Here is a 67,860-nt window from a genome sequence, read left to right on the forward strand (position 1 = left end):
CAACCCATAGTAGGTGCTCAATTAAATACCTAACATTACATTATATATTGTTTTATTTATCATCCTCCTGCCCACCCCCGCCCCATCCCATACATATGCCCCATGAAGTGTTGCTTTGCCTCTCTTATTCAGTGCTGTATCCCTGGGGTTGAGAACAATGACTGGCATATAGAAATTGCTTCAGGAAAGAAAATTTTTGATTAACCAATGTCTATTTCCTCTTTTCTGGAAGCCTATGGCTATAAAGCATGGTTTTAGAGCCCAGAATTATATTTGTCCTTAGAGAATCACATAATTCTCTTGGGAATTTCCAAAGTTCAGTCCCAACTCTCCTTCTGGCTTTTAAAAAGTTCATATTTTCTGCTTCTAGATTATTTAATCAATTTCTGCAATCCCTTCTCCCTTAACTTGTTGTACATCAAGAAGAGCTTGGGCTTCCCTGGTGGCGCAGTGGTTGGGAGTCCGCCTGCCGATGCAGGGGACACGGGGACACGGGTTCGTGCCCCGGTCCGGGAAGATCCCACATGCCGCGGGGGGGCTGGGCCCGTAGGCCACGGCCGCTGAGCCTGCGCGTGCGGAGCCTGTGCTCCACAACGGGAGAGGCCACAACAGTGAGAGGCCCGCATACCGCAAAAACAACAAAAAAAAAGAATAGAGCTTGAGGATCAAGTCCCAGCATCCCCAGCTGCATTGCATGATGGTGGACAAGTCCCTCCCCCTCTGACCCCTGAGACCTTAGGGGTTTCCTCCAATAGTGGTTCCAACGAGACTTGTGGCCTCACAAATTTCCTGAGAATCTGCTCTGCTTTATCCAAGTCTCTCCTAAGAGCAGCAAAGAAACCTGATCCAGGATGAGCCTTCTAAACCCTCAGCAAGTTCTGAACTTAGGGAGGTGGACAAGCACTTGCAGCCTGAGGGATGAAGGTTGGAACAAGGGCACCTCTGGACATTCCCCAATGCTGCTTGGCCGCAGTTGTATCAGGACTTCCTTTTCCCTGCTGGAATGCTTTCCCATTGCCACCAAATCCTGTCCTCCAGATCAAGGTTTCTCAACAATGGTGCCATTGACATTGTGGACCAGATCATTCTTTGTTGTGAGGGCTGCCCTGTGTATGGGAGGATGTTTAGCAGCATCTCCGACCTCTACCTTCTAGATGCTAGGAGCACTGCCCACGCCACCTCACTGTGAGTTGTGACAACTAAAAATGTCTCCAGACAATGCCAATGGCCCTTGCTGAGAACCACTGCCCCAGATGATCTTTGTAAAGCCCCCCTTTCATCAGCCTCTCCCAGTTCAAACTGTCTCTTACTCAGTAGGCCTTTCCTGCCTCCCCCAACTTAAACTCATCCCCCTCTTCTCAGAACTCTGAGCAGCCCAAGCCAGAGCTGCCACCATCCCAGGTGAGAACAGTGTCTAACATCTATGGAGCACTTAGCCCATGCTGTTGCCCAGACTATCTGAAGGAATCCTCACAACAGACCCATGAGTAAATACATGTATGGTTCGCTCCATATTTCAGATACTGGAGCCCAGAGAGGTGAAGTCATTTGTCCAAGGTCACACAGCTGGTGAGTGGTGGATCTGGGATTCAAATTCGGACTCACAACGATCATAAACCACTCACTTTATGCCACTGGATATTCCTCATTTGTTTCTTATGTGTTCATCTGCCTCCAAATCCAACAGCAAACGCTTTGAGGGTAGGGACTAAACTACATTTGTGGATTTTCTGCTGTGCTCAGCACAGGGCAGGAGGGCCAAATACAACTTTAGTGATTGATCTCCTGCCAGTATGGAGTTTGACGCATTAGAAGGCACGAGTATGTGATAGAGACACAGATGTAGAGAACAAACGTATAGACACCAAGGGGGGAAAGGGGGGTGGGATGAACTGGGAGATTGGGATTGACATATATACACTACTATGTATAAAATAGATAACTAATGAGAACCTACTATATAACACAGGGAAATCTACTCAGTGCTCTGTGACCTAAATGGGAAGGAAATCCAAAAAAGAGGTGATATATGTATACGTATAGCTGATTCACTTTGTTGTACAGCAGAAACTAACACAACATTGAAAAGCAACGGTACTCCGATAAAAAAAAAAAAAAGGCATGAGTATGTGGATGAGACTGAGGATTGGGAAGAAGAAACTTTCAATTTTAGGCTTAAATAAATATATTCACGAAATGCATTGAACAGAGATGCACATCTCAATGAATTTTCACAAACTAAACACATTGTGGAACCATCTCAAGAATCAGAGCATCATCAGCTCAGACTCCTCCCTCATACTCCCTCCCATTCATCCGCTCCTGAAGTATCCACCATCTTGCCTTCTAATAACAAAGGTTCATTTTGCCTCTTTCTGTACTTTGAATGAGTGGGACCATGTATCCCTTTGTGTCTGGTTTGTTTTGCCCAGCATTGTTGAGAATCATCCATGGTGTTGTATGTAGCAATATTTCATTCTTTCTCTTTTCTCTAGAGTGTTCCATGTGTGACTATACCACAGTTTGTTTACTGTTAATGGACATTTGGAAGTTTCCAGTTTGGAGCTATTGTGAAGAGCGCTATGTGACATTAGTGTACGTGTCCTTTGGTGAACACAGTATGCATTTCTGTTGGGGCAAAGCTTACCTATGGAAGCGCTGGGCCATAGGTATGCATCATGCTTCAGCTGTAGTAGATACTGAAAGGTTCTCAAAGTTTTTTATATTTGGAGGTTTTTAAAGCATAATTGATGTGCCCTTCCCCCACCCCGGGTGTTTTTCTGAAGAGATGGGAGGAGAGGAGTAGTACGACGACCTCCCTGGAATCTTCCAGATGACTACGCCTGTACTAAGAACTTTCTTTATAGGAAAATTATGTCAGAGATGAAAGGGACCATATAGATCTCAAGTCCAAGGCTTTCATTATGCACAGGTAAAAACTGAGGCTCAGAGACAAGGGTTGACTGGTCCAAGGTGGTGTGGCTCTAGCCTGGTCTAGAAGCCAAGTTTCTGGATTCTAGATCCTCATTTTGCTACCTGAGTACTTGAAGAGACTGCTCATCTAGAAGGTGATGGGGTGGAACTAGATGCTGGATTGGACCCACCAGGATTATATGTGATGCGTGAGAGGTGGGGGTGGGGAGGTGGGACTGGGGACTTGTCTTGCCCCCTACATTTTCCTTGAGTCTGGGCTGAAGCCAAGGAAAACACAAGCCTGGCGGCTCCTCCCACCAGGGGAAGTCAAAGTGAGGGGCTTTACAATTAGAGCCTGTGAGCCTTCCACCTCACAGCCTCCTCCCCTCTCCCCTCTCCCCTCCGCAGTCCAGGGAGAGGATGGGGTGGGGGAGGGCTCTGCTGGCAGTAGGGGCAGGGGTTCCAAGGTCTGGAAACAAGATGGGCTTCCCCCTCAAAGGGCTCACAGTCTTCGGAAAAGCCAGACAGACTCTGGGCATAGAGCAAAATCCCACTTATTACGTACTGAAGTTCCATCCACTAGGAACCTGACCAGAGCCTTGAGCCAACTTCCAGCGGAAACGGCTAAGCCCACGAGACCAACAGCTGCAGCCTCAGTCCTTACCTGGCGCCCCAAACCCACCCCTATTCCTGCAGCCCTCAGACTTCCGCATCCAAGTCCCCGCCCCACGGTCCACATCCGCCCCGCCTGAAATTCACTTTCCATTTTCATTAAAGTAGTTTAAGCCAACCATCCGGAGGGAATAGAAGACGTCCCCCTACCTTGCCCCAACTTCTCTTATCTCATACCTCCTTCCCAGATCCAGAGGTCCCCACCAGGTAGATGAGACCTAAGGGAAGGATAAAAGAGAGGGGTTGTTTCTCTGTGCAAACTCTTTTGGCGTCCCCTCTTCCCTCCCCATCTGCCTTCCCTCCCTGGCTCCCGCGCCGGGCTGGGGCGCCAACTAAATCTGATCAAAATGCAATTGCCAAGTCGTTAAGGTATTTGAATTAAAAAAAAAAAAACTCCCGAGAAAGAAAGTATTTGATGGCTAATAATCTCATTTCAATATAATGGGACCTTCTTCTGCAGAGAGCAAGACAGGTTAAGAGATATAATTATGACTTTGCAAACTCTCTCCCAAGCGCGGGAGACGCACTGACAGGTCTGCGCGCGGCTGCGCCCGACTCCGCTCGCTCCGAGGGGAGACGCTTTGTCTGCAGGGCCCGTTAAAGAGACACGGTCCCTTTTCCCCCCTCGGCCTACATTACAATTTAACTGTCAGCCGCGTCTTCACCCCAGGATCGGCTCTGAGTCCCACGCGAGGATCGGGGGTGGGATGGAAGAGGAAAACCGGACTAAGGGGAGGGGGAAGGAGAACGAGGGCTGACCTGTCAAACGCTGGCCCCTGGAACTGCGAGCTGGGCTGTCAAACCCGCTCCCTTAGTGGTCTCTTTAAGGTCACATTTACACTGTAGGGTTCCGGTGCAGCAATGATTGGGCGGGGCGCTGGTCGTGGTGGTAATTCAGGAAGCTCAGATTTATCTACCGCCCGTCTCCAAAGTAGCCCTTTCTGAAGGACCCCAAAGGAACAGATTCCTTCCTGGCAGAATTGCTCGGTTTCAGCTGGCGGAAAGGAACCGAATTAGGAACTGGGGAGAGATGGCAGTGGTGCTGTTCATGCCTACCTTTCCCTTTTTCCTACACTCTAAACAAACTTTTTTCCTCCCCTTTACTATAACGGGAGAAAAATACTCATTTGAAGCCCAGATAGGAAATCCTTGAAGAAAGAGAGATTTTCTCGGTTTCACATCTCGACCCTTCAAGAAAGTGCGAGAAAGAAAATCTCTAATTCGGTGTATACGTGTGTGCCGGGTGTGTGGGGAGGAGGCAAACGACCGGCCCAGCACAGTTAGAGAGTATTGATTGCAGTTCGGGTCAAGAGACCGGGGGAGAGTCAATGCCAGAAGCGCGAGAGGTGTTTGAGCCGCGGCAGCCAACGAGCTCAGCGGCACAGCGGCGCCGAGCGACCCGGGGCCCCGACTTGGACGTGTGGGCGAGCGTCTGTGCGAGCAAGTGCGCACGTGGGTGAGCACTGCTTCCAGGAGAGCTCTCCGCTCGCAACCCAGCCAATAGTTGGAGCCGGAAATCGAACGCTGGGACGCAGTAAAGACAGACCGACAGACTAGCACGCCTGTCCAGAGAAAAGGAGCCAGGGCTAAAGGGGACCGGAAGCCCGTGGGGTCCCTGTGTTCGCTTGTCCGCGACTCTCTCAAAGCAGAAGGGAGATTTACCCTGGGTGTTTCCCGCCGATCTCGGCGCCGCCCAGTTTTGCGCTGAAAGAATTCGGAGGAAGCGGGTGCGCCACCACCTCTCCCCAACACTCCAGGCCCCTCGAAGAGTGGCCGGGGGGCGTGAGGCTCCGGCGAATCCCTAGGCCACTATGATGGCGGGGCCGGTAGGCCCAGAGGCGCCGCGACCCCTTCTCGAGTTGATGAGGCCGTGGGGCCGGGGTCCCAGGATTCCCTCCGATCCTCGCGCCCGGCCCCGAGGACTGTTCGCGACGCCTTGTCGCACATCAGCCACAGCGACTCCCTAGAGTCATTCGCGCGGCAGTAAAAATGAGGTTGGCACTGTCGTGTCCTGCGTGGACAGCACACCTGGCTGCGTATCCTTAAAGTGCGGTTTGTACGCAAGCGGGGTCACCCTCACTCGCCAGACAGCTCCCCCTGGCGGCCCGGGACGCAGATTTCCGTGGCCGCGGAGGACTTGGGGAGAACCAGGCCCCCGAGAAAGAGAGAAGCGATGCTCACCTGGTTGGTTCGGGCTGAGCACCCGCCCCAGCTTATGCTGCCCCTTCGGCTTTGTCGGGCCCGGGGGGGCCTTACCCTGCTGTGGCGACCCTAGCTTTTCCCGCCGCGCACCGTAGGATGGAGAGGGGACGTATCTGGAAGCAGCCCCCCAACCCTGCTCAACTCACTAGTGAATACTTTGCTAGGCGGGTTTCTGACACCCCTGCCCCCTTTTTTTTTTTTCTCTTGGTGTTCAGTGATCCTATACGACAGAGGCCTGGCGCGCGGCCGCCGCAGGGGAGCGTGGCTGACGGGAGCCATGTGGCTGCGAGGGCGGGGGACTCGGCTGGGATTCCCCGGGTGGCGGGTCGGCACTGGGGATCAAGCCGATGGCTCTGGGGGTGGGGGCTAGTTCGGGGCGCCGAGGACTGCGGGCCGGGGTCCTGGCCCGGTGGGGGGCGCCGGGGAAGGCGGGCGCGGGCGGGGCGCGCCGCCGGCGGGGTCAGGGGCGAAGGGGCAGGCGGAGGGCAGCGCGCGGGGAGCCGGCGCTGCGTCTCGGGTTACGCGGCCCGGCCCTCCCACCCGCAGCTCGGGCGCGGGGGCCCGGGCGGACTCGGGCCGTCCCCCGCTGTTTGCATTTCTCTGGCAGGCGGCGGAGCTTGGGTTGAAAGGAATCGCCTCCATTTGGAACGTTGTTTATTTTTCTTAACTAGCCAGCGCCGACAGACGACCCCGAAAGCACGGCGGCCAGACCCGGCCGAGCCCTCGCTGGGAAGGGGGTCAGGACCGCAGGCGGCCCGACGAGGGGGGCTCTGCGAGCCCCCGCTCGGGGAGTGCGCCCGGGTGCCCTCGCGGCCGGATTGGGGGAAGGGTCGCGGTAGAGCAGAGAACGACTTTCTTCCATGTAGGAAAACCTACTTTATCCTGTCGCAGTTACCTTAGCTTTGACCTTGCTCGAGGCGGGGCGGCGAAGTGGTTAAGCTTTCCGGCTTGGGCGTCCCGCCGCCTTGGATTTCAATTCCGCTGCCTCCTTTTTTTTTTTAACCTCCGTGACCTTGAGCAAGCCGTCTTTGTGCCTCAGTTTCCTCAGTTTTTAAATGGGTATAACGTAGTGCTTAGCTCTTCGCGTTGTTGTAAGGACTAAATGAGCTCCTTCACATAAGCCCTTAGCGCTGGGCCTGGAACTTGCCAGGAGCTCAGGAGACGTTAGCCCCTCTCGTCGGGGCTGCGGATGGTTGTTGGTTCTCTGGCCACGCGAGGGTGAGTGGGGTGGGGGCCGCCAGCAAATGTGCGGCCCACCGGGAAGAGGCTCGAGCTGGAGGCCCACGGCTCTCAAGCCCCGGGAGAGGTGCGGGCTAGGGAGAGTTCTGAGCGTTTTGACATGAAATGAATAAAATGCAAATGATATTCCAAGACAGATGCTAATGAGGATCTATGCTTTGAGCGTCCACAGCCCCGGCAGTGCCCAGAACAGTGGCGGAGCTGGTGTGAACTCAGAGATGGACAGGGTCCAGCAGCCCGGGGCTCGTGTGTGTGTGTGTGTGTGTGTGTGTGTGTGTGTGTGTGTGTGTGTGTGTGTGTGTGTGTGTGTGTGTGTCGGCGCGCGCCTGCTCCGGAATGTGCGTAGCCGGCTCCGGGTGTGCTCGCGCCGTCATGAAAATGAGGTCAGGGAAGGTCTTTCCACTCTGCAGCATAAATCAAGGAGGAAAGGAGAATGGATGTGAGAGACAGTCCCTGGAGACCGCCCCGAGAGAGGCTGAGCGAGGGAAGCGGGAGGGGGAAAAGTTCTGCGGAGAATGGGCAAGAAGCGGGCCCAGGCGCTCGCCCTCCCCGCGCTTCCCGCCCGGAGGGTCCCTTCGCCGAGCAGCGGCGCCCCAGACTCAGGCGAGATCGTGCCTTTAACCCCCGCATCCTCCTCCGCAGGCTCCCAACACCTTTCTCTCCTTTCCTCCAACCCCCTAATTTAAATGGTCCTCATCAAAGCGCCCTTTGTGTGGACGGTGAAGCGCCTTACGCCCAGCCTCCTCAGGAGCAGATCAGTGCTCCCGCGCACACGCCAATTGCACTCGCAATCGCACACTTGTTCCTCCCGCGCACAACCTCCGGGGCTCCCGGGGACGCCCTGCGGGGATCGGAATCCAACGTCCCGGAGCGGGCTGCTCTCCGCTGTCCTCGTGCCGCGCGACTCCAGCCCCGTGTCCTTTCTCCACGCAGCCCGCCTCCCGGGTCTCCCTGACACTCACTACCACCGTCCTCCAGCCCCTCTGGCTCTCCGCTTTCCACCAGCCCCTGGGGGAGCGCGATGCTCCAGGCCGGTGTTTCCCTGCGCGCTGTCCTGTGACCCCAACCGGGAATCTCCGGAGCCTCGGTCTGTCCTGGGCCGGAACCGAGGCACAAGTCCCGGGCAACCTGGCTCTCAGGGAAAGGGGGACCAGTGTGGGGCAGTTCGGTATGGGGGAGGGGGAGAGGGGGTTAGCTCTCCCTTCTTTCTTCAAGCTCCAGGCCTAGAGGGCTGAAAGTGGGGCAGGGCACAGTGCAGAAGGACCGCAGCCCGAAGCGCCCCTGTGGACCCCGGAGCGCTTTGCTCTCCGCTGGCACAATGGGTACCCGCCGCTCCAAGAACGCGAAGAGAGCAAGAAGGAGGATGGACTGGACGGCACACACAGTCGGAGCTTTGGGCCTGCATCAGATTTATTTCCCACTGCATTCTTTTTATGAAAATAACAACAATGATGTCTAAAGCCTGTACGGTAGGCACGAAATCGGCACACAGTAATATATATTGAATTAAATTTACATAGAGCTGTTAGCCATCATGATTCTTCCTGAGCTTCCACATTTTGTAGATTAATTCATTAAGTCATGCATTCATTCAACAAATATTTAGTGAGCTCCTACTAAGTGACAGAGAAACAGAATGCCAAGAGCCTGGCCCTCCCGGCACTTACATTCTCCTGGGACAGAAAGACAGTAAAAAACTCGGACACATAATACGACTGGGTATTAGGCTGGGTAGCCCTGTGTGCTGTGAAGCAAAGATTAAGGTGGGTTAGAGAGGGCCTCTCTGGGGAGAAGACAGAGACCTGAATGAAGTCAGGAAATGAGCCATGCAAACTTCTGGAGGGAGAGGGTCCAGGCAGAGGTACCTGCCAGTGCCGAGATGGAGAGTTGGAAAGTGCCTGGGGTGCAGCCTGACAGGGAGGGGAGAGGAAGGAAGTGAGATGGAAGGTCAGGCCTGGCTTTGTAGGTCTTGGAGGGGAGTTTGGGATTATATATACTTGGTGTGATTGGGAAGCCACTTGAGAAGTTTTTTAAAAAAGGACTGACACAACTTGTGTTTTATAAAATTATAAACAAAGACAGAATTTAACTACCTTGTCCATGGTTTCCAGGTCTGTGAGTTTCTTAACCCAGACCTCCAGCTTTGTCTCAGTCCAACATGTCAGAGATGCATGCCTAGGCGAGACTGCCCCAGAAGGAGCCCAGGAGACATCTTGAACGGTACTCCGTTCCTCCCACCCATACTTTTAGGAAGGTATCCAGAGTGCGGCAGTGGGTAGGGTCTCTAGATCTGCCAGCCCGGGAATCTGGGCTGTGGGCGAGGACTCCCGGGCCTCCGGCTTGAGGATTCCTGGCTCCCCACCCCACCTGTTGCCTCTGCTCTGCCTACCCTGGGCGTTTTCCGGGCTGTGGAGACTGCGAGGGCCACTCTGACGCGAGAAGGTAAGATCCGGTCTCTCCGCGACGCTCCAATTCCTCTGCTCCGGCTGCAGAAATCTTTCTCCCAGAGCGAGCGAGTCCGCCTTTGCGCACAGCCAGCACCGTGGTCCCACACCGCCTCCGGGTGGCCAACAGGGGTACTGCAGCCGGCGTCGGTATAGGGTGCAGAACAGTAACCAGAGACCGCAGGGGGCGCCGGAACAGGCTTACTGATGGCCTACCAGGTGCCAGGTGTTGTGCAAGGCGCTTCGCTTACTCTATTTAACCATCAGAGTAACCCCGGGAGAGAGATCTAGCATTTCCCTCACTCTACAGTTAAGGAAATTGAGGCCAAGAGAGGCAGTGTGCTTTGTCTGAGAACATATAGCTAGTAAATGGCGGAGTGATTTACTCACTTTTGCACTGTCTCTTGGTGCACATAGGGTGTGTGAGAAGAGGCAAATATTGGCCTCCATCCTAGGAAGCTCTCCCTCCCTTTGGCCTTGTAGAATCAGCTAGAAAATGTCTTTAGCAGGTGCACTGAGCTTCCAGATCCGTCCCTGGGAATGTCCCAAGGTCTTTTCACCTTCTCACTCCGAGCCCATTTCAGATGGGTCCATAGTCTGCAGGTTGAGATCAGTTCAGGCACAGCTGCACAACTCCGTCTTGCTTGCTGCATGACTGAGTGGTGGTCAGGGTCTCTGTCCCCTCTCTGAGATTCAGGCTGGTCGAGCACCCTTGTCCCTCACGGGGAAGAGCAAGGTGCACTGAGTGGGGAGTTCTTGAACCTTAGATAGCACGATGGAAGGGAAGGCAGAGGCTGACCACACTGAGCCCACTCAGTGCTCCTTTTCTATCTTGAGTCCCGAGGTCGGGAGATCTCTGATTGGCTTTGGGGGTCCCTCTTATCAGGCCCTGGGACTGCTCAGGCTGGTTTTGCACCTGCAACCTGTGGGGAGAGGACGCCTGGGCAGAGAGAGGCTGCCGCTCCAGCGCGGACGTGGGCGCCGTTCTCCATCCTCTGCTGCCCCCTGGTGGTCTAGGATATGGCTGCCGCCTCCAGCCTCCTGCCCACCCAGCGGAACAACCTTCTCGTCTTCTCACCTTCCTTGCCTGGACAAACAAAGGCTCCTTCCCAGAAGCCAAAGGTATGCTGGGAGAGAGATGTGAAATTTCTGGGAAGGTTAGTCTGCACAACATCCCCGAGCTGTGTCCACATAACACCAGGATTATTACCCCCAACAAATGTTTAAGAAGAGGCTACGGTGCACTACCCTCACAGGGCTCACAGTTTAACAGAGAAGACAGACCCCAAATGACTCCTACAATCTTTATTATTATTAATTTTTTTTTAGCTTTTAACTTTATTTATTAAAACAATTCTTTTTTTTGGGCGGGGGGCACGCTGTGTGGCATGCGGGATCTTAGATCCCTGACCAGGGATTGAACCTGTGCTCCCTGCAGTGGAAGCGGGGAGTCTTAACCACTGGACCGCTAGCTAAGTCCCAGCTTTTAACTTTTTTTTTTAACATCTTTATTGGGGTACAATTGCTTTACAATGTTGTGTTAGTTTCCGCTGTATAACAAAGTGAATCAGCTATATGTGCATATATATCCCCATATCCCCTCCCTCTTGCATCTCCCTCCCACCCTCCGTATCCTACCCCTCTAGGTGGTCACAAAGCACTGAGCTGATACCACACGGAAGATGAGCCTCCAGAGAGGACACTGAGACTTCCTGCCACCAGGAGACTAAGCCAGGACCAGACACACACAGCCTTCCACTGCTGTCCTGGGGCAGGGGGAGGGGTGGAGGGAGCAAGGCTGCTGGGAGCTCTGACGTCCTCACAATCCACTCACTTCAACAGTCATGAAAATATTGCCATCTTATTTTACCCAAGTGCATTTTATTGTAAAAATATTCCAACAATGCAGAACACGGAGTAAAATGTGAAAGTCCCCCTTCACACACACCCCCACCCCTACCCAGACTTAGCTCCTGTTAGCATCATGAGGCAATCCTTACACACTCTCCCCTGTTTTTACACACACACACACACACACACACACACATACACACACTGTATCTATGGATATAGATTTATCTTCATTTTAACTCATATTAATGAGGTACTATGACTATATGTGTCACTCAGCAGCTTGACTTTTTTTTGCACCTAAATGTTTTGGTGAGCTGATCTATGTACATCAGTACACACAGATCTGCCTCATTCTTTCCAACCTGTTGCACAGTGCCCTGTACTAGTGAGGAAACATCACTTACTTAGCTCCTTTCCTTGTCATGGTCAGTTGATTTATTTCTCAGTTTCATTATTATGTAAAATGTTGTGACACATAGCCTTTTATTTCCCTCGCTGTGCACATGTGACTGTGTTCTCTTATGTAGACCCCAGGAATGATTGAATTGTTTGCAGGAAGGGGATGCCTGTTTAATAGTTGATAAATCTGGACAAATTGATTTCCTAAAAGGATGCGCTAATTTATATGTCCGCCAACAGCTTTTGAGACTGCCCATTTTCTCACAACCTTATCACCACTGGAAATGACCAATCTTTCAAATTCTTATTAATTTAATGGGTGCAATATGATCCCCTCTCTCAATTGTTTTAATTTGCATTTTCCTATTTACTAATAAAATGGACCCTGTCTTCTGTATAACTTTTCCATGGGTGTTTTTTGGATTGCAATTTCTGTCCTTTTTTTTTAAAAAATTTCTGTCCTTTTCTGTTTCTTCTGTAGAGTTGTTGCCCTACTTATAAAGTAATTCAGACCAGTAAATTTGCAGATCTAATTGGCTTTATTCAGGGGTTCATGAATTGTCAGCATTCCATCTAGAAGGGCACTCCAAGGAGTTGCACAGAATGGAAGGTCGTTATAGGAAGAAGGGTGGGGGGCAAGGGAGCTGTTAGCAAAAGAAAATAAAGTATTATCTTAAGTCCTGGACATCTTTTTTGGGGGGAGGGGAGAAAGGGTTTTATCATGCAGACCGCCTCTTCTTCCTCTGAGGGATTAGCTCATTAGTGCTGATCAGAACATTCCAGACTGGCTGACTGTTCCTGAGGGAGGTTGAGACTGCAATTAGGTACTACGTCTAGGTTAGTTGTCATGGGCTTTAGCACAAGTGGTGCCGATTTGGGCCTGTGGTTTTTCTCTTTAACACCCTTTACTTACTGATTTTATGAGCTCCTTATACATTCTGTATATTTTTTGTTTTTGTTTTTTTAAAAATTTATTTATTTATTTAGGCTGCGCCAGGTCTTCGATGTGGCATGCGGGATCTTTTAGTTGCAGCATGCAGACTCTTAATTGCAGCAGGCATGTGGGATCTAGTTCCCCGACCAGGGATCGAACCCGGGCCTCCTGCATTGCGAGTGCAGAGTCTTACCCACTGGACCACCAGGGAAGTCCCCGGATATTTATTTTTTGTATAACATATATTATTTTTCTATCCTGTCACTTTTTAAAGACAGTGTTTATAGCATCTTTTGTCATACGTAAGAATTGGTTTTCTAAGTAAAAAATCTGTAAGGCTTTTCCTCCCTGGCTTCTGTGTGGGGAGCTGTTTGCATGGAGGGGCCAGTCCTCTGTGGAAAGGGTGAGGGGCATTCCTCCTGGAAGCCTGATGCAAGCGGAGACCCATTTCCTCAGGGAAGGACTTCACTAGGGACACCGTGGGTTTTGTGAAATTTTAGCAGCTGCAGGGAGCCCTATGTTTCCCACCAGTGCGCCTGAGCTCGCCTCTCGGAGCCCAGTTAGGGCGACAGTGAAGCCAGACCTGGGCTGAGTGTGGGGAGGACATAGTCTTGCTGTATACCTGGGCCCAGGGACTGGCAGGTCACAGTGATTTGCTGAGACTCCCTCCTTTACCCCGTGAACAAAGAACAAAGAACTTGGCTCACCATCCAGTTCTGCAAGGGTTAAGTCATAACCCACTGCAGTGGCCCATGACTGTACTCTGAGAGGAATTCGGGGTGAAGAGCAGCGTAAGGCACAATGAGCTGTGGACAAACGGGCCCCTAGAGAGTTAGACGCGTATCCCAGGAAGAACTCCAGCGACCCCAGATTCTTGCATCTTCCCGTTCACAGGAAAGCACTAAAATCATTAACTCAAAATATCCGTTCTTTGTGATAAGCAGTGATCTTTTACCAAGATGTAAGCTTGACTGCACATACACCCTGGCCCAAAAAATCACATACAAACTGGCTTCTCCTCTTCCTTCTTCGGAGCAGTCTCCTCAGGGCTGCTGAGCAGCTGTCTCTCGGGCTATAGTCCTCAGTAAGTGTCCCTGAATAAAACTTAAACTCACGACTCTTATGTTGTGTGTTTTTCTTTAAGTTCAACAGCCCTTCTTCTGGGGGTAGGCATGGCCCTGCCCAGAGAAACCCTTCCCATTCCCTCGGGCTTGGGTGTCTCTCCCCAGGAGCCTGGGATAGCTACATGGCCTCAGGTCCAGAGGGCCCTCAGACTGGGGGAGGGGAGTGGCGTCCCATGTGCCACACTGAAACACGCCTCCTGGCTGGCCCGCCGGCCGGCCGCAGGGCCTCGTCTCTCTGGCCCACCCCTTCCATCTCCTACCATCTCTCCCACCCTCCCCCTCAACCCCTCATCTGAGGTCAAGGGCACGTGCAGGCCAGGTGGAGGTGGTGGTAGCAGAAGGGGTCCTCCCAGCCAATCCGCCCCCTGCCTTGAGCCCTTGGGTGGGGTTGGAGGGTCTGAGGAATGATGTGGTCCCTGGGGAAGGGGCCTGATTCATCAGGGCTCCCCCAGCACCTTTGAGAAGAAAGAATTGAGAAGGATAAAGGCCTCCTTAAGAAAGTGGAAGGCCTGGGGTGATGGGCTCTAAGGGCCCAGGAGAGAAAGGAAACAGAGCCAGGAGAAGTCCCTGTCCCCCAGGTGCACAGAACATCTCTGGGCCCTTAGAGACCTCAGCTCTGCCCGCCCTACCACCCCATGGCAGCCACAGGAAACTGTTGTGCTCTTGGCTCTCCTTGCCTAGCTACCCCTCCCCCCATTCAGGTGGGGCAGGGGTGGGGTGGGCAGGCAGGGGAGGAGTTGAGAAGTCCCCGGAGGACACTGTGGTCATCTCAAGGCTGTCCACTCTCCCCCGCCCCCGGCACTTTCTACACGGTGTCTCTCATTTCCTGGGTTCTGGATTTATCCCCCCCACCCCCCAAAAGTTGGGCTAAAGACAGTTGACAAGGTCAGAGCGTCATTTGGATCCTGACCACTGTTCTAAGCCCCTTGGACCTCAGAGGCCTCACGCTCAGGTCTAACTGGTGGGTCAGTGATGTGTTTCCACCCTGGGAGGTTTTGTGGGTACTGGAGGGGAGAAAAGAAAAGAGCTGGGAGCAAAGGAGGGGGGGCGTGCTGAGCAGGGGTCCCCAGGGGGGCTGGGGCTGGCTCAGGAGGAAGGCTGGGGAGAGGCAGCCTGGGTGCTGGGGGTACCACTGAACCTCAGCTACCCCGCCAGAGGACATGAGGTTGGTGAAATGCTGCTTGAAAAAATAAGTAGACAAAAGAATCTAACCTACTTTCCTTTAACGAATCTGAGGATTTTTAGAATCAGGAAAACATTGGTGTTTATATGTAATTTACAAAGAAAAGAGCAAAAACCCAAAAAACCTAGTGAGGTAGGTGCAATTCGAGGTGTGGCCATTGCAGACAGCAGCCGACCAGTGCCGAGTTCAGGGCTTCACTGAAACGGGGCACGTTGCTAGGACTGTGGCTGTGATGGTGGCAGCATTTACTGTCATCATCTGTTGATACCAGGTGGGACTCCCCAGCTGTGCCAGTCATCGGGCCTGTCCAGGGGACACAGATGAGGCTGGAACCCCACGAGGTGCTGCCTGAGTAACCCCCTAAGAAGGGGATGCAGTTTTCTAATCAGCAGGCCCAGAGAGGTGCCTTTTTGTAACCTCCCCACAGGAAGGGGGGACCATTTGTCTTATTTCCAGAGAGGAGCACGATGTGCCTGCCGTTGGCACTGTCATCGGAGCTCAGGGCCCAGATATGCCACTCTGTTTCTTTATTTTTAACTCACTGTATTTTTTATGAGGAAGTATTTAAAAATAAATTGCAGATATCCTGACATTTCACCTTTAAATAATTCAGTAGGCATCTCTAAAAAAAGAGCTTCTTGCTACATAAGAAATTAATATTATCACAGCCAATGCAATTAAAAATCATTTCTTAATAGCCTGCGTTCACTAGTCCATATTCAGATTTCCCCAGTAAATTCAGCACTTTAACTTTGAGCAGGAACCCATCTGCCTGAGACCTCTGGCTTCTCCAGATTCCCCTGCCTGGGACCTGGAGCAGAACCTGGTCCCCAGAGGAGCCCAGAAAGAAGGCAGAGAACTGGAAGGAGGAAGTGAAAGACTGGGGTTTCTGAGGAAAAGACCCCAAACCTGGGAGCCCAAGGACACCAGCATATTGCCAGACTCTTAGAGGTGAGTATCAATGGAATGGGGGCTTTGGCACTTTCCTGGGTGCCAACAGGGAACTGTTAAAAGAAAAAGACATATTACAATGTTTAAGAGTTTATTTGAACAAAAACAAATTTGAATTGGGCAGCATCCAATCTAGCAGATAAAGAAGAGCTCTGAGCTTTTCATAAAATGAAAGATTTTTATACGGGAGTGGAAACAAAGAAGTTATACTGGCAAAAAAGCAGGTTGGTTATTGCAAAGTTGCTTTCCTTTAGGGGATGGCAGGGGTCTATCAGGCAGATAGCTTAACTAGGGGTGATCAGGTGATTCCTGATGGACTGGCTTAAGATTTCATTTCTGGGAGAGCTGAAACCGTAGATTAAGTTTTGGTTTGGTGACGTGGGGCTTGGCATAAGTGACTCCATTTTGGGTCTGTTGTCTTGTTTTAACAGAGCTCATGTGAAGTCATGGCTATTCTGACTCATCCTCATCCCCTCCATTTTCTAGAGAAAGAAACAGAGGTTCAGAGAGGGGCAGTGACCTACCCAAGCCCACACAGGGAGAAACTAACCCGGGTCTTGGTTCCAAGCCTTGTTTACCCTGGACCCCTCCACTCACTGGGCTTATGTGCAGATCCCTTCCCCGCTTCCAACAGCACCCAAGGGGCTCCCAGGCTTCCGGTTGGCCCACAAGAGAACTGAGGATCTGAAAGGGTGATGATGGAAAAACAGAGGGCAAAGTGGAGAAGGTGGCCCCCTAGAGATCAAAGGTGGGCATACAGGGCAGAGTTTTAGAGCTTGAAGGAAATGTAGGAAAAAATATATATTCACGTAATTTTATAATCTACAAGGCTTGTTCATTTGCACCGTTTATCTTAATCCTCACAACAGTGTGGAGGTAATATGCATCTCCCTACGGGTGAGGAAACAGGTCCAGATAAGGTCAGTGACCTGCTGAAAGTGGCAGGTGGCTTTATTGGCGTCCGAGACTCCTGAGTTCCATCAGGATTTTCCATTGCGGCTCCCCCTGCAGTCAGAACAGGAAGCCAGGAGGGGGTCACGGGCTGCTGCAGAATGGCACACAGACGCAGAGGCAACCCCGTCCCCATCCAATCGTATATCAGGTTGGTGGCCCCAGCCTCCTGGTGAGGAGGAAGGCTGCCCCTGGCTGCTGCTGACCAGAAAGGGGGTATCGGTGAGGATGCTTGTGCTCTGGGCCCAGGTTGGTGAGTTTCTCACCCTGATTCTTTCCTATGTCCCCTCTGCTATCCACAGAGAAGAGGAGCTGACTTCCTGTAGGTCTGCAAGTTCACCGTCTGCCCACACATTACCTGTCCCTCCAGCTGAGATCAGCTCTTTTGTCTCTGCTGTGTCACAGGCCAGTCCTCTCTAAGCTATACCTCACTCTCTCTAAAGCTCCGCGTTTGTTCTGATGCTTCATGAATAGATGATCCTACTTAGTAATCCAAGTAGCTTGGCAATGTGGCTATTTTCAGTTCTGTTTTTAAGCAATGAGGAGATTGGAGGTAGAGACCGTAAGAACGTAGACCAGGTTCACTTAGCCAGTAGGTGAGGAGGAAAGGGGTCCCTGTCACGTGGTGGCAAAAAGTTTGGCAGCACCGCCACCTGCAGTAATGTGGAAAGTGGAAAATGTACCTGATGAACTGGGTGGTATAGCTGAGATCTCCAGGCAAAGTGATGAGGGTGCTGCCCCGTTTTTCTTTGTGGCTTATTATGAAATGTGAGAGGAGAGAGAGAAACTGCAGGCAGGGCTATTAAATGTGAAGGGAGCTGGGACTTGATGGCTTCGAAAATTCTCAGCCTCTCCAGACAGTAAATGTTGCTAAAATCAAATCCAGAGCACTCTCGGGAAAATATGGTCTAAAGATGAAACCAAGGGTATGATTGTAAAATCTTTTGTGAAGACCTCAGAAAGATCAAAGGTAGTGCCTCAGACTGAAGGCCCTTAATGAGTTTAAGGGCATGTGCCTCACAGATTCTTTCAATCAAACATGAGGTCTTCTAAGAAGCTTAAAGACAGTATGGAGGTTTCTAAAAAACTAAAAATAAAACTGCCCTATGACCCAGCAATTCCACTCCTGGGTATATATCTGAAAAAAACAAAAACACTAGTTCGGAAAGATACATGCGCCCCAATGTTCATAGCAGCAGTATTTAGAATTGCCAAGATATGGAAGCAACCTAAGTGTCCACCAACAAACGGACAGATATATACATATATATATACACATACATACAATGGGATACTACTCAGCCATAAAAAAGAATGAATTTTACCATTTGCAACATGGATGGACTTGGAGGGCATTAGGCTAAGTGAAATAAGTCAGACAGAGAAAGACAAATACTGTATAACATCACTTATATGTGGAATCTGCAAAACACAACAAACTAGTGAATATGACAAAAAAGCAAAGTCACAGATATAGAGAACAAACTAGTGTTTACCAGAGGGAAGAGGGAAGGGAGGAGGGGCAACATAGGGGTAGGGGAGTAAGAGGTACAAATTATTCTGTACAAAATAAGCTACAAGGATATTGCCCAACATAGGGAATATAGCCAATATTTTACAATAACTATAAATGGAGTATAACCTTTAAATATTGTGAATCACTATATTGTACACCTGTAACTTATATAATATTGTTCATCAACTATACTTCAATTAAAAAAAGAAAGAAAAGCACTATTCCTCAGCAGCAGAAGCCCAAGGTACAGAAGAGGTCTTATCTTGAAGAGATTTGTGGGGGTGGCTTTTGTCTAATTGAGTGAATCCCAGTAAGATACACAGGCGACCCACACTTTTTTTTTTTTTTTTAGGAGAATAACCTTCACAGAACACTGCCAGCTTGGACTGAAAGGCACGAGGGAGCATAACATTTAAAAAGGCCTTTGTGAAGATATACAGATTGCCAACAAACACATGAAAGAATGCTCAACATCACTAATCATTAGAGAAATGCAAATCAAAATCACAATGAGGTATCACCTCACACCAGTCAGAATGGCCATCATCAAAAAATCTACAAACAATAAATGCTGGAGAGGGTGTGGAGAAAAGGGAACCCTCTTGCACTGTTGGTGCGAATGTAAATTGATACAGCCACTATGGAGAACAGTAGGGAGGTTCCTTAAAAAACTACAAATAGAACTACCATATGATCCAGCAATCCCACTACTGGGCATATACCCTGAGAAAACCATAATTCAAAAAGAGTCATGTACCAAAATGTTCACTGCAGCTCTATTTACAATAACCAGGACATGGAAGCAACTAAGTGTCCATCAGCAGATGAGTGGATAAAGAAGATGTGGCACATATATACAATGGAATATTACTCAGCCATAAAAAGAAACGGAATTGAGTTATTTGTAGTGAGGTGGAAGGACCTAGAGTCTGTCATACAGAGTGAAGTAAGTCAGAAAGAGAAAAACAAATACCATATGCTAACACATATATACGGAATCTAAAAAAAAATCATAGTTATGGGGCTTCCCTGGTGGCGCAGTGGTTGAGAGTCCGCCTGCCGATGCAGGGGACACGGGTTCGTGCCCCGGTCCGGGAAGATCCCACGTGCCACGGAGCAGCTGGGCCCGTGAGCCATGGCCGCTGAGCCTGCGCGTCCGGAGCCTGTGCTCCGCAATGGGAGAGGCCCCAACAGTGAGAGGCCCGAGTACCGCAAAAAAAAAAAAAAAAAAAAAAAAGATTCTCACATCCAGTGTCAGCGAGGGTGTGGGGAAGAACCTATTATCTATGTTTATAGTGGCATATAAGTTGTTCAGCATTTTTGAAGGTGAATAGGAAGGATCTATGAAGTTTAATGTGCATATTCTTTGGCTTGCCCATTCTACTTCTGGGTCTTCATCCCTGAGAAATACACACACACACACACACACACACACACACACACACACACACACACACACACACACACACACACACACACACACACACACACACACACACACACACACACGGACCTGGACAAAGATGTTCATCACACATTGCTTTTAGTAATTGTGAGCCCCTGTCGAGGGTTTATCTAAACTCCCTGGTGGTCTTGCTGCCTGGACACCCATGTTGTTTGGCCAGGAGGCCTGTAGGGGCCTTAAACTGACGCCACCCCTCCTAGAAAGCAGTCCACAGAGTCACAAACAAACCTAAGTTCCCCATCTGACTTCCCTAATAGCCCTGTGGTCAAGAGCCTCCCCTGCAGCCCTGGGCCTTCCCTTTACCAAAACCCCACTCATTTTGGTTCGGGCTCAGCCTGGGTGCCCCGAAGCACTCCATCCACAGACCCTAATAAAGGCTTGGGCCCCAAGGTCTGTGCTCTGCCTTGACCTCCCTGTGTGGCCCCTCGAGGCACCTGTGAGTGATAACTTCTCTATTTCAATTTCCCTTGTGGCCTTTTGTTGAACACTAACTCACTCTCCAGCATCCTTAACAATTGTTAATTTAACAAAGTCACAGTAGCCCCATGAGGCAGTAATAAGATAACCTGTGGTGCACCTCTTCCATTTGGTACCACGGAGCAGTTCAAAAAGAATGGGGTTCCCCTTAGATGTGAACATAGCTCCATCTCTAAACCTCGTGTTGGATTTAATGGTTGTTGCAGAATGGCATGGATAGTATAATCCCATATCTGTAAAGTAGAATCAACTCAGACTCTATATTTATTTGCTCATGCAAGCCTGTAGCTGCAGAAACTCAGAAATTGTCTGGAAAGCTACACATTCATCAAACAATGGGGGTACCTTTTGAGGGAAGGAGCTTGGTTAGTGTTGGGGAAGGAGTGGAGAAGGGAACTTTATCTGTTTACTACTGTGGTGCTTGTTTTTAAGAAAGAATCTTTATGTACATGGGGACTTCCCTGGTGGTGCAGTGGTTGAGGATCCACCTGCCAATGCAGGGGACATAGGTTCGATCCCTGGTCCAGGAAGATCCCACATGCCACGGAGCAAGTAAGCCCAGGCACCACAACTACTGAGCCTACGCTCTAGAGTCTGTGCTCTAGAGCCTGTGAGCCACAACTACAGAGCCAGCGTGCTGCAACGACTGAAGCCCGCGCACCTAGAGCCCACGCTCTGCAACAAGAGAAGCCACTGCAATGAGAAGCCCGTGCACTGCAACGAAGAGTAGCCCCTGCTGGCTGCAACTAGAGAAAGCCCGCGCGCGGCAAAGAAGACCCAACGCAGCCAAAAAAAAAAAAAGGGATCTCTATGTACATAATTTCATATGTCGCTGTGTAATGAAGATAATGTTTTACATGTTATATTGTGTTATATTTTAAATGGTAAAGGAGGTGGGATGGGGAAAATGGGCATTTGCAGAGGACCCAGGAGTCTGTGCTCCCGGAGGCCAGTGCAGGAGGGGTGGGTGGTGACAGCCCCAGGGCAAGACACCCCGCCGAGGTGAGAGGCTTGTCTGAAAGTCCAAGAAGAAGGTATAAATTGAACAAAAGCACAGGAGAACCAGTGAGAACACAGTGCTCAGGAGATAGCCAGCAGAGAGGGGCTTTAGACAAACTTGAGACCAGGAAGTGTCATGGAGACTGGAGCCCTTGATGACCAGAAGAGGGGCTGGTGAAGGGCATGGTCAGTAGTGATGGGGTTCAGGGCAGGCCACCCCAAAATATGCCACTTTGGTATGATCATTTTGAATGAAAGTTACTTGGGAAACAGCTGGTACAAGAAGAACACTCTGACTGGCCTTTGTCTCCCTGAAAGCAGGAAATTAATCTCCCATGTGAAGGTACCCTCCCTGTAGCAGGAGGATAGGAAGCATGCTTATTGCTAGAGACAGGGAGTTCAAGGCTGAGAAAGCTGTAGAAACAAACTTTGTTACTTCTTCATTATTTGCAACCTCAAGCCCAAACCCCTTTGTTTTGTCAAACCTTCACAACTAATTGTTTCTTTGTCTAAAAGGTATAAAAGCTGCCTGCTTTGGTCGCTTCTTTGAACCTCATGTCTTTGGAGTTCCCATACGTATGAAATCAAATTTGATTGTTTTCTCTTGTTGATCTGGCTTCTGTCAATTTAATTATTAGATCAGCCAAAAAGAACCTATAGGCCCTGCCCCAGGCCCTGGGGAATCTTTCCAAGTAACTTGAAGAGCCTCTGACTTGAGCCTGGCCTTGTCCCGAGTCCTCAGGTGCGTCCTGTGCTGTCCAGGTATCCTGAGTGAGAGGAGATGACAGCGGGGGCATGGGGGGCACAAGGTCCACAATCTGGGACCAGAGGGGACAGTGCCCCTCAGCAGATGGCAGCCTGAGAGAGAGAGAGAGGGAAGAGTGAGGAGTGAAAGCCTGAGCTGGTGTTAAGCTAACCATGCCAGAGTGACAGTCCCTTATTCTGCCTGTGCCAGGCTTGTCTTGGTGGCTTCACAGACAAGGAACTCACGTGCTTGTTGGAGTCAAAGTCACGGGCAATTTTGGTTTTCTAAATGACTGCTCAGGGTTCCCCATGTAAATGGTTTAAGCCCTTGCAATGGTCAAGATGGAAAAATTTTAAAAAAACCAAATAAAATTATCTAATTAAAGAAAAAACCCCTTCAAGTACTTGTATGTTCCTCTGTCGTAGAATATTGGAAAACTTTGATAAATATGCAATTTGAATCAATTGTGTTAGAGCTTCAGGTCTGTCCCAATTTGTGTCAAACTTCAAAACTCCTTTCAAATACTCAGTTTCCTTAAGGAAATCTTTTTCAGTTTCTAGAATCCTTTTTCCGGTCTTCCCAGTTTCTGGAATCCTTGCTGCGTTGCCCAGGTCTTATCTCCTTCCACCTGGTTGACAGCAAGAGTCACCCACCTGGACTCCCTCCCTGCCGTGTGGGCTGTACCTCCTGTACCTGGTCTCTGGAGGTCACAGAATTAATGGTGAGCTTTAGAAGGCGCATGGAGGAGTGGAAAGAGCCCTGAATCAGTCTGATCGTGTGTGTGTGTGTGTGTGTGTGTTTGTGGGTGGAGAGGTATTGAGAAGATCTGGTCCTGAGCCCACTCCTCTGTGGGGGACCAGAGCAGAGGGCCCCAGGCAGGAAGACTCCAGAAAAAAAACATCTAAGGGAAGGCCACTGGAAGTCTAGCCAGAGCTATGGACCTCACGGACTTGATGGGAGAGAAAGTGTAATATTCCTATTTTACAGACAGGGAAATTGAGTCCCCTCTGTCCCTGCAGCCTTACTAAGAGGGAGGAGCGGCAGGTGGAGCTGCCTTTCCTCAGCCCTCCTGGGACTGCTGTGGTCTCAGCTTCTCCCAGATTCCTCTTGTGTCCTGAATCTTGGGGTTGGAGGAAGAAGTTACAGGTACTCCCTAGGTCAACAGAGTGGGTATGGGGGCCATCCTGGGCTGTTTCCTCTAACAGGGCCACAGACTATGCCACTCCTGGCAGTGACCCTGAGTGCCCCATTTCCCAGGCACCTCCCAGAATCCAGTTCCCACAGAGCCACCTGCCCCCAGCTCCTCCTGGGGGAGCTGCACCTGTGAAGAGGAGATGGACCTCAGGATTGGGGACAGAGACTGATTTGGGACATTCTCTCTCTGCAGCCTCCATTCGCAGAGATCACACTGAGCTTCCAACAAAGGCCCAGATATTCAGCAGAGTCTGCACCCATGGGGGCTCTGAGACCTCGGCTCTGCATGAAGGACGCTCACCCCATTGACACCGGTGGGGAGACCACAGCTCAGAGAAATGGTGACTCCACCTTCCAAGCGCTCACTGTCTGTGGTGGAGGGAGGACCCCTTGTCACACAGCAAAGAGCAAGTCGGAAGGACAGAGGGCCACAGGGAGTAGGGTGTGGGGAGAAGGTGATCTTGGGACCCTGCTGGGAGGAGGGAAAGGAGGGATCGGTGGGAAGCTGCGGCGCTGTACACACACACACACACACACACACACACACACACACACACACACACACACACACACACACACACACACACACACACACACACACACACACACACACACACACACACACACACACACACACACACACACACACACACACACACACACGATGGCTGTCGTAGCGCGCTTTGGCCAGCAGGGGGCGGGGCAGCCCGTCCATCACGCCAAGCGCACCCCAGGCTCCCTGGCGCTCCCCTGCTCTGCTGCAGACCAGCCCTGGCTGAGCTCCCTGTCCGGCCCGGGGAGGTACCGGCATCAGAAGGAGCTCTGAGCTCGGAGGCCTGGGCCCTGGTGATGCCACTAATTCACTGGGAAACCTTAAGAGAATCAACGAGACTCCTCGTGCCTCAGTTTCCTCACCGTGAAAGGGGATAGTGACAACCGCTTCACAAGGATTTTGTGGAAATCAGATTAGATCAGTGGTAAAATAGATAGCTAGTGGGAAGCAGCCGAATAGCACAGGGAGATCAGCTCGGTGCTTTGTGACCACCTAGAGGGGTGGGATAGGGAGGGTGGGAGGGAGGGAGATGCAAGAGGGAAGAAATATGGGGACATATGTATATGTATAACTGATTCACTTTGTTATAAAGCAGAAACTACTAACACACCATTGTAAAGCAATTATACTCCAATAAAGATGTTTAAAAAAACAAAAAACAAAACAGAACAAAAAGAAAAAACACTGATGCCTGGTTCCCACCCCACTGGGATCATTTCATTGGTCTGGGTCTGGTGTGGGCATTGGCATCTTCTCACACCACCCAGGTGATTCTAAGGTGAAGATAAGTTTGGGAATTCCAGAGTTAGATACTCAGGTGACCAGGCTTTGGAAACTCTAAGTTGAAAGTTTGTTTTTAACTCTTTCTCCTAAGGTTCCTTTTTTCACTACCTTATTTTCATAAAATTCAAATTCCATCTTCTCTCTCTTTTTATCTTCATAGCTCCTGCATAACCTCTCGAAATGGAAAATGTAGATTTTCCTAACAATCTGAACTCAAATTACTCAACTATGCACTCCTACCACCTATGAGGTAAATAAACCTGTGATGTAAAGACACATGAAATCACTAGTTAGCCTGAGCTGAGGGCTTGTTTCCTAGGCTCCTGGGTGGTGTGGGCAGTGCAGGGCCAGATAGTTGTGAAATACCAGTTCTCTTCCCAGGAAGGTGAGTATAAGAACAAAAACCGGGGTAAAGAAGTGGTTCCAGGTCATTGTTCCAGGTTAGTCACCAGCTCCAGGCCCCAGGAAATGGCTCAGAACTCTCCATATTTTATCTCGGACAACCCTGCTGCTGAGGAAGATGACAGACTCCAGTGGGAAGGAGAGACTTCAAGGAATGAAAAGGGACCTGGGCCAGGAAGAGGGTCTGATGGAGGAGAAGGCATGGAACAGGGAGTGAATGAACTTCACATCCTGAATTCCCCCCTCCTTCCCCTGCTCAAAAATAAACAAATGAGGGGCTTCCCTGGTGGCGCAGTGGTTGGGAGTCCGCCTGCCGAGGCAGGGGACACGGGTTCGTGCCCCGGTCTGGGAAGATCCCACATGCTGCGGAGTGGCTGGGCCCGTGAGCCATGGCCGCTGAGCCAGCGCATCCAGAACCTGTGCGGCGCAACGGGAGAGGCCACAACAGTGAGAGGCCCACGTACCGCAAAAAAACAAACAAACAAAAAAAACAAAAAAAACCAAAAACAAATGAGACCTAATGAAACATAAAAGCTTTTGCAAAGCAAAGATAACTACAAACAAGACAAAAAGACAACCCTCAGAATGTGAGAAAATATTTGCAAATGAAACAACAGACAAAGGATTATTTCCAAAATATACAAACAGCCCATGGAGCTCAATATCAAAAAAACAAACAGTCCAGTTAAAAAATGGGCAGAAGACCTAAATAGACATTTCACCAAGGAAGACATACAGATGGCCAAAAGGCACATGAAAAGATGCTCAACATCACTAATTATTAGAGAAATGCAAATCAAAACTACAATGAGGTATCACCTCATGCTGGTCAGAATGGCCATTATCAAAATATCTACAAAAATGAAGGCTGGAAAGGGTGTGGCGAAGAAGGAACCCTCCTGCACTGTTGGTGGGAATGTAAATTGATACAGCCACTATGGAGAACAGTATGGAGGTTCCTTAAAAAACTAAAAATAGAACTACCATAGGACCCAGCAATCTCACTACTGGGCATATACCCTGAGAAAACCATAATTCAAAAAGAGACATGTACCACAATGTTCATTGCAGCACTATTTACCAGTCAGGACATGGAACCAACCTAAATGTCCATTGACAGATGAATGGATAAAGAAGATGTGGCACATATATACAATGGAATATTACCCAGCCATAAAAAGAAACGAAATTGGGTCATTTGTAGAGATGTGGATGAATCTAGAGACTGTCATACAGAGTGAAGTAAGTCAGAAAGAGAAAAACAAATATCGTATATTAACGCGTATACGTGGAACCTAGAAAGATGGTACAGATGAACCAGTTTGCAGGGCAGAAACTGAGACACAGATGTAGAGAACAAACGTATGGACATCAAGGGGGGAAAGCAGCGGGGGGTGGGGGTGTGATGAATTGGGAGATTGGGATTGACACGTATACACTAATATGTATAAAATGGATAACTAATAAGAACCTGCTGTATAGAAAAATAAATAAAATAAAATTCATGAGCAGTCAAAAAAAAAAAAAAAAGGCACTAATACTAATCCCATTCCATTTACCCTACCACTCATCCATCCATTTGTCCAACCACCCAATGTGCCTTCTTACAGATCCTTCGGGTACCCCTGCCTCAGGTGAGAATCCTACCCAGAACTTTGCTCAGATTCCCACCCTTCCTCCTATCACCACCAAGTACTGAAGCAAACTCCATCCCAGCCCCAGGACTGTGACCCCACGTCAGCTACCAGCGTCTCCTCTCCTGGCCTCAAAGTCACCCCCCCACAAATGTGACAGATGTCACCAGGTATGGTTTCCAGGTCTCTGGGCCCCTCGTTTGGACACCAAGCCCTTTGATTCCCAGTCCATGCGCTGAGAGTGAGGGATGGGAAGGGTGCAGCAAGGCAGGGGTGGACTTGCGTCACCTCAGTTGGGTGGACCTTCCCAGGGGAGGAAGGAGGTCGGGCTGGAGTGAGGAGGCGATGGTGAGGCTGCCACTCTCCCCATGGTTCCCCTCTGTTTTGCTTCTTGCACACCAGAGGAGTAAGAGAGGAAAATGGCATCTTTGCTGAATTCCAGTGGCTCAGCCAACCCCTGATGGTGTAGTGGAAAAAGAGATCCTGGATTCTAATGTCAGTCAGACCGAGTGAAAGTGTAACTCTGGGCCAGTCAGGAGCCCTCTCTGGCTTCAGTTTCCTTGTTTCTGCAGTAGGGTGGGGTGGAGCTCGAAAAACCAGAGCTGGAAGTGACAATCTAGCCAAACAGCTCTGAGCAGCTGCTACATGTTAAGATTTCCTGGACTGTTAGCTTTGGCTTTTTTTTTTTTTCAATACTGATGCATGTGACCTACTGCAGACCAACAGAATTAGAATTTCTGGAGGTGGGGCTGGTCTTAGTATTTTTTCTGAGATCTTCAGGAGACATTTTTAATGTGCAGGCAAAGCTAAGAATCACTACCTTTGCATGCACACCCCTCCATACAGCTTATTATTAAATGTTGATTTATGTTAGAACATATTTATCATTAAATATTGAATGAACAGAGAAAGAAATATTCTTCCATAGTCCCACTAATCTATCATGTCTTTTTTTCTCCGTCTTCTAGTTTTTATTCATGCTTATACATATTTTAACATAGTAATAATTCTAATTATACACATTTTCATTATTTTTCTGTGCTAAAACCGTTCTCCAATGTTGCTACCTAGTCTTTGTAATTAGAATTTCAGCATACTTTTTTATCAATAGAAAGCCATATATAATCATTTGCCTTAGACATTAGATTATTTTAGACATTGAGATTATTTTCATTTTTTGTAGCACTGAGATGAACATATATTTGCAGATGTCTTTTTCTTTTTTCTTTTAAAAAATATTTATTTATTTATTTTGGCTGCACCGTGTCTTCGTTGCGACATGTGGGATCTTTAGTTGCAGCACGTGGGATCTTTAGTTGCGGTATGAGGACTTCTCAGCTGCAGCATGCAAACTCTTTGTTGCGGCAAGCATGCAGGATCTAGTTCCCTGACCAGGGATCGAATCCGGGTCCCCTGCATTGGGAGCTCGGAGTCTTACCCACTGGACCACCAGGGAAGTCCCCTCTTTTTCTTCTTTTAAATTGTTTATTCAAAAGAAATTCCCTTAAGAGAATTTGAACATTTATATTGTTCTGTATACATATTGCCAAATGGTTTTCCAAAGATTGGAAACAATTTGCAGTGGGATCCCTAACGCATAAGGGAAGCAGCATCACTGCAGGCTTGTCTACAGGGATTTGGTATTTAAAAAATATACCTGTCAAAATAGATGTGAGCTGGGACCTGCTTTAATCTCTCTATTACTGTGGACTCTGAGCTCCATAGCGTAGAGGCAGCACCGTTTCCTCCTTATGTTGTGACTAAGTGCCTGCTACCTAGAAGGTGCTCATTAAATCTTGAAAATAAATGATCTAGTGAGAGTCAATGTTTTTCTTTTTTCACTAATTTTCCAGCATGTAAATTGAGAGCGCAAACCTTCGCCCACATTCCTACTAAAGGCTGCACTCCTTCATCTATTTATCTGTTAATTAACAGGAACCATTCTATGAGTCATATTCCAGTCAGGGAAGCAGAAGCCACTGAGCTGTTTGAAAAAGAGAGAATTTAGTGGAGGGAGCCGTTTGTCCAGGTGATGGAAGAGCTGAGACACCAATCAGGGGATGGAGGGTGTGGTGCCCCTGAGGAAGCCACTGTCTCCCTGTCTTAGGAGGGTTCTGCTGAGGCAGGCCATGGGGAAATTCTTGTGCAAATGGTTTAGGAAGTGATCTCAGGTAAAGCCATTCGGGAAGTGGGACTGGGGAGGGAAGGAAACCTAGCAAACGGTGTCATAACCAAGGCGAGTCACACAGGAAGAACCTTTGTTCAGTCCTGCAGGGGGTTCTGGGGACCACGGGAGTTGTCTGTACGTGGGGGGCTGGGGAGCTGGAGTGTTTGTACTCCCAGAACTCAGTGAGGGGCCATCTCAGAGGCACAGGAATTCCCAGGCACTGTGGCTGGGGTAGAGGTGGGATGGGGTGGGATGGAGTGCGGGTGTCTGGCCACCTGCGTGCAGCCTCAGAAAGGGATGCAGTTCTGGCCCTCGAGAGTGGACACGTTCTAGGAGCTCCGTGCAAGAAAATGTTCAAGGGCTGGGAGGGGATAAGGCAGGGCACCGGCAAGAGAGACTTGGAGAGGATGGAGTTAGCGGGGCTGGGACCTTCAGGCAGCAGGGCTGGAATCGGGCACAGGCTGGCAACGCAGAGGGCACAGCTGCAAGCTTGAGGGTCCAGAGAGGCGCTGCCTTCCAGGCCGTGCCCCAGTCCCCAGCCAGCACTGCCAGCGGCTGAACTTGGCTGGGCTGCCTCAGACATCTAGTTCCCGGAGATGCAAGGCAATGCCGCAGGCTGGGGGTGGATTTTAGCGCAAAAGGACCTTTGCTGCTTTCTATCGCCATTCTGTCATTTCTCCCTTTGCTGGTTTGCACATTCAGTTTTAAGTTTTGCATAGGCAAATGTGTTGATTTTTGAATTATTTTGTGTTGATATTTTGAATTGCTTTTATTCCTTAATTGTGCTTGATTCTATTTCCTGGTTACTTCTCTATTTTTTCCACTTATTTTAATCTTAATCCATGGAGGGGGGGTGTTACTTTACTTTATGGTACAAATTACAGAACAAATACCTTTTTCTTCATCTTGTTATCCAGATACCACAAGACTATTTACTAGACAATTCTTGCTTACTTACTGGGCTACCAATTTCCTTAGATGCTAAATTCTTAGATACCCTTAGATCTATATCTGGACTTCTATTTGTTGCCCTGCTGCCGATTTCTCTTTTGGACCCTGTGTCTCTATAGATTAATTGTGCTCGAACCTATTTCCACATCTGCTGAGTCTAGATAGGCCAAGTTTCCTCACTCATTTGCATCTCTTTCTTATGGTATCTACTGACGTTTACCCAGGACTTTTAGAATCATGTTGCTAAAGTCTATAAAAATTCATGATGGGATTTTTCTCAGTTTATAGATGAGGAAACTGAGGCCAAAGAGGTGAGGTGACTCTTCCAGGAAGTAGGTCCTGATGCTGAGAATGGAAACCAGGTTTCCTTGCTCTGGGAGCCCTCGCTCTCTCTGCTGCATCACCGCAGGAAGGAGCCTCGTCAGCCTGCCCTTTCTCCCTGATGCCTCTCTGGACATGGACCCTATGCTCTCTACTAAGTATATTTCTCATCAGTAGTTTTAAGCAATGGAACAAGCTAAATGCACAGGACAATCCCAGTTAGTATGGGGAAAGGAAGGAAGAGAGCAGATGAACTAAGGGGCGTGAAGGACTTTTGCACACGCTCAAGTGTGCAACAGCATGCGTGCCAACAGCAGCACTGAATCTCCTCTCTTCCCCAGGGCCCCTGGGACCAGCACTGTCATTCCTGTGGCACGTGGACTCCTGAGTAAGAGCCTGGTCTTCATTGCTCTGTTTGCTGTCATGCAGAGGTCATTTGCATCCTAGGCGCTGGAACCCACGAGAATGAACTCTGAACTCCATCCACGTCCTTCTGGCAGTTGTGTCCAAAGAGGAGTGTGAGGGGCAGCGGATGGGGTAGGCGGTCAATGACATGAATTGAAGCTGTAGCACAGGTACTTTCTAAGGCTCAGGATCCCACCTTCTTGGCCCTGCTAACTCCCCTCACTTCACTGATAATCTTGGGTGTGTGCTTTGCCCCCTCACAAAAGAAGCTACTGCCCCAAACGTGCCATTCCACCAGCAGCTCAGGGTGTGCATTAAATACACTGTCCAGTGCTTTTCACTGTCAATGTCTTATGGGGGTCGTGAGGCACAGGGGGCACAGCTGCTCACTCTGCCCTGGTCCTTGCCCTGGACCACAACATTTTGGCCTGAATTGGACAGAATTCCCACTAGAGAGCATCCTGTTCACCCGACTGCCAGGGCCGTCGTCTCCTCTACAATCAGATGTTTACGTTTCTCCCCTTAATTTATGGCCCTTTCCAACACTCCCAGAAAAGACTGTTGAAAACCACAGAACGAAGAGAAGATGAGATCCACGGTGAGGATTCCACATTTGGGAGGATGAGCTGGGATCCAGGGCACAGGACGGAAAGGAGGATATCATCATTTGACTACTGCGTGCGTTTATTGTGTGCATCATCAGGGATGCACTTTGCCACTGGATCCTCAGAACAGCCCCATGAAGGCAGAGAAGTACGTGGCTGGAAGGAGACCACGTGAGAAGTAAATCTCCTCTTACTGGCAGGAACAAAAACTAGAGCTCCTTTACTGAAGACCACGCACCTAAAAGCCATGTAGAATGGAATAACCGGGAGCCTGCTCTATCTAAATGCTTCTTCCTTGTACCACACGAGGGGCAGGGATGGTGGGTGACCGGCTCTCACCAGTTAGGCTCCTGGAGGCTGTCCCCCATGTGCACTTTCCCCCTCCTCTCTCTCTGTTCCTTTAACTCCCCTTTCACTCCCAAGCTCTTCCATAAAATAGGCATCCAGGGCCACCAACAGATTTAAATCACTAGTTTCTGATTTTCTACTTCTTCTGACTCTAAAGGGGAAGGGGTCTCATTAGTGGGGAAGAGATGATAGGTCCTTCCATTCCCATTCAGGAACGGCCAAGGCCAATGTCATCCTAAATTCCCCAAGAGAAAACACACTCTATCACCCACAATCCACCTCGTGTTAGGAAAACACATCCTTACCATCAGGTTGCCCTTCCCCTACTCCTGTGAGCTAAGGTACAGTCTTCCCCTCCCTGGCCCCACTGCCGTCATATGAGGACTTCCTCACCAACCTGGGGCCTGAACCCTCCAAGAGGATGGCACTGACCCCATACAGATTATCTCTGATCATCCAGCTGAGTCCATTAGAAGGTGATGAAGGGAATTCATGTCATCCTGGTGCCGTGGTGAGAGTCTTCTGAGAGGCACTGGATCCAGAAGCTGTTCTGCTCAGCACATCTATTGATATTTTCTTGGCCAAGAGAACCCAGCCACACGGAGGCTGTAAGTGCATGGCATGCAGTGTTTGCTTTCTCAGGTGGCTTGTTTGGGACCTGCATTTCAGCAGTTTCAATGTTTCCTCTGTTTGTGAAGTTGACAAAAAAGGCTAGGGCAAGGGAGGAACCACCGTTAAATGCTCTCTAGGAGAGGCAGCGCACTTTAGGGCAGTCTCTTTCAAACTGTAGTCCTTAGGCCACCCGCATCAGATACTCCTGGAGCATTTGATTAAAATGCAGATGCCTGGGGTCCCCCCCCCGCCAGACACCCACTGAATCATAGCACGGGCTGTCTCTTGGTGGTTCTCAAGCTTGTTTGGGAGATAGGGTTCTAAGGAGTCATCGTGCTCCTTTCCAAACACCACGACACATTTATATATTCATCCTGAGTTAACCAACTGCATGATTTGTGTGCTTGTGTGATTAATTTAATTATAGATGAAATAATACTTCAGTTCAATATATTAAACTCGCCTGAGGAATTATACACACTAAATTGGAAGGCAAATGGTTGTACTGGACGCTCTCCCACTTGCACCATCAGGCCCACTCTCCATCCTTTTCCTCCCTCGTCTGTTCCTGGGAACTGACCAGGCTCCCTTTCCCACCAGCTTCTGGCTGGGTTTGGCCAGTAGGCAGCAAGAAAGAAGGGCAGGGGATGGAAAGAGAATGAGGTCAGAGTTTTTATCCTCTGGGTTCCTTCTCCGTGGAGAGGCACGAGGGGCCCTCAAGGCCCCTTCAAGCCTTGCATCAAACAGCTGTTATCTTCAAGTTTGGGCAAGTGCTCCAGTCCCTTGATTTTAGGCCACGGCAAGTAGTCACTCACTACTGCTCCAGCCCCAGGGTACTGCAGCCTCCCTTAGTGGTTTCCCCGAATTCTACCCACACTTTCATTAAACACTTCTCAGTCACCTGTTTCAGCGAGCCACCTCTTTCTTGCTGGGACCTTGACCTACACAACAGTGTTATGTGGTTAATTACACAGGCCTGGAATTAAACAGGACCCAGGTTTGAATCTCAGCTCTGTCACGTCCTTGATGAATGTCTGATCTTGAGTAACTCAGTTAATCTTGCTAGGCCTCAGCCTGAAGATATTCCTCACTGCCTCAAAGGGCATAATAACCAGGGCTTCCCTGGTGGCGTGGTGGTTGAGAGTCTGCCTGCCGATGCAGGGGACATGGGTTCGTGCCCCGGTCCGGGAAGATCCCACATGCCGCGGAGCGGCTGGGCCCGTGAGCCATGGCCGCTGAGCCTGCATGTCCGGAGCCTGTGCTCCGCAACGGGAGAGGCCACGACAGTGAGAGGCCCGCGTACCACAAAAAAAAAAAAAGGGCATAATAACCAATAAGAGTCATGATTCTTGATGCTACCAACTGAATCCAATCCTGGCTAGCAAAGGAGTTTAGAAAGATATTGGTAGCTCACAGAGTCGATGAGAAGGCTGAAGGACCCGTTTTAGAAAATGGCAGAAACCAAGTTATAACTTGAGACAGTCCAGTGGTGTTGCCGTTGTCACTGCCCCTGTACACTTGAAGCCACCAAGTACTTGCCACCATACTATTCCTGGACTCTCAGTGCTTCAAGTGCCTCTAAGTCACTTACAACTGGCCCTGCATCTTGTATCGCACCCCTAGGATCCAGAATCCTGGGCAGAATCATGCATTTGCCCATACTTAGGTCAAGTCACATGTCTGTACCATAGGTGCCAGGGAGAAGGGGCAGAAGAAGTATCTGCCTCCATGCTCAAGGGAAGGGGGCCTCGTGAGACCCAAACACTGGGGCATATCCCCCAAACGGGAAAGCTACTGGGTGCTGGAGAGCCAAAAGATGACAAGTATTCATTACACAATCCCAAAGCTGACAGAATTAAACGAGATAACCTGCGTAAAGCACCTGGCACACAGTAGCACTTCAATCCATGGAGGTCACTCCTAGTGCTGTTATAATTGTGGTCTCCAAGCTCATGCCTAGACTAGGAGCTCAGGGAAGCACATACCTCAGACATAGGGAGAGCACCTGAGGAATGCTTTGGGGCCCACCTGACTCATACACAGCCTTTACAGGTATCCTCTGTTTGAACCACTTGCTTCAGAATCACCTGGGCTGCTTGTTAAAGTGCAGGCTCCTGGGCCCTCTCCAGACTTACCAAATCAGTATGTCTGGGGTGGAGCCCAGGCACGTGTATGTTTGCTAAGCTCCCCGAGTGATTCAGCCACATGCCCATCCTTGAGAACTGTGGTGTGGCATAACGTGAAAGATGGTGGGTCATCAGGAAGGCTTGACTCGGGCCTCAAAAGGCAAGTCACATCTGGATGCACAGTGTCAGGCAGGCAGGGATAATGGTGGGAGGGGTTGTGGAATGTAGCGGTCAGTGGTCAATGATGAGAATGTCTTGGTGGCCTGAGGAAGTGAGTGGAGCAGAGGTGGGACATCAGATGGGTGGGTCTAGACTTGCTCCGGTGGAGAATGGGGAGCTACTGAGTGTTGCCCAATTGGGCTGCGACAAAATGAAAGCAGGAAGGAAGATGTCACGAGGGCAGTGATCTCTCTTTTCTCCTTCTTCTTCTGCATTTTCCTGAGCTGCCCCCTCTCATCACATTTTCCTCAGGGTTTCTCAACTGCAAACTGACAACCAAGCCTCTCAGGGAAGATGGAAAACACCCAAGTGGGGCAACATCCTCCAGTAAATGGAAAAGGCACTGAAGCGACTGGCACACAGTGGGTCCAGGGAGCAGGATGGAGTGAGGGGAAGGGCTCTGGGGGTGGCCGTGGCTACCGCTGCTGCTCTAGGTCTCAGGTAAGGAGAGGCAGGGAGAGGGATGTAGATGGCCAAGGGGAGGTACCTACTAAGAGGGGTTTTCTCTCATTTCTTAAGGAGGGACTGGAATGAGATCAGGGTACGTACATGTTAGAGACAGGAAAGCAAGAAAGGAAGGTCATGAATGCGGACTGTGCTGGTTGACCCCGTCCCATCAGGGATTGGATGATGAAATAGAAGGTGGAGGTTCTTCTAGAGCATCTTGAGGTTGAGAAAATTATGTGAAGTCAAACAAACAATCTCTCCTCGCTGTGCTGATATCCTGGGAGATGTCAAGAAGTGTAAGGCAGTCTCCCCCTAAAGGAACCAGGCACTAAGGCATAGGAGCCTTAATAGAGGAAAAGGCAAATGACGACAAAAGGGTCAAGCAGCAACATGAAGGCAAAACTACGGTGGAGGTCACTCTAGCAAGCCACAGAGAGGGGATGTGGAAAGAAGGTAAGGGCAGACAGAGCTGGGTTCAAATCCTATCTCTGCCATTTTCTACCTCTGTGACCTTAGGAAGTCCTCTCTCCTCTTTGAACTTCATTTTCGTCATTTGTAAAGAGTACCTACTCAGAAATATTCATTTGTAAATGGTACCTACTTCAGAGGGTGTCCTGAGAGTTTAGAAGCAGACTGATGGAAACTACTGGCTCAGGATTTACAGCACAGTAGGTGCCCAGTAAAAGTTATAGTGGACGACGATGATGTACCCAGGTGTAGGGTGATCAGTGGTATTGAGGGTTGAGAGGAGAAAGGGATTAGTGCCAGCGGACCTGTTCAGGTAGACTCCCCGTGCTTTTCTTCTGTCTGTATCTGAATATGGTATTTAAGCCAGAGTTCTAAACTTCTTGGGGAGCTCCTCATTTTACCCTGGGTATTTCCCACATATACATGAGGTATACACGTTTAAAAGCTTGTTTGCTTTTCTCTTATTAATCTTCTTTTATTACAGGGATCTCAGCTGAGAACTCAGAGGGTAGAGGGAAAATGATTCTTCCTCCCCTACATCTGTCAACCTCTAGCTTCCTTCCTCCACTGAGGTCTCTCCAACTTCAGGCAGCCTTTTTGGACCAGATCTATGAAACCTATGCTGGTGGTTTCACATATGTGCAGCCCACATCTGGTCCATGGGACGTACCCATTTCATTCACCCCAGCAAACTCATGGAGCCCTGGTGGATCCCCATACAGCCATCTTTTCTTCACTCTACCGTGGGGACAGCTAGTCATTGGCAGTCTCTGCCCATTGTAGTTCTCAGGTTTGAGTCAGACTCCAGTCTGCTGTGTCTCCCAAACTCCAGGGGACGCTTAACAAGCTCTCCAAGTTGTGACCCTGAAGCCCCTCTCCCTAAGCTTGTGGTAAGGGGCAAGTGTCCACTCCCTTCTGCACCCAGGGTCACAGGACACCAAAACTGTCTCCAAAAATCCTCTCCTAATCTTCAAAATCCCCACAACTTTATATCCTTGATATGGGTAAGGTTTAGATACCTTTTTGCGTGTGTTACACTGGTCTCCCAGCTCACTCTGGAATGGGGCATCTATTTCCTTGGGACTTGCATTAGTCAAGGTTCAGTTGCAGACAACAAAATCCAATGTACCTATGTTAAGTAGAAAGAGATCCTTTAAAAATAGAATATTAAATGGTTTACGGAATCAGATCCTACTCTGAGCTTCTGGGAATGACTGTCAAAGCCACACTACAGGGTGGGGAGATTAAGGGGCCACTGCTCTTCCCACAGTCAGGACTCTGAAGAATCAGCAAACTTTGCAAATCAGGAAGCTACTGGCATAGTTTCTCCAGACCCACCCCATGTCGGCCACACTCTATACCATCAAAGTGGATGCCTTTTTTCCTACTTAACTCAGTTCCAAATTTGTTTCATACAAATGCCTTTGATTGGTAAAGCCTAAATTACCTCTGGAGCCGTAGCTGCCAAAAACCTGAGAAATGATTGTGCAGACCTTTCACAATAAAGAGGCCACGAGAAGGAGGTGGGAGTGGAATTTCATTCCACAGCATCTGCCCAAACGATCTCAGCGAAAACGGAGATGAAAACAGTTCAAATTTTAAAGATTTTCTTCCTTGCTGTCAGTGAAAGACAAATTGAGTGGAAAACAAACACCCACTCTTTGTTGTGTTATGGCAAATACATTCTTTTATCTATTATAGAGTTATGTTATAACAGCAAGTTCCTATTCACCAAAAATAATATTTTGGATATTATTATATGCTATGTATCACCCTCAAGCCATAAAAAGATACAGACCCAGAGAACAAATTCCAAAATTTATGGTACTTTTCTTGGAAACTTCAGTGTGTTCTAAAAAATGAATCCTATTTCCCATCCATCTACTTTATTCTATTCCTGGGATACTGACATGATCACTCATTGTGCAGTGACATTTGGAAAATTCACCTTCCACGGCAGTCACGAAAGTAAAAATAGTTCCACTTTAGCATCCTGTAAATTGAGAGTTTTCAGAACTTCATAAAATCAGAAACGAGTACTTTAGGAACCAAGTGCAGGTCTTTTGGGGTAGGGGTTGCTGTTTCTACCAATTGGGGCTATTATATTGGGATCCTTCCTCAATCTTAATCCAGCCCCGTCTTTGAAAGACTTGCCTTGAACCAAACTTCCCAGTACATTCGGACCTTGCCTTATCTAAGCCGCTCTCAGAGCTCTGTTGAGGCTGAGTTCTCCTTGGCCTCCAATAAGCTCAGCTTTCTCTTATTAACACGTTGTGCTGGGGATATTTGAGAAGCCAGCACTGGACAATGTAATTAAATCCATCCATTTCCCCCTTATGACTTATGCTTTGGGATCTTATTTAAGATGTCCTTCCCAATCTGAAGCACAATCATATTCTGAATATTGTCTTTTAGACAATGTATGAAGATATTCTCACACATTATCTTCTATTAGCTTTACAGTTTTGACACAAACAGGACACAACAGAGAAATCTGCCCCTTAGGATGGTGGCAGGGTCTTGTTAAAGTCCACCTCCGTCATTTAGAGCTGTGCTAGTACTCTAGCCATTAACCTCATGTGCCTGTTTGCATTTAAGTTAATTAAAATTCAACGAAAAATAAGAAATCAGCTCCTCAGTTGCACTTGCCTCATGTCAGAGCTGAACAACCACACGTGGCGAGCGGCTACTGTGCTGGATGGGCAGGTACAGAACACCTCCATTATTGCAGGAAATTGTGTCAGACAGCACTGCTTTCTGTATTTCTGTTTCAACATAACTGGCCGGCTAACAAAGCTTTCAGTTCCTTGTTATAAATTTAGTGTCTTACTAATACAGATGAAAACTTTTTATAGCACACTGTACTTTCACACCTGGGTAGTTTGCTTTAGCATTTCCATTTAACTAAAGCAGATTTTCCTCTTAGAGAATCACACTTCTGATTTTGTACTTTCCATTCTCGGAGAAAGGGTTTATATTATTTTGGTGCTTCAGTCCTTTTGCCCTATTCCCCTCAAGTCTCCTCCAAAGCCTTCTTGCCCTCGCACAAAGCAAGTGCAAGTGTGGCCCATTTGGATGGATGAGGGGGATACACTGCCGGAAGCCAGGGTGCATGGGGGCTGCTCGGCAGTGGGCAAAGCGCTGGGGGGCTGGGTGTTGGAGGACAGGGTCCAAGTGACCAGCTCGGCTTTGATATCTGTCTGTGAAGTCTGTGAAACGTGGGCAAGTCACTGGCCTGCTCTTCAGCTCAGCCTCCAAAAGAAAAAAGGCTGGAGACCCGCTCTGGGGTCCCCTCTGCACGCGATCAAGGCACATGCGTGAACAGCGATGCAGAGTTGAGCAAAGCAGGGCTCACGCGGTTAAGTTAAGCCCCCTTGGCCCTCGGGGGACTCGCAGGCTGTCTAGAGAGGATGGAAGAATGTCCACAACAGGGTGGTGACAGAACACAGCACAGAATCAGGGCCAGAGTGCAGCCAGACGCTACGTGCTCAGGGCAGGGTCGGATGGTGGCTGCAGGCTGGAGTCGTCTGCACCAGCTTCTTGCAAGAGGGCCCCCTTGTGGCCCAACACAAGTGAGGCTAGTTGGGGAGTAGCCCTCAGAGGCATTCCAGGGGCTGGAGAAGGGGACAAGCTCCAGCAGCCTGAGGCACGACCAGCATGGAGTGGTACCGTAAGGCGACTGGACACCCTGGGGGCTAGAGACAGGGTGGGCACAGATAATGGGGTCTTAACGCAGACCCGGCCTCTAACTGAGCAGTGAAGTCCAGTTAATGTAGGGGAGCTGAGCACTCTCGTGAGCTCAGTAAGCAAGACACACAGTCAGGGACAAGTAGCTGTAGACCCCTCCTCAATTTGTCCCCTCTTCTCTGGGTGCCTAGTGACCACTTGGCCTCCAGGTCTCTTCGTTACTTTCCTCAGAAACTCCAGCTTCCCAACTCCTCTCTCCTGTTGTCACCCTTCTCCCTGGGGCTCCTGGAGGCCCAGCTCCGCAGCAGGACCAGGGCAGGGAGACTTCTGCTCATTTTAGGGAGCTGAGATAATTACGTTACCTGAACAGGACACTGTGAATACCAAACACACCCAGGGAGGGCTGGGTTATAACCAACTGGGAAAAACAGTGAATTCAACACCCACTGGAATGTATGCCTGACCGGTGTGCAGTGCAGCAAACCCACCTCAGGTAAACTAGTCACTTAAAATGACCCTACTCGGTGTTCTTTAAGCCTAATCAAACTAAGTGTTTTAAAAACGTTTTCTTTGTTAGTTATCAAGTACTTATAAATATTTTGTGCAAATAGTCTCTCTCCCTTTTTAAGTGAAATTTTTTGTTTTAGAGTAGTTTTAGGGTTCAGAAAAATGAGGATATTACACAGAGTTCCCATATATCCCACACCCAGTTTCCCTTATTGCTAATATCTTACATTAATATGGTACATTTGTCATAATTACTGAACCAATAATGATATATTATTATTGACTAAAGTTCGTACTTCATTCATTATTTCCTTAGCTTTTACCTAATGTCCTTTTTCTGCTCCAGGGTCCCACCCAGGACACCTCATCTGCATGTCTCCTTAGATTCTTCTTGTCTGTGACCATTTCTTAAAATTTCCTTATTTTTGATGGTTTTGACAGTTTTGAGGAGTACTGGCCAGGTATTTCATAAAGTCTTTCATTTGAGAGTTGTTTGATGTTTTTTCTCATGGGGTTAGGGGTTTGGGGGAGGAAGACTGCAGGGGTAAAATGCTGTTCTCATCACATCTGATCAAGGGTTCATGCTATCAATGTGATTATCACTCTTGATCTTAACCTTGATCACCAGGCTGAGGTGGTGACCGTCAGTCTCGTCTACCATAAAGTTACTCTTCCCCCCTTCTCCATGCTGTCCTCTTTGGACACTATGGATGGCCCACACTTAGGGGGTGGGGAGTTATGCTTTCCCTCCTTGAGGGCAGAGTATCTACATAAATTATTTGGAATTCTTCTGCATGGGAGATTTGTCTGTTTCCCCCCATTTATTTATTTATTCAATCATTTCCTAGGAACCATCTTTATAGTTCCTTGAATTAAAACCTTGCCCCCCCCAAACCTCCCAGGGTGGAAACACATCATTGACCTCCCCCATGCCTGGAACTCAGGACCCAGCTCAGGCCACCAAGGGCCCCCTGACCACTCACAGGCAGAACACAAAGTGAAAGAAAAGAGGAACAGCCTCTTACTTCACCACGGTTTCATTTTGGGCATCCTCAGGCTCCCCCAGCAACAGTGAAGGAGTGTGACGGGGTGGAAGGTGTGAGCTGTGGAGATGGGGAGGAGTTGGGCCACAGGGAGCAAGTGAGGCTTTTTTCTTTTTTTAAAATTTTTTGGTCACGCCATGTGGCATGTGAGATCTTGGCTCCCCGACCAGGGATTGAACCTGCACTCCCTGCAGTGGAAGCATGGAGTCTTAACCTCTGGACCCCCAGGGAGGGCCCAGCTTTTTGCTTCAAAAGCATATTTTTTTTGAAGTATAGTTGATTTACAATGTGTTAGTTTCAGGTATACAGCAAAGTTATTTATATATGCTGGATTCAAGTTCTTTCTCCCAATCCATAGCTGGCCTTTTTGTTTCCTTAAATAGGTGTTTGATGGGCAAAATTTTCATTTCTCATTAAGTCTAGCTAATCAAAATTTGAAATTTTGTGCTTAGCGTTTTTTGTGTCCTATCTAGAAAACATTTGACTAGCCCAAAGTCATGAAGATACTCTCTAATGTGAGGCTTTTTTCTTTTTTTTAATTTTTTAAAAGAGGAACAGCCTCTTATTTTCCTCTACAATGACATTCTAGAAGCTTTATCGTTTTAGTCTTTACATTTAGGTTTATGGTCCATTTTAAACTAATTTTCATATATTATATGAGGCAAGACTTGAGGTTCACTTTTGTCCTTGATCCAGTTGTTTAAGCATCAATTTTTTAAAAAGACTTTTTTTCTTATTTAATTACCTTTAGCAAACATTGATTTACTGTATATGTGGGCCTATTTCTGGATCCTCTATTTTATTCTATTGATCTATTTGTCCTTACACGAATACCACGCTGTCTTGATTACTGTAGCAAATATTTACATCAGATAATGTAAGTATTTCAACCTGTTTTTCTTTTTCAAGATTGTTTTGGCTATTCCATAACCTTTGCATCTCTGTCTAAATTTTAGGATCATATTGTTAATTTCAACAAATAAAATGTCTATTGACTGATGAGTGGATAAACAAAATGTATATCCATACAATGGAATATTATTCAGCTATTTAAAGCAGTGAAGTACTGATATAACGTTGCAGAAAGTACTGCTACAACATGGCCAAATCTCAAAAACACTACCCTAAAGGAGCCGATCACAAAGCACCAATACTGTATGATTTCGTTTTCTTGAATTGTCCAGAAGAGGCAAATCTATAAAGATAGAAAGTAGTGGTCACCTGGGGCTGCAGTGTGGGGAGAGGCAGGAAAAGGGAGAGTGATAAGCTGGAAAGTGGCCTCCCCAAGGATATCCACATCCTAATCCCCAGAACCTGTGAATGTTACCTCATATGGCAAACCAAGGGGCTTTGCAGATGTGGTAAGTTAAGGATTTTGAGATGGGGAGATTATCCTGGATTATGTGGCTGGCACTAAACGCATTCACATGTATCCTTATAACAGGAGACAGAGGGAGGTCTGAACACACACAGAAGAGAAGGTGATGCGGAGATGGAACAGAGAGATTTGAAGATGCTGGCTTTGAAGACTGGAGTGATACAGTCACAAGCCAAAGAATGTTGGCACCCACTGGAAGCTGGAGGAAGCAAGGGCTAGATTCTTCCCTAGAGTCTCTGAAGGGATCACAGCCTCGCCAATACCTTGATCCTGGGTCAGTGATACTGACTTCAGACTTCTGGCCTCCAGAACTGTGAGAGAATACATTTCTATTGTCTTAAGCCACCACATTTGCAGTAATAGGAAACTAATGCAGGATGTGACTGCTAAATGGCATGGGGCTTCATTTTGGGGTGACGAAATGTTCTAAAACTGGACTGTGGTGACGAAATGTTCTAAAATTGGACTGTGATACACTGAAGTGTATACTTTAAATGGGTCAATTTTATATTATGTGAATTATATCTCAATAAGGCTGATATACGATGTTTGTGGGGACTCCCCTGGTGGTGCAGGGGTTAAGAATTCGCCTGCCAATTCAGGGGACACGGGTTCGGTCCCTGGTCCGATAAGATCCCACATGCCGCAGAGCAACTAAGCCTGTGTGCCACAACTACTGAGCCTGCGCTCTAGAGCCCGTGAGCCACAACTACTGAGCCTGTGTGCCATAACTGCTGAAGCCCGTGCGCCTAGAGCCTGTGCTCTACAAGAGAAGCCACCGCAATGAGAAGCCCACGCGCCGCAACTAGAGAAAGCCTGTGCGCAGCAACGGAGACCCAATGCAGCCAAAAATAAATAAATAAATAAAATAAATAAATTTATTTAAAAAAGACATATTAGACTAAAGAGCCCTCAAACTCATTAAGAAGAAAACAAACAAATAAAAATGAAAAAAATCTGAAGAGACCCATCTCAAAGAAGATATGTTGATGGCAAATAGACACAATAAAATATACTCAGTATCGTTAGTTACTGGAGAAATGCAAACTAAAATCACAATGAATACTACTGCACACTATTAGAATGGGAGAAAAAATACCTGGCAACAATAAAATGCTAGGAAGGATAGGGAGCAACAGGAACATCAATGCAAATGCAAAACGGTGCAGCCACTTTGAAAAACAATTAGTCAGTTTCTTTAAAATTAAACATAATCTTACCATACAACGCAGCAATTTCACTGTAGGTATTTACCCAAGTGAAATGTAAACCTATGTTCACACAAAAACCTGTGTATAAATATTTGTAGTAGTTAAAAAAAATTAATTATTTATTTATTTATTACACAGCAGGTTCTTATTAGTTATCTATTTTATACATGTTAGTGTCAATCCCAGTCTCCAAATCCATCCCCCCCCACCCCCCTGCTTCCCCCACTTGGTGTCCATATGTTTGTTCTCTACATCTGTGTCTCTACTTCTGCCTTGCAAACCAGTTCATCTGTACCATTTTTCTAGATTCCACATATATGCGTTAATATATGATATTTATTTTTCTCTTTCTAACTTATTTGGAATAACCCCAAACTGGAAACCAAATCTGATTGTCCCTGACCTGGGAGGGATATGTATAAACAATTGTGATACATCCATACAATGGGGTCCTGCTTTGAAGTAAAAAGAAACAAAGTACTGATATATTCAACACACAACATCTCAAATGCCTCATACTAAGTGAAAGAAGCCAACTTAATATGCTTGGCTGGAGAAAAGGGAACCCTCCTACACTGTTGGTGGGAATGTAAGTTGGTGCAGCCATTATGGAAAACAGTATGGAGGGTCCTCAGAAAACTAGAGTTGCTACATGATCCAGCAATCCCACTCCTGGGCATATATCCGGACAAAACTATAATTCAAAAAGATACATGCACCCCTATGTTCATAGTAGCACTATTTACAATAGCCAGGACATGGAAACAACCTAAATGTCCATTGACAGATGAAAGGATAAAGAAGGTGTGGTACATATATACAATAGAATATTACTCAGCCATAAAAAAGAATGAAATAATGCCATTTGTAGCAACATGGATGGAACTAGAGATTATCATACTAAGTGAAGTAAGTCAGAAAGACAAATACCATATATCACTTATATGTGGAATCTAAAATATGACACAAATGAACTTATCAACCAAACAGAAACAGACTCACAGACAGAGAACAGACTTGTGGTTGCCAAGGGAGAGGGGGTTGGGGGAGGGATGGATTGGGAGTTGGGGATTAGCAGATGTAAGCTATTATATATAGAATGGATAAACAACAAGGTCTTACTGTATAGCACAGGGAACTATATTTAATATCCTGTGATAAACCATAATGGAAAAGAATATAAAAAATGTATATATGTATAACTGAATCACTTTGCTATACAGCAGAAATTAACACAACATTGTAAATCAACTATACTTCAATAAAAAATATATGCTACACACTGTACCAGTCCATTTTTATAACATTCTGGAAAGGGCAAAACTATAGAGGGAAAAAAAAAAACAGATCAGTTTCCTAGGAACTGAGGGTGGAGCAAGGGGAGACCTAAAAAAGGACACGAGGAAACTTTGGCGGGTAATGAAACACTTCTATATCTTGATTATGGTGGTGGTTACAAGTTCCCATGGGTTTCTCAAACTCCCAGAACTTTCTACTGAAAAGGGTGAATTTTACTCTATGTAAATTAGAACTTAATTTTTTAAAATCCAAAATAGAAAGACACAAAAATATCCTGCTATGTTAAATTATTTTGTACATAAAAGCCTAATTAACGTATACACATTTTTAGAGATTTTGATAAATCCTTCCAAATTTCCCTCAGAAACATTGGATCCAGTTTATACCTGTCTGTCAATGGAATGAGAGCATTTGGGTTTTTATATCCTTGTCAGCACAACTATCAGTGATTGCACTTTTCACAAGGCCTCACTCAGGGCTAGGGACACAGCAGGGATTTAATAGAAGCATTTATTCCAAGCACATGAAGTCTCCACAAGAGATAAATGAGATTTTCCCTGAGTCCTGAAGCCATTTACTGTTCTGATGGAGGAAAGAAAGGAAGGAAGATACCATGTGTGTTGGGAGGAGAGACAGCCTCTGAACTCAGGGGTCTGAGGAGCAGTGTCAAACTGGGGGAGAATATGAAAAAGGAAGGGTGAATAAGGAAAGCATACTATGTCTTATGGGGGCTGAGAGGTCTGAAGTGACAACTGTATCTCATTTCTATATGCTGGTGCCCAGCACCAGGCATAGCACATAAGGCTGTAAGAACAAACAAACTGATGAGCGAATGAATGAATGTTGAGACTAAAATTTGGGATCAGCAAAGATAAAACTTCCTTGCTTTGGGAATTGGGGGTTCAAGCTCAGTTTAAGACTGTGGCCATGCAAACTTGAGGACGTTTTACTCTGAGTCCTATCTAAGGAGAAGAAAGTCAGCATAGGTGAGTAGGGGGAGGGCACATAGTCATGAGGGTCCACCTGGGTCCCCACGCGCATAGGAGCCTACAACACAACTCCTGGATGTCAGAAGTCTATCCTTCTGATTCTCAGCCCTGGGGACTGAGTGAAGGGTGGGGTCTTGGGCCAAATGCTGGGTCATTTTAGCTGGAGCTGGGCGGCTGTATAGGAGAGATAGGGTTGGTTGAGAGGAAGTTGAGTGCGCATGCCTGTGTGCTGGCTGGGGGCTGGAGCAGGGGAAGAAGGGGCAGGGGGCGTGGTTTCTGGAGAAGAGGTGGGGGAGGGGAACATTGGGGCTGCTTTAGGAAGGCTGCAGCAGGGAGCCGGAGTCTGGACAGAGCTGATGGGTGATTAGAGGTGTTGGTAGGAGAGGCAGAGAGAGGGATAAAGGTAAGGAGATGTGAGCATTGAAAAGGAGAGGCAGCTGCCGCTTGTGTAAGTATGAGACAGTGCATGAGTGTGTGTGTGTGTGTGTGTGTGTGTGTGTGTGTGTGTGTGTATGAGAGAGTGTGTGAGTGTATGTGTGTGAGTATGAGAGAGTGTGTGTATGTGTGTGTGTGTGTGCGTGCGCAGGCATACGTGAGAGCACAGGGGCTCCTCCCTGAACCCAAACTTTATGCTCCGAGTCTTACAACTCGCATCTTCTTTTCTCCTGTCACTCTAACCATGACAAAAATAAGGTTGCATTTGAGCATGTAAGGGGTTATTTGCAAGTGTGAGCATGAGTGACTGTTCTGACCAGCCAGGAGCCTGGGAGAGAGAGAGGCAGAGTGCCAGAACGAACACACATATGCACGAATGAGTGCATGAATAAGCAAATGGGCGTTTACAAGAAGCTCCCCGTGAATGTGGGTTCGTGAAAAACGTTGGGTCTGAGATGCCCCACCCAAGCCCCATAGCCTATATCTCTGAGTCTCTGAGCACAGAGAATTCCAGGGACGTCTGTGCCTGAGGTTCTAGAAACCTCACACTAGCCCACTAGATGAATAACTGGCTTCAAAGGACGGCATTCCTAATGGACCAGATTCCAGGAGGGAATCCAAAAAGGGTGAGCAGTCTTCTGACCCCGAGAGCCCTCCCTGGACTGGGAGGCCCCGGCCGGGTGGAGCAGCCACACCTGCCTGAAGTTTTGAGTAAGAGGGGGTGGAAACTGCACCAGCACCGCCCTCTCGCAGGCCCTGCGGGCCCCTGCGGTCTGCCGGTCACAGTGGGTCCCACAACTTCCTCACTTCCCTAAATGGGCAACTTCATATTTAGAACCCCAGGTCTTCCCTGGCAGCCCCAAGTGGTACGTCCAGCATAGGCCTGGGGCCCTGACCTCGGATCCCTGCCCCCTGCTGGACTTGTGCCCGTCCCCACTGCTCGGAGCCATGGCTCCCGCCTTGCTGCTGCTGCTGTGGCTCCAGGGCCCTGTCGCAGGTGAGAGGGTGGGCGGGTGGCTTACGGGGGAGGGAATGGTCTGCTCCTGGACCCCCTTCCTGCTTTTCCTTTGCTCAGTCATCTTGTGGGGTTGGAGGAGGAGGAGACGGTCTGGCTGACCTCGTAGCTCCCCAGCAGAGACCGGTGAGAAGGTGCCCTCCTAGTATCTGGCCCCGGGCAAAGCTAACCCAGGCCTCACAAACTAAGATAAAGCTCTGGACCCTCTCTGCATGGGCCCCTTTATCTGTCTGTCTTCCTCAGGACCTCTGACCAGGGCCACCCCACTTCCTCACACACAACAAGCCCTCATCCCTTGGCCTCTGTCGGGAGAGCCCTGTTTGGTGCCTATGGGAATCATTACCTTACGTGTGTGCGCTTTGAATTTGCTTTTTCTTGGAACGTTGATGCCACGCCCTCTGTCCTTACCCCCTGTCCTGGGGTGGGGGTAGGGAAGCAATCCCTGAAGCAACCTCTCCCACCCCACATCTACTAAATGCTCCTTGAGGGGGCCTCACCCAATCCTGCCTTGCTTGCTGCCATGACAACCAAGTTACCATTTCCTGTTCAGTTCTGGGCACCTCCTGTGTGAGGGGTGGAAGGTGGGCACATGTAAACACAGTGCCCTGGAGACCCATTCCAAGGTCACCCTATCTGTACGCCTCTCCCAGAGAGACCCGCTTTTCCAGGGCAGAAGAGTGTCCCCTGGGGTCCCCCAAACCTGCCACCTGCCAAATAATTGAGTTGGATCATTCTGTTTAACTTGCATGGGACAAAGTGATACGAGAGAGGGCGTTACCTTACTCCAAGCCTCAACTCTAGCGGCAGCTGGGTTGGAAGCTAAGGTGGATGTCTGGGGTGCTGGGCCCTTGGCTGTCACAGCTCTGGGTTCCATTGGGAAAGTCTGGAGCAACCTGCATTTGGGAGAAGGAGACGTGCACTGAGCATGGACTACATTCAAGGCACTGTCCTGGGGCACAGTTCTCAGAGCCAGCCAGAGACAGATAAGAAACAGAGACGTTAAGTGATCTGCTCACATGGTTAGTCAGTGGTAGAACCCGAGTTTTAACCTATGTTTATTTAGACTCCAAAATGCTGTCCACTCTGTCCTACTGGGGAGAACTGTGTGCGTGTTTGCAGAAGGCTCGGAGGGTGTTAGAGGAGGAAGTGCCAAGCTGAGGGTGGGTGGAGGGCTGGAGGCCCCTCACTGCAGCTTTCTCTCTCTCCCTGTCCCCTGATTCACCACGCCAGCCTTAGTTTCACCCCCTCCCCTCAGACCACGGGTTATGAAGCTCACTGACCACAGCTTCTTCCTAGGCATAGAAGGCAACATATGAACAGTGAATCACTGTAGAATTCTTTGGTTTACACTCCATTGGGAGTGTATACAAATGTCTGGGCATGTCGGATCTATGGGTTTTAGGTAACTAGAATATTTTATTTTCTTTTTTCTTTTTTTTGCGGTACGCGGGCCTCTCACTGTTGTGGCCTCTCCCATTGCGGAGCACAGGCTCCGGACGCGCAGGCTCAGCGGCCATGGCTCACGGGCCCAGCCGCTACACGGCATGAGGGATCTTCCCAGACCGGGGCACGAACCCGTGTCCCCTGCATCGGCAGGCGGACTCTCAACCACTGCGCCACCAGGGAAGCCCATAGAATATTTTAAAATTAAACATCACCTAGAATGAACTCAGACAACTTGCTATTTAAAAGGTGACTAGAGTAAACCTGTTTTTGAAACAAATAATTACTCTTAATATTTTCAAAGATTGAATTTTCTTATCTACCTAAGTTCGTTGTGCTCTGGAATTTCAGAATGATGACTTGCGTTTGTGTCTGTGTCTCTGTCTTATTGAGGGCAGGACCTGACTCTTTCCCACAAGACCCTGAAGACAGGGCTTATTACTCTCCCATCAGACTAGAAAATGCCGCAAAGAAAACGGCTGCGTCTGCTGAAGTTCCCTGAGTGTAAGGACTGAGTTTCCTTCATTAGACTAGGGGCTCCCTGTGGGCTAGGCCTGTGTCTCCACCATCAGACTGGGCGTCCCCGTAGCGCTAGCCCTGTATCTTCCTCATCATTTTAGGATTCCCCAAGGGCACAGGACTACTGTCTCCCCCATCAGTCTGGGAACTACAGGGCAGGGCTAGTGTCTCCTCCAGCAGACCAAGAGCTCCCTGGGGGAGGAGCCTGTGTCCCCCTCCATTGGAGTTGGGCTGTATTTCTTCTTCACACTCTTGAGTTCCATGACAGCAGAGCAATATCCACCTCCTCTCCCTTCACCATGAGCTTTGAGTTTCAAGATGCTTCCTTCCTCCTTTCTCAACAAGTCGTGTCTCCCCAGGTGCCCCTGTCGAGAGCGTGTACTCCAAAGTGCGGCACTTTGAAGGGGAGACTCTGTCTGTGCAGTGCTCCTACAAGAGCCGCAAAAACCACACAGAGGGTAAGGTTTGGTGCAAAATCAGGAGGAAGAAGTGCGAGACTGTGTTCACCCGTGTTGGGGTGCAGGGGCCGCGCTATTTGCTGCAGGACGATACCCAGGCCAAGGTGGTCAGTATCACCATGGCGGCCCTGAGGCGCCAGGACTCGGGCCGGTACTGGTGCATGCGCAACAGCTCTGGCGTCCTCTACCCTCTGATGGGCTTCCTGCTGGAAGTGTCTCCAGGTGAGCAGGCCTGCGGGGGCACTGGGATGCTGGGGGGGTGTCCTCCCCGCCCTGTACTCCACTGGCATCAAATATAACAATAATAATAATCCAGCAATAGGCATGATGTACAGTGGGGTTTTCACCGTTCCTTTACAGACAGCTTCATGGGCATGCTTGTCGCCCTTTTACAGATGAAGGAAATGAGATCTAAAAAGTCCCTGCGGCTCTGACTTTGTCCAGGGTCACAGAACTAGCAAGTGGACGAGATGAGATTAGAACTCAGGACTCTCTGTGCTTGTTTTATTCAATCATCTGTTCCATATATATTCACTGAGCCCTGATTCTGTGCCAGGCACTATTCTAGGCTCTGAGGTTACAGTGGTGAGCAAAACCGGACCCATTCCTACCCTATGGGAGGTGACAGGCAATAGCACATTGTCAGATAAACAGTTGCAGATAACAATAAATGTTCTTAAGAAAATAAAACAATGTGATGAACTAGAAAGTTCAGTGGTGGGGGGAGCTACTGAATTAGTGGGGAATCAGAGAAGACCTCCCTGAGCAGATGACATCAAGCAGAGCCTGCGTGTGATGAGAGCTTTCTAGCCCTGTTGAAAGTGGGTGATTCAAAGGGCTTTCCAGGCGGGCAGAACTGCATGTGCAAAGTCCCTGAGGTGAGAAGAAGCTGGTCCATATTGAGGGTGGGGCAGAGTGATAGAAGATGAGGTTGGACAGGCAAACAGCAGCCCTACAGTCCCTGATTTGGGGTTTGAGTTTTATCCTAGGTAGAACAGGAAGGTATGGGAGAGTTTAGAGGAGGTGATATGGTGCCTTGTCTTTAAGGTTATCAAAACTCTCCCTTGAGTGTAGAAAAAGAGAGGAGGGCCAAGAATGTAGCCCTGTGCTCCTTCCACATTTATAAGATGGGAAAGGGTGAGGAGCCAGACAAAGAGCAGCCAGTGACTGTGAAACTTATTATCCACCCTTCCCTGTTCCCCTAACCCAACTGCATCCCCTTCTTCTGTTGGGTCTGAGCTAGGGTAACTGCTATCTCTAAGATATGGAGCAAATCTCATTCCTTCCCTCTCCGGGTTCTGATTTAGCCCTAGGGAAGTAGTCGAAACCAATTTATTGAAGTCTTAATTTGCAGGGATACAAACATGAAATGGTTTTACTTTTCCCTTAGTGTATCCCTCTGTTGTACTGTGTCAGATCTCACTTTCCACCGCTTAACCACAGTTTGGGGAGATTCCAACTTTGCAGACCTTTTCAATTATTAGGAAATAAAAAATGCACAGGCAATTAAAAAGGCGAATCTTCTAGCAATATATGCTCTTCCAGTCCCCCTTGAAAACCAGGTTTCTGGCCCCAGGCACTTGAAGTGGAGAAGGGGGACTGCTGCTGTCCAGCTCCCCCCCCTTGATCTCAGGAGGTAGGGAAGGGGTACCCCTCTCCATCACCTCCTCCTGGCCCTGCCCCCCCCAACCCCTTGGTATACTGAAGCAGGGGTGAAGGAGAGGGAAACGGTTGTGTGGCTTCACTGGCCCTTGTAGGGGTCTCTCTCGGTTGGATGTCACTCCTTTTCTGCCCGCTCTTGGGCCCTCTGTGGCCAAATGCTGGCTCTCCCAAGGCACCTGTGTGTGAGTTCTTTGAAAGGTCCTTTGGGGGTCTCTTCACACTGCTGAGCAGGATGATGTGGGAGATCTGGCTCCAGGTCAGCCCCTTCCCCCATCCCCACCCTCACCAATGCCACTTGTTCTGGCTCCCTCGCCCAGAAAAATGGGCGCCTTCCACGGTGACCATCTGGCTCTCAGGAGTGCATCCTTGCATGCACAGTAGTGGGATGCAGCAGCAGCCAGCAGCAGCCCTCTCCCCTTCACCATCCCTCTCCCCCTCACCACCCCTCTCTCTTTATTTTCCTGTTCCCTGATGAGAAAGAGTCAACACTGCCTTCTAGACTGAGCCCTCACAGCTCCTACCACTCCCTCCTCTTCCACCATCCAAAGTCCAACCTTCTTCTAGAAAATGGGATGATAAAGGCCTGAACTGATGCAGGAAGGTGGCAGGACCAGTTCCTGTGTCTCTTAATAAGCCCCCAAGGAAGGCACCTGGCCCCGCTGCTCATGGCGTTCTTTGGGGTCTGGGCCTTTGATGCTTCCTTGTCTTCATCTCTGGATCCCAGTCACCAATCATGGAGCAACTGGGAAAGTTCGTGTTCAACATCAGAGCAGAGAAATCTCTGACTTACAGGAATGAGGAAGGTCCAGGAAGTGACAAGAGAGATGGGGGTGGGGAGGGAAGTATCCTCTTGGCCCAGGTGGCCTGACAGGGGACACTAAAAATTTTGTGAAAGGCTCTTCCTTCTTTCCTGTGCCTACTTCCTCCTCCCTGACCTCACCCTCTGAACAAGCACGCACCTCGTCCCTCAGCAGAGCAGAATCCTAGGTCCAAGGTCAAGGAGCAAAAGACAAGGACAGGTCCGACCCAGACAAGTGTGTGGGCTGCCGGGAGCTGCTTCCAGCACCAAGGCCCCCGACTCAGTCTCACCTTCCTCCCTCTCTGGTCCCTCAGCCTCCACAACCAAGAGAAACACTCCTCTTACGAAGCTGCCCACCAACCTCCAGAGTGGAACTGTCGTCACAGCAGGCCCAGCCCTCACCTCAGGACCTGATGCCCCTTTCACCACCAGCACAACGGTGTTCACACCTGGACTTCTCACCTTGGCTAGACTCTTGCCCTTCCCTGCCTCAGGGAGCATCAGACTGACCTCTGTGACGGGCTACGGCTTCACTGGCACCAGCCCCTCCACCACGGGGCCCAGTAGGACCATGGGGTCCCAGACAGTGACTGCCTCTCCCAGCAATGCCGGAGCCTCCGCTGCTGGCCCAGCCTCCACCCCCACTAAGGCTGGGCACCTGTGCACCACGGGATCGCCCACCACGGGAATGTGCCCCACTGGCAGGTCTCTCCTCAACCTATTATCCCCCAGCAGGTACCCGGGGGGCCTGGGTTGAATGCCATTTTCCCAGACATGGCAACAGTTCTTGGTGCCTGGACAGACCCCAAGGCGAAATGTTGCAGCAGACCAGCCCCTTTCACCCACTGGGAACTCAGTTTGGCCTGTTGCTGAATGGGAGGTGGGAGAGGGAAGCTGGGATGGACATGGGACAGAAATGATGGCAGTGGGAAAGGAGGGCAGGGGCTGGGTCAGCAAAGGAGTCTGTGGATGAAGAGGAGAGGGTAGGGACCAGACAAGGGGAGCAGCCTGGGCAGTAGGAAGTAGGAAATGGGGACACTTTAATTTGGGTTCCCTGAGGAGTGGACTCTGAGACCAGGATTCACATTGTATTTGGAACACTGGAAAGAGCATGGGGAAGTGAGACAGGGAAGGGAAGGCAGCAGATAGAGAGCTTACTGAGGCTGGTTATCACTGTGGGCAGCAAGAGCTCAATCCCATTGGGGAGACTCTAGGGTCCAATGTCTAGCAGCCAGCTGGAGGGCAAGGGAGCTGGGGTATTTATACACCCACTCTGTTGGTTATTGGAATATAGGCAGAGTGCCCACAGCATCTGTTCCAGAGGACAAAGGTGGCAAGTACCATCCTCAGTCACCACGAGGACAGTACGAACGTTGGTCTCTCCTGTCACAAATGCGGGTCTCTTAGAGCCTTGTCCTCAGCAGATTTGGGGGAATAATGGAGGAGAGGCTCTAAAGTGGAGAGACGCTTCCCTTCGCTGGGGGCAGGGGGCTTCATCCCCTGACCTCTGAGCACCTCACTTCCTTCTCCCACAGCTGGGTCCCCAAGGAAGAGAGGCCATCACTCCCCACGGGGACTGGCAGGTTTCCCCTGGTCCCACGCCTCTCCCGTGGTGCGCAGAAAGACGTGGGCCAGGGTGGGGCACCCTGGTACTCACCTCCTCCGCACTCTGTCCTGTCTCCGCAGGCACCAGGACTTCTATCCTGCTGTGCTCGTGGCGGTGCTGGCCTTGCTCCCAGTGCCTGTGATGCTGATCGTGGTCTATGGGTTCTGGAAGAAGAGACACATGGGAAGTGAGTAGAGCCCACCCTCCTGGCCCCCCGAGGACAGAGCGCTGGGGGGTTTGACACCCTTTCCAAAGTTCCCGACTCCCCTCGGTCCCCAGATGGTGTGTCCTCACCTGTGTCCAGTCAGGAGGACCATACAGCACCCAGGTGAGGGAGGTGGGTGGGCAGGCGGCGACAGCTCAGCGTAGCCTTCTGGGGCTGAGCCAACAGCAAGCGGAGGGCAGAGGCAGAGGGGCTGGGCTGGTCCAGGAGCTGTGCGTGGTGGGCAGGAGGACCGCCCTCTTCATCTCTGTCCCCATCCTCGCAGGCTACAGCATGTGCCGTGATCCTGCCAGATCCTGGAGGGACCCGTCCACAAGACCAGAGCCTCCGTGGAAGCCTGCTTGGTCTGAAGCCACTTAACTGTATGGTGGGGGGGAGCTTCTCCCAGAGGGGTCCCGGGAGACCAGAGGAGGAGTGAAGATGGGGACCTGTCTGGATTGGAGCCAGGCTGGGGATGAGGACTGTGCAATGCTGGACTCAGGCCTTCCCAGAACCGGAGGCTGCACTGCATCCTCTCAGTTCCCCTGGGCTGCCCGGAACCTGGTGGGGGACAGGGGGCAGAGCAGGGGGCACCAGGTGGGAAGTCCCTGGGGGTAGGGGGGGAGCCACTGAGGTGATTCTGCTGAGAGCCACAGACTCCTGGGCCCTGGCTGGATGGCAGAGAAGCCCCAGGTGTGCTGTTTGCAGACAGAGACCTCAACTCCCATCGGCCTTGGAACCTCTATCAAGTTGATGGGGGGAGCGGTGGACAGCTAGGGCTGCCTCTCCCCACCCGGGGCTCTGTCCTCAGTTTCCCTCTGCTCTTTTCAAGCGTCCCCATGCCCTTGGGGGAAGAAAGAGTCCAGAAACAGCCCGTGTCCCAAGGGTCCCACCCTGGAAGAGAAGTAACAGTGACTAAGAGTTGGGGGTCACCAAAGGTGTTGGGGATCCCAGAGCTGTCCAAGCCCCCCACCCCCTGGGCCAAGTGTCCTCTATGGGGCCTCTAGATGGGCCCTGATCTGACTGTGGCTGCTTGTCCGTCGAGTCCTGGGAGCCAGCAGAGCCCACACTCCCGCTGCTGCTGCCTGCTGGCCGGCCCCTCCAGGGAGAGCTGTGACCGCGCAGCTGAGAACCCCTCACCCGCAGGACCAGCCTGTCCCTCGACTTGCATGCAGAGGCTGATCAGGGCTCTCTCCCCCAGTTCCCACACCCAGGCTCCGGGTCTGGGCTCCTGAAGAGAACAGGGGGCCCTTGAGAGTCCACTGGAGGGGAGGCCATGGCTCAGAGAAGGGGGGTGTCACCTTCCCTCTGGGGACTCATTGTCTCCTGAGAAGAGAGGACCCACTGGTGACACAGCAAAGACAACTCAGAGCTGACCAGAGCCTGGAGGACTGCCTGGGCTGGGAGGGGCAGGGAGGATGGAGCTAAGGAGCCTGGGCCAGGGGCCCAATGGCCGGGGGCGTCTGCCCCTGCCTCACTGGCTCGTGCCTCAGAGTTGGCTTCTTCTGCAGCGAAGGCTGAAGAATATGGACTGCATTCCTCCCCTAGGGAGGGGTATCCACCAGCCTGGAGCCACTGGAATGAGAGACTGCGGGGAGATGTGGCCTGCCCACCCTTGGCCTTGGGACACAGCCCTCCCAGGTGGGAGATCAAATGTCATAGTCAGGGGAGTGACACAGCTGGGGCCTTGGTGGGCAGCCAGCCTGCAGGTGCCACTCCAGGATGGAAGTGGGGAGGGAGGAAGGGGCAGGGGGCAATCCTGGGGGACAGCAGGGAGGCAGCCCCTCTTTCCTATGTCCAGGAGAAGGCACTAGAGGGGAGACTCAGACTGAGGAACTGACAGACCTGGTGCCAGGACACACACACACACACACACACACACACACACACACACACACACACACACACACACACACACACACACACACACACACACACACACACACACACACACACACACACACACACACACACACACAGTGATAACCGTCCTCCTGACCCTGGTGTGTAACTAGGACGGTGTTTATTCTCCACCCTAAAACCACACGCTGGCAGCCCTGCTCCGGCTGAGAGCGGGATGTTGGTGGGTGCAGAGGCTCAGGACCGGGACCCAGGGATGCCACCTGTCACTGTGGGACCCTGTGCAAGTCACTAACCGTATTGGGCCTCATTTTTCCTCTCTTGTGAAAGGGGACACTAATTCCTACCTCTCAAGACTGTTTTCAGGATAAAATGAATTAACATGAACCTCATACACTGAGTAAAAGCCTCGTGCTGCTTGGTCCTCCAGTTCTTTTCCAGGTCTGATGCTTGTCACATTCTACTTTTAAAACCATCGGATCCTATTTCTCTGTTTTGTACTTGACGGGAAGGGGCTAGGGAGGGTGTAGGGGGACATGGTCTGGGCCCAGGCAGAGGCCTTTGTTACCTGATGTCATGCCGGGTAGCTGTTAGGTGGACTGACCATCCTTATTTGCCCAGGATGAGGGGCTCCTGGAACCAGGCACACCTCCCACCCGTGGAGCCTGCTCCCATGTGAATCCATGGTAAGGAAGGACACAGGGTGCTGAGAAGGAGGTGCAGACTCCGTACCCAGCTTCCTAGCTCTTATGGGCCAGGGTGGCCTCTTTGGACCTCCAGGCTCCAGGACATTTTACTCAAACCCTGGCCCCTCACATGCTCCTTCTGTTTGCCCTTCTCCCCGGAGCTCCAGGGGTATCCAGACCCCCGGCAGATCCAGGGCAGGCAGGTGCAGGGCAGGGGTGGGCGTCAGGCCAGAGCTGCTATTGCCTTTGGTGGACAAGACGAGGAGTCTTCCTGAGCAATGGACTGAGACTACGGGACATACCTGCGAAGGGCCTCCTGTTGTGGCCAAGGGAAGGAACAAATACAGGAAGCCCAGCACCCATGGGATGTTCACTCTGTGAGCCCTGATCTGATCCCACAGGACACACGTGTTCTTGCTGTGAGGCCAGCAGGCAAGCCTGAGGTTCACAGTCCCAATGGCTGCAAATGTGCTTTTCACTCTGCATCACCCTGCGTGGGTGGACGCCGCTCTGTGCAGCCCGGCTCCTCCTTCGGGCTGATGGGCTTCTTGCCCCTGTGCTGGGAGTAGTGAAGGCGGAAGGCAGCCTCACGCCTGGGGCAGACCCTTCCCAGGGCAGCCCCCCGACCCCCACTGATTGACGCAGGTGGTCTGAAGCCCCGGCACCCCCTGCCACCTTGGCAAGTTCTGAAAAGTATCCCATCTCCAGAATGGCTCCCAAAGTGACCTGAGCTTCCTGCGGCCCAAGGGCAGCCTGACTTCTCCTGTCTGTCCTGCTTCCCCTGCCCTTCTCTTCCCCAGCCTGGTCCCCGAGCACTTTAAACTTCCTGGTACTAATCGCTGCCTCGGAGTCTGCTACCCACAAGCCCAATCTGCCCCTCTGCTTGTTTACAGGGTTGATTCTTTTCTTTGTTGTTTCTCTATTAACCATAAACGGCCTGTGACAATTGTTTTTCTGTAGCTCATATAAAGACAATTTTAAAAAATGTGTTTGATTAGTGTGGCCTTTCAGCAAACACTATGGACTGACTACGGCAGGCTGGGAGCTGGGGCACAGGGATGACCTGAGGGGCAGAGATCCTTTCTCCTCCTCTCCCTCCCCCTCCTTCTGCACCCATCTCCCCCTTCCCCTCCCCTCTGATGTTCCTGCCCCCAGCTTTGTTCTCTCCTACCCTTGCCAGGGACCCTCCCTGCACCTCCATTCCTGGAAATGACTCTCCATCTCCCTTCCCCTCTTCCCTCAGTCCCTGCGGAACTTCCCAATTCCCAGGCAGGCCTGGGCGGGAAGTCTCTGACCCCTGGAGACCTTGCAAGTGTCCCCTAACTCTGTCATTCACCTTCAGCCCCTGCTTTTCTTCGGTGGGGAGGAGAAAGTTGAGGCTTGGGAGGAAGTGGTAGGAGAGAAGGGAGAAGGAAGGAGGAAAGATAGGTTCTTAATTTGTTACCAAGTCCAAGCTCGTACTTCTTGCCACACGACAGGCCAATCCATGGAGAGACAAGCTGTTGGGACAAGGAATAGCGATTTCATTTGGAAAGCCAGCAGACAGAGAAGATGGTGGACTAGTGACTCGAAGAACCATCCTAGCCCAGTTAGAATTCAGGCTTGCTTTATACTAAAAGGGGAGGGGATGTGGCTGGTGGCTGCAAACTTCTTGGTGCCAGCCAGACCCTGGAGGGGATGTGATAATCCTTTGTTCCTGTAGCTGTCTACGCAGGTCAGGTCACCATGTTCCTGTAAATCTCCAACAAGACAAATGTGGTTCTCTGTTGTGCAACTTTGATCTCTATATGAATGGAAAAGTGTTATACCTTTAAAGGTCAGAGCCTTGAGAATGGGCTATTATGTATATTTCAGGCTATAAACAACATTCTTAACTCCAAGCAAAAGCAATAGAATACAAAGGTGAAAATAAAAGAAACAGATCCGATATGGAGTCAGATTTGTTCTTCAGTATTACAATTTCACCATGGTTTCCTCCTGGGCTTTTATAGCTTTCTCCACCCCAGAGGGAGTGAGACAGGCTGACGGGGAAGAGGCTGGGCACAAGAGAGCCAGAGTCCCCTGGAGTCTCTATCTAGTCTCAGATGTAGCACCTGCAGCTGAGGGTCCCACCTATAGGCCAAGGTCTCCCCCTCTTCTCCAGGCAGGCTTCAGTGGATGGGCTGAATCCCCTGGCTCTGGGTTTTTCTCCTCAGGGGCTTCCCTGCTCCCTTGCTTTCCTTCCCCCAACCCAACTCAAGAAGAGGGCCCGTGGCCTGGGAGGCCACATACCTGCTGCCACCTGTCCTGCTGGTGCTCTTGGCCTCAGATGAGGGGCAGGCAAGGAGGGCAGAGGGATCAGGGCAAGAGGAGGGGGAGATGGCTAAGTGAGATAGGTATGAAGGGGGCTCTGGGGAGGAGAGGGCAGGGACAGGGTGGCATTGTGGCCAGAGGCCGGCTCTGGGGCTCATTCTCAGTGTAGACACAAAGAGGGTGGCTCCCTGAAGGGGGGAAGCCCTCATCTCACAGCCCTGCAGTGGCGGTTGGCAGGGTTCCCTGACCTGAGGGAACAGAGGCCAGAGTTGCTGTGTAAACTAGAGGACAGGACAACTCCGTGCAATGCTGGTATCCAACCCAGCAAAGCTTAAAGATGAAAACCCACACAGGGAAATATCAGCACATAGTTGTACTGTATTAACCACGTTCCAGGCTCTGGACAAGCCCCAGTAGCTTTGATTCTCTAGCCAGGATGACCTCAGCTTGGGCTTCTTCATCATGGCTGAACTCAGGGGGTTCTATTGGTGTGGAATCTACGAGTCTTCCAGGAACTCTGGTCTCAGAACCATCTGTCTGGTACATCCCAGGGTGAGTTCCTTTCCTCCTTTTGTGTGCCTCTCAGACTTCCTGAATCACAAGATGTTAGGGCTGGAAAGGACCCTAAAAATCACTTCCTTCAACCGTTTCATAGCTGAAAACTAGGGCCCCTTCCCAAGGTCTTTGGCTGGTCAGGGGCAGAACCAGCACAGAACTAAGGCCTGCTAGCTTTCCCGTCACCCACATTTCTCTGACCCTTTTTGTTGCTACCAGCAGGACTCCTCCATTGACGTGTGATGATTGCAGAGCTTCCTCAGGCTTGAACAAGACTGGCTTACTGGTCCATTCCCAGGCATCCCTACCCCAACCCTGACCCCCAACTTCCTCTCAAAGGGCTGTGCTTGAGATGGGTCACAGGTAACTGGGTGAGGGTCAAGAAATGTGGACACAGGAGACAGCCAGGTAGCGAGGCAGACATGAGGCCCTGGGGGTGGAGCTGAGAGGCATAGCAGCCGAGGCCTCAGAGGGCCTGAACTTGCCCCTGATAGTAAGAGTCCTTACCTGTCAGAGTGGGAACTTTGGGGTCATCCCTAACCAAGGCCCTCAGTATTCCTCTTGCAAACTTCAGAGTTGCAAAGCATCCCCTGCATTCTCTGCAATGGTCAGGGCTTGAGTGACACCTTCCCAGACTCCTGCCCTATGGGAGCCTGTCCAGCCGTTTGGATGCCTGAGGACCCAGATTGGTGGCTGGGTCATTCACTGCCCAAGCCTTGGCTTGTTCCCTTCTCCATGTAGGGCATGGGGCTAGGCTCCGGGAGGGGAATCAAAAACCTTGAGACCCCATCCTCAGCTGGAGGAGCCCACAGCCCAGCCAGGGAGACAGACAAGTAAATTAAGGATTATGATGCAGGGTGGTAGGTAACATCATAGAAGCATGTTGGGTGGAGGTCCAGTGAAGAGAGGAACAGGTTGATGGAGAAAGCCACGGTTTGGACTCTCCTGGGGGACTCCCCAGAGGAGGTGACACCACCTGGGCCTTGTTGGTTGAGCAGGAATTTATCCAGGGGAGACAACACAGGTTGGGAGGGTGGAGGGAGCCATTAAACGTTGAAAGTGTATGACATGTTCAAATGAAAACAGAAGAGACTATAGAACACATCCAATATACAAGTGACAGTGTGATGCCTAATCTAAAATTGTGGCACGTCACAGTGAAGGAAATCCAACACTACTGAGCATGACACCTCCATTCATCTGCAGGGCCATGTGTGGCCTCTGCTTACCCAGGCCTGGGGGCTAGAAGTGGGGAGCCCTGGAGTGTGGGGCAAATAGATAGGAGTGCTCCCCTCCCTGTCACCTCCTCCAGCTTCAACACTGCTCACCACCAGGAGCACCAGGAGGACCACTGCTGCCATCAGCCCTGTCATTGACAGGCACTGTCCCCTCACCCCTGTCCTCTCAGCCCTTCATTTCCTCCCACACACTGCTGACTGCCAAATGCCTCCAACTACCACATTCCCACAGATACCTGGCTCTTGGGATGAAATGGAGTCAGACAGTTCACTTCCGGTCACTTCACCTCTTTGAGCCTCAGTTTTCTCATCTGCAAAATGGGACCAATAACATTCCCACTTTCATCTGGGTTCTTACCTTTGGCACTGTGACATCTGGATATTATTCTGAACAGTTCTTTGTTGTGAGGGCGCATCCTGTACATTGTAGGATATTTAGCAGCATCCCAGGCCTCTACCCGTTAGACAGCAATAGCACAAATACCCCCAGACTGCACAGCTGTGGCAACCAAAAATGTCTCCAGACATTGGCAAGTTCGTCTTGTGGGACACAACCTCCCCCAGTTGGGAACCACCATTTTACAGGGTTGTTGTGAAGATTAAATGAGATCATGGACTCAGAGGGCCCAGTGCCAGGCATGTGATCAGGGCTGCTTCTTTCTCCTCCTTCCCATTCCAGCCCTTCTCTATCTTTCAATACAAGCAGGGGAGCTATCCCGGATCTGCAGGGGTCTAGGGAAAGGGCACACTCTGTGGTTACTACCACCCATGGCCGGATTTCTTCTCTAACCCCGCCTGATGGTTTCCAGGTGGATGATGACAGCGGAGGTGGCACAAGTGAGAGCCACTCACCCCGCCTTCCTCCTGGAGGAAGGCCTCATCCTTACACACCTGCCCACCGGACCTCAGACCACCCTCCCTTCTCCTCTCCAACCCCTCACTCCATTTCTGGCCATGACACAGGTCCTATGAGCAAGGCTGACATCTCATTATGGCTGAGGGCAAGCAAGGTCCTGTCTAACAAAAACATTCCCAAACGAGCTGTCTGAGCAGGAGGCAGTGAGATCGCAGCAGAGGCTGCGTGACTCACTGGGATTTTGCCCAGGGGGCTCTAGCATCTGGTTGGCAGCTGGATTCGATGACCTTTTATATCACCCTAGAGAAGTGATGAATCTGCAGTTCCAAGTAATCTTTCCCATGATGTGGCAGGACATCACCCTTCTGCCCACATGGCCTGGAGTTCCCAGAGTTCTGAGTCATTCCTTGGGGGCACTTCTGTCTCTGTGTGTGACCATAGAAAAAAGAATAGGTGAACATACATCAAAATATCACTACGATTATCTCTGGGCAATGGGATTAGAGGAGGGAAGGAAAATTCCACTCAATAAAATGAAGGACTGGCTCTGGAGCCAGATTACGTGGATCAAAATCTAACTTCTACCTTATATGAGCTGTGTGATCCTGGGTAAGTTATTTAATTTCTCTGGATCCCAGTTACCTGGAACAATAATATTACCTACCTGATGGGTAATAAGGTAACACATGTACAGTATGTGTTTGCCTAGCACATAGTAAGCACTCAATAACTGTTAGTGTGTTTTAAGTGGTGGGATTATGGACAACTTTTACCTTTTTAGAGTGAATTTTCATATATTTTTCTGATAAAGATTAACTGAATATAGTTTTTAAAAGATTTTATAAATGCTGAATACATTTTACATAGTTATTCTTGTAATAGCCATAATCTCCCTTTAAAGCTGGGCACCACCTAAGTGTGGCAGCTGATCCTGGAGGAAATTGCTTGTGGTTTGAAGGTATGATGTTTCAACTGCACAAGAAGTATTTACCAAGTAACTGTTGATATCATTTGCTCTATGTCATCTACTTAGTAAGCACGATTAAATCTTGAGTCTTACAATTTCAATACTAGGTCTTTAAAAATTATCTAATTTTTCTAAATTGAGACTTTAAAAATTCTGCTAAAAATTTTTTTTCGAAACAAGCAAATTTCACAGCAACTAATTTGTCTTTAGGACTATTTTTGCTTTCTACTCTAATTAAGGCACAAATTATTGCTCTAGAACTCCTGTGAATGTCTCGAAATTTAGAGTAATTTTAAAAGGGTCTCATGGCCAGATAATGTTAGGAAGGGCTGATGCTAGATGCACATTGGTCTCAAGATTTATTTCCTTGTTGATCCCTGATTGCCCAACACACTCTGGGTGTAGAGGGAAGGACTTGTGACCTAGCTTAGACCAGGGCATCACAGGGAAATAGTGCCACCGTGTGGGGTCCAGTCTGTGCTAGAGGTAGGAATCAGCCCCTCCCTGGAGAAACTTTTTCTTTCTTTTCAGAAAGGCTGCAATTCTCTAATAATTCTCTTTCATTGTTAAGGCATTATGCATCCGACTATGGCAAGACCAATTTCAGCTGGCAGATCTCTGTGGTCAAAGCCTGGCCTGATTTCTACCCTGATGGGCATTCTGACTTCTCAACTCGATCTTGGACCAGAAGCCCATGTGCCTTTCTGGATGAGATGGCCAGATATGTCCCAGACTTTCTCTGATGACTCATTCGAGGGCCTTACTTCACTCCCCAAACCCAGGTATTAACCTTCTAGAATCCAGCCACTACAGATTTTACAATATCAACATCACTTCCACATCTAGCAACAAAGAGGAACTGCCTCTTGTTTATTGCATCTCCCTAGCACCTGGCATGGTGCTTGGCATATGGTAGGTGCTTGGAAAATATTTGTAGAATAAATGAATGTGCCCCTGAGAAGAGTGCTCCAGCCTCTCCCATTCCCTTCTATAAGAGGGAAAGGAATGCCAAGAAGGAGGGGGCATTTGAAGGCCAAGTTTCCTTCCAGGAAAAAATGGCTTACACAAAAGGGCTGAATTATCAATCATTTTAACAGGGTTCTTTACAGAGGAGTGGGCAAGGATAAGGGAACAAGTAAGGGAAGGGATCGTGATGCATCCAAAGACTGGGAGCTGTTAACACCCCCACACTTGAAAGAGCAAGGAGAAAGAATTGTGTTATTGGAACTGAGTGAGCACCAGGGCCATGGAAGAGGGACCACCAATAAGAGCTGTAGCTACAGAGGAAAGCAGCCCCTGTTTAAACCACGGCAGATGAGGAGGGAGTAGGAGGAAGTAAAGACCCCAACTTATTTCTCCTCCTGGCCTCCAAACTCTTGCCAATATCTTCCCTTGACTCGACCCATCAGTAAGCCAGTAAGCTGGGAGCCTGGGTGATGCAGTCCAGAGGGGGTCAGTCTCCTTGGGACAGAGCAGGACTAAGCAGAAAGAACATGGGTTGGTGGAGGGGGCAGGAGAGGAGAATAACCAGCACAGTGGTCAAGGATGTCAAAGGCAGCAGAAAAGCCAAGAAGGGGAGGACTGGGAGGAGGCCACTTGTGACTTCTAAGGATCAGATTCAAAGGCATGAACAGCAAAGCCATCTCTAAAATTTTTTTTAAATAACAGAAATACAAGATAGAGAAGCAAGAAGGACTATAATTCTGCAGCCTGTGGAAGAAAAATCACATTCACAGAAAGAGAGACAAAATGAAAAGGCAGAGGACTTTGTACCAGATGAAGGAACAAGATAAAACCCCAGAAAAACAATTAAATGAAGTGGAGATAGGCAACCTTCCAGAAAAGAATTCACAATAATGATAGTGAAGGTGATCCAGGACCTCGGAAAAAGAACAGAGGCAAAGATCAAGAAGATGCAAGAGGGCTTTCCTGGTGGCACAGTGGTTGAGAGTCCGCCTGCCGATGCAGGGGACATGGGTTCTTGCCCCAGTCTGGGAAGATCCCGCATGCCGCGGAGTGGCTGGGCCTGTGAGCCATGGCCGCTGAGCTTGCACGTCCAGAGCCTGTGCTCCACAATGGGAGAGGCCACAACAGTGAGAGGCCCATGTACCACAAAAAAGAAAAAAAAAAAAAAAAAAAGAAGAAGATGCAAGAAATGTTCAACGAAGACCTAGAAGAATTAAAGAACAAACACCTTGAAGAATTAAAGAACAGACAAACAGAGATGAACAACACAATAACTGAAATGAAAAATACACTAGAAGGAATCAATAGCAGAATAACTGAGGCAGAAGAACAGATAAATGACCTGGAAGACAGAATGGTGGAATTCACTGCCATGGAAAAGAATAAAGAAAAAAGAATGAAAAGAATTGAAGACAGCCTAAAAGACCTCTGGGACAACATTAAACCCTACAACATTCGCATTATAGGGGTCCCAGAAGGAGAAGAGAGAGAGAAAGGACCCGAGAAAATACTGAAGTGATTATAGTCGAAAACTTCCCTAACATGGGAAAGGAAATAGCCACCCAAGTCCAGGAAGCACAGAGAGTTCCAGGCAGGATAAACCCAAGGAGAAACATGCCAAGACACATAGTAATCAAACTGACAAAAATTAAAGAAAAAGAAAAATTATTAAAAGCAACAAGGGAAAAATGACAAATAACATACAAGGGAACTCCCAAAAGGTTAACAGTTGATTTCTCAGCAGAAACTCTACAAGCCAGAAAGGAGTGGCATGATATTTTTAAAGTGATGAAAGGGAAGAATCTACAACAAAGATTACCTGGCTAGGATCTCATTCAGATTCGACAGAGAAATCAAAAGCTTTACAGACAAGCAAAAGCTAAGAGAATTCAGCACCACCAAACCAGCTCTACAACAAATGCTAAAGGAACTTCTCTAAGTGGGAAACAGAGAAGGAAAGGACCTACAAAAACAAACCCATAACAATTAAGAAAATGGTAATAGGAACATACATATCGATAATCACCTTAAATGTGAATGGATTAAATGCTCCAACGAAAAGACACAGGCTCTCTGAATGGATACAAAAACAAGACCCATATATATGCTGTCTACAAGAGACCCACTTCAGACCTAGGGACACATACAGACTGAAAGTGAGGGGATGGAAAAAGATATTCCATGCCAATGGAAATCAAAAGAAAGCTGGAGTAGCAATATTCATATCAGATAAAATAGGCTTTAAAATAAAGAATGTTACAAGAGACAAGAAAGGACACTACATAATGATCAAGGGATCAATCCAAGAAGATATAAAAATTATAAATATATATGCACCCAACATAGGAGCACCTCAATACATAAGGCAACTGCTAATAGCTATAAAAGAGGAAATCAACAGTAACACAATAATAGTGGGGGACTTTAATATCTCACTTACACCAATGGACAGATCATCCAGACAGAAAATTAATGAGGAAACACAAGCTTTAAATGACACAATAGACCAGATAGATTTAATTGATATTTATAGGACATTCCATCCAAAACCAGCAGATTACACTTTCTTCTCAAGTGCGCACGGAATATTCTCCAGAATAGATCACATCTTGGGTCACAAATCAAGCCTCGGTAAACTTAAGAAAACTGAAATCATATCAAGCATCTTTTCTGACCACAACGCTATGAGATTAGAAATCAATTACAGGGAAAAAAAGGTAAAAAACACAAACACATGGAAGCTAAACAATATGTTACTAAATAACCAAGAGATCACTGAAGAAATCAGAGGATATCAAAAATTACCTAGAGACAAATTACAATGAAAACACGACGATCCAAAACCTATGGGATGCAGCAAGAGCAGTTCTAAGAGGGAAGTTTATAGGAATATAAGCCTACCTAAGAAATAAGAAAAATCTCAAATAAACAATCTAAACTTACACCTAAAGGAACTAGACAAAGAAGAACAAACAAACCCCAAAGTTAGTAAAAGGAAAGAAATCATAAATCAGAGCAGAAATAAATCAAATAGAAACAAAGAAAACAATAGCAAAGATCAATAAAACTAAAAGCTGGTTCTTTGAGAAGATAAACAAAATTGACAAACTTTTAGCCAGATGCATCAAGAAAAAGAGGGAGAGGGCTCAAATCAATAAAATTAGAAATGAAAAAGGAGAAGTTTCAACAGACACTGCAGAAATACAAAGGATTATAAAAGACTACTACAAGCAACTATATGCCAATCAAATGGACAACCTGGAAGAAATGGACAAATTCTTAGAAAGGTATAACCCTCCAAGACTGAACAAGGAAGAAATAGAAAATATGAACAGACCAATCACAAATAATGAAATTGAAACTGTGATTAAAAATCTTCCAACAAACAAAAGTCCAGGACCAGATGGCTTCACAGGTTAATTCTATCAAACATTTAGAGAAGAGCTAACACCCATCCTTCTCAAACTCTTCCAAAAAATTGCAGAGGAAGGAACACTCCCAAACTCATTCTATGAGGCCACCATCACCCTGATACCAAAACCAGACAAAGATACTACAAAAAAAGAAAATTACAGACCAATATCACTGATGAATATAGATGCAAAACTCCTCAACAAAATACTAGCAAACAGAAATCCAACAATACATTAAAAGGATCATACACCATGATCAAGTGTGATTTATCCCAGGGATGCAAGGATTCTTTAATATACGCAAATCAATCAATGTGATACACCATATTAACAAATTGAAGAAGAAAAACCATATGATTATCTCAATAGATACAGAAAAAGCTTTTGACAAAATTCAACACCCATTTTTGATGAAAAACTCTCCAGAAAGTGGGCATAGAGGGAACCTACCTCAACATAATAAAGGCCATATACGACAAACCCACAGCAAACATCATTCTCAATGGTGAAAAACTGAAAGCATTTCCTCTAAGATCAGGAACAAGACAAGGGTGTCCACTCTTGCCACTATTATTCAACATAGTTCTGGAAGTTTTAGCCACAGCAATCAGAGAAGAAAAAGAAACAAAAGGAATACAAATTGGAAAAGAAGAAATAAAACTGTCACTGTTTGCAGATGACATGATCCTATACATAGAGAAACCTAAAGATGCCACCAGAAAACTATTAGAGCTAATCAATGAATCTGGTAAAGTTGCAGGATACAAAATTAATGCACAGATATTTCTTGCATTCCTATACATTAATGATGAAAAATATGAAAGAGAAATTAAGGAAACACTCCCATTTACCATGGCAAAAAAAAGAATAAAATACCTAGGAATAAACCTACCTAGGGAGACAAAAGACCTGTATGCAGAAAATTATAAGACACTGATGAAAGAAATTAAAGATGATACCAACAGATGGAGAGATATACCATGTTCTTGGATTGAGAGAATCAATATTGTGAAAATGACTATACTACCCAAAGCAATCTATAGATTCACTGCAATCCCTATCAAATTACCAATGGCATTTTTTACAGAACTCGAACAAAAAGACTTAAAATTTGTATGGAGACACAAAAGATCCCGAATAGCCAAAGCAGTCTTGAGGGAAAAAAACCGAGCTGGAGGAATCAGACTCCCTGACTTCAGACTATATTACAAAGCTACAGTAATCAAGACAATATGGTACTGGCACAAAAACAGAAACATAGATCAATGGAACAAGATAGAAAGCCCAGAGATAAACCCATGCACCTATGGTCAACTAATCTATGACAAAGGAGGCAAGGATATACAATGGAGAAAAGACAGTCTCTTCAATAAGTGGTGCTGGGAAAACTGGACAGCTACATGTAAAAGAATGAAATCAGAACACGCCCTAACATCATACACAAAAATAAACTCCAAATGGATTAGAGAAC

At 48.7% G+C, this 67,860-nt stretch overlaps 1 protein-coding gene, 1 long non-coding RNA gene and 1 other non-coding gene across 3 annotated transcripts; 1 reads left to right on the forward strand and 2 right to left on the reverse strand.

The window, feature by feature from the left end:
• Positions 1-10,037: 10,037 nt before the first annotated feature.
• On the reverse strand, positions 10,038-57,201 carry LOC137232007 (uncharacterized). Its single transcript, XR_010946835.1, has 4 exons — positions 53,649-57,201; positions 53,406-53,518; positions 47,646-47,760; positions 10,038-10,393 (listed from the first exon to the last, which is right to left on the reverse strand). It is a non-coding gene; the product is annotated as an uncharacterized lncRNA (long non-coding RNA).
• Positions 12,796-12,868, reverse strand: TRNAA-CGC (transfer RNA alanine (anticodon CGC)). Its single transcript has one exon. It is a non-coding gene; the product is annotated as a tRNA-Ala (tRNA).
• Positions 46,786-54,049, forward strand: LOC137232006 (trem-like transcript 2 protein). Its single transcript, XM_067753021.1, has 5 exons — positions 46,786-46,849; positions 49,189-49,509; positions 52,063-52,483; positions 53,435-53,541; positions 53,843-54,049. The coding sequence occupies exons 1-5, from the start codon at positions 46,801-46,803 to the stop codon at positions 53,935-53,937; spliced, it is 993 nt and encodes a 330-aa protein (XP_067609122.1). The 5' UTR covers positions 46,786-46,800; the 3' UTR covers positions 53,938-54,049.
• Positions 57,202-67,860: the final 10,659 nt, after the last annotated feature.

Source organism: Pseudorca crassidens, chromosome 10 (genome assembly GCF_039906515.1).
Source record: "Pseudorca crassidens isolate mPseCra1 chromosome 10, mPseCra1.hap1, whole genome shotgun sequence".
Taxonomy (NCBI): domain Eukaryota; kingdom Metazoa; phylum Chordata; class Mammalia; order Artiodactyla; family Delphinidae; genus Pseudorca; species Pseudorca crassidens.

Bases quoted from the DNA above. Each gene is read 5' to 3' on its own strand.
- LOC137232006 (XM_067753021.1), top strand. From the start codon at position 46,801: ATGGCTCCCGCCTTGCTGCTGCTGCTGTGGCTCCAGGGCCCTGTCGCA. The intron at 46,850-49,188 runs GTGAGAGGGTGG...GTGTCTCCCCAG, and splicing joins GCTCCAGGGCCCTGTCGCAG to GTGCCCCTGTCGAGAGCGTG. The intron at 53,542-53,842 runs GTGAGTAGAGCC...CCATCCTCGCAG, and splicing joins GAAGAAGAGACACATGGGAA to GCTACAGCATGTGCCGTGAT.